The sequence below is a fragment of the Oreochromis aureus genome, linkage group 4, assembly GCF_013358895.1.
Source record: "Oreochromis aureus strain Israel breed Guangdong linkage group 4, ZZ_aureus, whole genome shotgun sequence".
NCBI lineage: Eukaryota > Metazoa > Chordata > Actinopteri > Cichliformes > Cichlidae > Oreochromis > Oreochromis aureus.
The window spans coordinates 10,055,707-10,127,189 of NC_052945.1; the positions used below are offsets into that span (position 1 = coordinate 10,055,707).

At 39.0% G+C, this 71,483-nt stretch overlaps 4 protein-coding genes across 5 annotated transcripts; 2 read left to right on the forward strand and 2 right to left on the reverse strand.

Moving 5' to 3' along the window:
• Positions 1-862: 862 nt before the first annotated feature.
• ttyh3a (tweety family member 3a) lies at positions 863-26,872 on the reverse strand. The gene is made up of 15 exons (XM_031729938.2): positions 26,731-26,872; positions 26,139-26,361; positions 23,364-23,533; positions 20,676-20,787; positions 20,303-20,523; positions 17,421-17,516; positions 16,695-16,767; positions 15,739-15,814; positions 11,558-11,613; positions 10,848-10,940; positions 10,019-10,111; positions 9,152-9,288; positions 7,698-7,871; positions 7,217-7,292; positions 863-3,086 (listed from the first exon to the last, which is right to left on the reverse strand). The coding sequence occupies exons 2-15, from the start codon at positions 26,262-26,264 to the stop codon at positions 3,015-3,017; spliced, it is 1,575 nt and encodes a 524-aa protein (XP_031585798.1). The 5' UTR covers positions 26,265-26,361; positions 26,731-26,872; the 3' UTR covers positions 863-3,014.
• A 154-nt stretch (positions 26,873-27,026) lies between these two features.
• Positions 27,027-36,949, forward strand: snx8a (sorting nexin 8a). 2 transcript variants are annotated; one of them, XM_039610779.1, is made up of 15 exons: positions 27,027-27,156; positions 28,260-28,340; positions 28,482-28,548; positions 29,250-29,377; positions 30,253-30,382; positions 31,163-31,353; positions 31,526-31,646; positions 32,215-32,351; positions 32,514-32,594; positions 32,699-32,859; positions 33,048-33,177; positions 33,273-33,341; positions 33,751-33,900; positions 35,127-35,276; positions 35,592-36,949. In XM_039610779.1, exons 3-15 carry the CDS (start codon positions 28,527-28,529, stop codon positions 35,670-35,672), a joined length of 1,551 nt encoding a protein of 516 aa, XP_039466713.1. In that variant the 5' UTR covers positions 27,027-27,156; positions 28,260-28,340; positions 28,482-28,526; the 3' UTR covers positions 35,673-36,949. The 2 variants fall into 2 exon arrangements, with proteins under 2 accessions (XP_039466713.1, XP_031585799.1); XM_031729939.2 differs by lacking the exon at positions 27,027-27,156 and having other exon boundaries at positions 28,172-28,340.
• Positions 36,456-43,038, reverse strand: nudt1 (nudix (nucleoside diphosphate linked moiety X)-type motif 1). The gene is made up of 4 exons (XM_031729940.2): positions 42,811-43,038; positions 42,544-42,700; positions 39,673-39,818; positions 36,456-37,359 (listed from the first exon to the last, which is right to left on the reverse strand). The coding sequence occupies exons 2-4, from the start codon at positions 42,693-42,695 to the stop codon at positions 37,187-37,189; spliced, it is 471 nt and encodes a 156-aa protein (XP_031585800.1). The 5' UTR covers positions 42,696-42,700; positions 42,811-43,038; the 3' UTR covers positions 36,456-37,186.
• Positions 43,039-44,889: 1,851 nt separating this feature from the next.
• On the forward strand, positions 44,890-47,865 carry mrm2 (mitochondrial rRNA methyltransferase 2). Its single transcript, XM_031729971.2, has 2 exons — positions 44,890-45,248; positions 46,322-47,865. Exons 1-2 carry the CDS (start codon positions 44,960-44,962, stop codon positions 46,750-46,752), a joined length of 720 nt encoding a protein of 239 aa, XP_031585831.1. The 5' UTR covers positions 44,890-44,959; the 3' UTR covers positions 46,753-47,865.
• Positions 47,866-71,483: the final 23,618 nt, after the last annotated feature.

The following is a 71,483-nucleotide window of genomic DNA, read 5'->3' on the forward strand; positions in this document are numbered from 1 at the left end:
TAAAAGTTGACTTTTATAGTGCTTTTCACAGACATAAAAGTCACAAAACACTGTTCAAGAATTAAAACATAAAAAAAAACCCCACATTAAAACATAACAAAAGTAGCAGGAGACTACAGAGTCAGCTAAATGGAGCTGGAGTGGTCAGCTCTTCCATAGGCTTAGGGGCACAGACCGAAAGGTTTACTCCAAATTCTGAACCTGCCATCCAAATGTCACAGAAGAAATAAAGACTCATCAGACCAGCAACATTTTCCAGTCTATTATTGTTCAAGTTTGGTGAGCTTGTGCAAATTGTAGGCTCAGTTTCCTACCTGGTGTGATCCTCTGCTGCTGTAATCTTCTGCTTCAAGGTGACATATGTTGAGTGTTCAGAGAATGCATACCTCAGTTGCACTCTCAACCTTAGTTGTAATAAGTTACTGTTGCCTTCCTATCAGCTTTAAGTAGTCTGACTTTGCTTCTCTGACCTCTGGCATCAACAAGGAATTTGGAGAACTGCTGTTCACTGGATATTTTCTCAGTTTCAAACTATTCTCTGTAAACGTTAGAGATGGTCGTGTGAGAAAATCTTGTACTTTAACCTATAAGATTATTAGACCGGCCCGCCCGGCACCAACAACCATGCAACAGTCTCTTAAGTCACCTTTCTTCCCCATTCTGAAGCTTGGTTTGTACTTCAGCAGATTGTCTTGACCGTATCTGCGTGCATTGAGTCGCTGCCATGTAACTGGCTGATTAAATATTTGAGCATTTGAACAGTTGTCTCTAAGAACTACAGTGAAGTTTTGCTGCTACCTACTGGATGTCAGGAGGGATTTTCAGTCTCAACAGCACAAAGAAGTGCAATGACCTATTGCACTACATTTAAGGTTTCTTTAATTTTGAAACACAGCATTCAAGCTCAAGACGACCACAGTGTTTACATGTACACGTTGCATATATATATCTATCTATATATATATGCATATATAAAAAGGTTACATCTACAGTGATTTTTTTTTCCTCCACAAAAATTTTAATGAAAAATTTAAATCTATTTACCATATTCACATTCATGAAGTAACACACGGTGCTTCTACAAATCTAAACTAAAAACAATAAACTACCAAACCCAATAGAAAAAAAAAAAGTTGTTTAAAAATGTAGAAATTAAAGAAATTAAAATGTCAATTTCACAATTTTTTCTTCATTTTGTAATAGTTTATAACCAGTATAATAGCATTGCATTACAAAACAACAAAGAGTATGACTATCCAAAGGAGAAAAACTGCATCAGTGTAATAACATTTAACAGAATATAGGTGGTTCGAACCAGTCAGGCTCATTTTCTCAACAGACTTTAAGTAAAGAGATAAAAAAAACAAAACAGTAAGGGTTGTGCTTAACTTGTTGGCACAGTCTCAACATCACCTCTTGTACTGGTCACGAAGCACATCTAAGAAGCGAGCTGAGGAAGCAGAAGTACAAACATCTCACTGCACGTTGCAAAGTTTGTCATGCTTCAACAGGAAACGTAGCAAAGAATTTTCAGATTGTACAGAGAGCACAGTTGTTGCAATCCCTTCACAGCATCCACTCACCCGTTACCGTTTTTGATTATAAATGCTAAAACACATTTGAGAAACACTGCACTGCCAATGCACGAAGCTTCTCCTGAAATTTCTGTTGAGATATGCATATTATCTTTTTATATACACATTTGGATTAAGAGGGTTAGTCACTGGGAGGAGGAAGCGGTTTCATTTTGCAGGGAAGGGCATCATCGGATGTGGATGTGTGTGGACAAGTCCCAGTTTTGCTAAGGGAGCACATGATTTTATTTAACAGGAACATGGCTAATGCATACTATGCTGAAATGTGTAAGGGGGAAGAAAATAAAAAGGAATATAAAAAGAAATTTCACACACTCCCCTGCTTCACCATCTCTCTCTCTATATATATAGATTGTTAAAAGTGTCTGCCTTTTTACTGCTTCCAGTAGTATATAAAAGAAAAATTCATCATCTCACTGAGGAAAGTGCTGTTGCTTCCCTACAACGCAGTTCATCTTTGTCCAATCCATTCATGAGCCACAATCACAGCTTCACACAGTCCTGGCTGTGTAACAGGGGCTCAACACACCGTCTAAAAACAACAACAAACCCCCCCCCCCCAAAACAAAACACACACACACACCACAGGAAATAACATGGTCTCAAGAAGAAGAAGAAAATAAAGTTCTCTTTCGAAAGACTATAAGACGTGCAATACTGCAGGAAAGCGGTTTCCAGAAATCAGGTTTAAGACAAAAATGCAACAGCATGCCAATGCCAGAGAAATCCAAGTGTGTGGTGCATGTGTCACATGTACACATTAAAAATAACAATACCTTGTACTTTTAAGCCAGTAAGCAGAAAGCAGTGCTGAGGAACTGAGAAAAAAAAAAAAAGTTGTTTTTTTTCCTTTCCTGTATGTTATGCTTTAGATGAGACAAAAAAATGAATTTAAAAAAAAAGGTTTGTATGAATGTGCAAGGTATACCTCTCTGAGTATGGTACAGTACTTTACAAATCAAAACAACCAGTAGTAATCAATGTTAGTCTATGAGCACTTCCAGAGTCCTTGACACAGCAATGCTTGTTAAATGTGACTGGTACGTGTCATGGTGCATTCATAAAGACAAAAAAAAAAAGAAGAAAAATTCAAAGTCAGCCCTGGCACCATCATGTCGGAGATAATTTCCCAGCACCAATGATGATTCGTGCAGTAGTAAACGTAAGCCGAGGAGATGTAGACGAGTTCCTGCACTCACAGCTCATGAGATGAGATTTGATGGATGTCCCGAAGCTCTGCTTCAACCAGCCAGCGAAAGCACATTTGGTTTCATATTTTAAGTCAAGTCAGGCAGCAAGAAGCAAGAGACTGAGAGAAAAATTATCTATGGAAAAAAAAAAAAAAAAAAAGACTGATGAGTGGCTTTCTGAGTGACTTCAGTGGCATCAGTGCTGCAGACCAGATGAGCCTGTCGGGGTCTATTGCGCTGGAGTGTTGTTGGGATCTGGTCGACTGTTGGCAAGGTACTTTGCCCGCATGCTGGAGGTGTACTGTGAAGGAAAAAAGTAAAGGAAAAAGAAAAAGACAATTCACATCATAGTTTCACTTTTTTCCAGGTAGCACACTCATCAAAAATACTTGAAACCACATTCTGTGTAGGATTGGAAAGGCAGATTTTTACCCTTACAAAAAAAAAAAAACAAATAAAAAAAAATAAAAGGTAAGCAGCAACAGAAGAACGAACAGACATACAAAATACATACATGTACAAAAAGCAAAGCAGAATTCATTCAACAGATCAGAGAAATACATACAAGTTACATTTCATACAAGTTACTCCAGAGGGCTGAAATCTAAAGGGATAGTCAATGACTCAAACACAGAAAGTCACAGAAACAGCTACAGAGTACACAGACATCACACTAGAAAGAGCTGGACGTAATTTAGGATCATTTTGACACTTTTGTCCTGCCAGACTTCGTGCTCGCTTGCAGGGCCAAACATTCATATAGATTTAGGATGCAGCCATGCGTTCTTTGAATACAGGTGATGCAAACACAAAGGCTGCATTTCACACTCCTGTCGAAACACTTGGTTGGCACTTTGTTGTCAGATTTTGAGATCAACCCTCAGAGCCATCCAGACAGCCTGTTGATATGAAAGCCAAGTATTTGCAACAATATGGGCTGAAACATCAACACTTACCATGCACGTTTAAGTAAAATATTCAACATTAGAAGGGCTGTAACCGTAGGCTGTATGCTAAAGAGGGACAAAGCCACTGCGCCGTTACCCATCAGTTATTTAAGTCCTGCTATAAAGCTTAGCTGAGCATTTTCACTGTTTTTTTTTTAAACTAGATGTGATAAAATGGACAGATGTGACTGTGTACCTGACAGACACCACACCTTACACCCCCATGCAGCAGTGATTTATTAATTAATAGGTAGCCACACCCTGAAACATGCAATGCTGTATTCTTTCTTTTTGCTATAATGGTGATCATATTTTACACAACATAAGACTTTAAAAAAGTGTCTGAGATAATGAACTCATCAGGTTATGAGTCACAGATCAAAAGGAGAAGAGGTCAGTTTTACTGAGGTCGTCTATACTACTGGACTCCGACATTTGCTCTAGACTCCAGACTTTTTTTGGGTAGAGCAACTGCCCCCTTCTGGCTATTAGAAAGAATGCAGGGTTTAAACACTTGTGCACTGGGCTCACTTTTAAGACTTTAAAGCCATCTCCAGGTTTTATACGCAATCTATGGCTGTAATTATCTGTCCATCCATTCTCTTCCACTTCTCAAATCCAGGGTGCTGGTGGGGATGGAGCCTATCCCAGATACAACAGGGCCAATTAACCTAACCCCACTAACTGCATGTCTTTAGACTGTAGGAGGAGTCCAGAGGAGAGAACTCACACACTCTCTCTCGCACGCACGCACGCACGCACGCACGTGGAGAACATGCACACTCCACACATAAAGGCCCTAGTCAGATGGCAGGATTCAAACCCATGACCTTCTTGCTGTTAGGGAACAGTGTCAATCACCATGGCGATAATAATTTAGGTTAAATTTACAATTTCATTGTTTTGTTTTTATTTGCAAAAATGATTATAATTCTAAAAATAAGTTATGAAACGTAATTTAATCGTTCCAGTTTTACTGAACAGTTTAATATCTTCTAGGCTGGGGAAAGATATTAAGGCTGAACTGTCTGCAAACATTGTCAGCACCCTGCATTTTTCTTACTAGCTTGTCTCAATATTTCAAGTCCAGAAACAAAATTAAAAAAAAAATAAAAAAAAATCAGTATTTTCAGATTTTTTTCCCACGATGCATTTCTTGTCAGTGCAAGAATTCAGGCAATGCTGGGGTCAGTTCAGAACCTTCAGTACTTTCTCATCCACATTGTCATAAATACTTACAGAGACTAACAAGCACAGGTGTTAACTATTCTTTTATATACTCAGTAACCACTGTAGTGATAATGGTGGTGCTTGAGAATGTAATGAAATGATGGATGGATTTGTTTCTATCATCAAATGTAGTGTCAGTGAGGAAAATGTTAGAAAATAGAAAGACACTAAAGGTCATACCAAAGTCAGTACCTTTAAGTGATATGTCCCTGCTTGACACAGCCAGTAAACAATCCTGAAAGACTTTACAATGTCTACTTGTAACTCCCATGAGATCACCCTCAAAGCCAAGAATCAGGACAAAGTACATCCACATTATCACTGAAATGGTTTAATGGACTTTTAATTTAATGTTGACTGTTATTGACTCATAGGTCATGGTGTGCCTTAAGGCAGAGCTTCCTCCCAATATATCAGAGTTGCAGGGCGTAAATGGACATGCAGCCTGGGGCCACAGGAAACAAACATCAGGTGAGACACCAGGTAGGACATTTAGCAAGAGTCGGGAGAGAGGGGGAGTGAGGGTGAGGGGTCCATTAGATCTGGTGGGTCCTAAATATAGGGTGAGTAGAGCTGGGAGCTGGGAGTTTGGGAAGTGGTACAGGGGAGGAACAGGCCAGCAGGGGGAGGAAGCGGGCATGTTTAGTACCTGTTAGCATAGCAGATGAGGTTACCAAAACGATCTTGAACTCTCCGAAGGCTTTAACTGCCAGCAGTGACCGCTGTTACTGTCCGCAGCAGTCAAATACAACTGTATGGATCCGCAGAAGCAAAAACAAAAACGACAAGAAGAGAGTATATAGAGAAGATACACAAAGCAGTGTCGAGGTCCAGACAGACACACAGACACCGGGGAGAGCAGGAAATCTGGTGATGTTCAGGCCAGGTATAGGCAGAAGGGAAAGGACGAGGTTGCCTCGTGATACAAACCAACACCATTTTAATAACTCTTCACTTAGAATGAAAACAAGAATTCCTGCACATGGTCCATCTAACGGTGGCATCAAAACAGATGCACAGGGATTTATAGCATTGCGTTATGCCATTTGTTTACATGAAGTTTACTCAATGAACTTCTGATCACCAATAAAAGGAACGCGTTATGGACAGTATGCAGGATTTTTCTCCTCTCTGTAACTTTTCAAGTGACACACAGAAAACACTGGTGACAGCATGGCACTTCCATTAGCTATGGTAGCTTTTCTTTTAAGGGTTGTGAAGAAACTATACCCAGGCCATACTCCGGACAGGTTTGACACTTAGAGGCAGAGAAACATTCATGCACACATCCACATCTGTGGGAAATTTAAAGTTCCCTATTAAGTCACCTTTTGTATTTTTAAATTGTGGGAGAAAGCTGGAGCTTCAAGAAGGAGAAGGCAAGAGTTCTGTCGCCCCTTCTTTTAACAAGATCAAGTACAGCACAGCACTGCTAAAGCTGGGAGAGACTGATTAAGACTTAGAAGGGTGGATCCTCAAAAAAAAAAACCCAATCAAAACAAAACAAAAAAGTTCCCACAGACTCATCTCTATAAGGCTAATTTCCATGGCTTATACTAACAAATGAGCTTTTCTTTTTGGCACAGCAACTTTCACAGCATAAAGTTTCCAAAAATCTTTTAAGGAAGTCAGGAACTAAATCTGGCGGGTTCTGGTGAATTTACTGGGGTTTTCCACGACTAACATGGAAACCACAGCTTCTTCAACCATTCACAAAACAAAGAAGTGACAGCACCCATAAGATATGGGTACTTTTTCTTATAACAAGAAATTTGAATAGGTTCTCTGTTCAAATACATTAAAAGAAAAATTTGTGTAAACAACCTAAGGGCATGGTCTGAAGAGAGATGAAGCTGTGGTTAACAGAGGCAGGGGGTGATAACAAGAAAGGAAAGCGAGTTAAGCAGAGTAAGCGAACATACTCTTGATAGTTTCATGGTGCCGATGCTGTTAAGCAAAGATAAACATCCATCAAACAGTCAGTGCATCCTGTGCAGTGGAGACAGATGCTCTGAAGTTCTCTGTCTCTCCTACCACCTCTTTATGTCGGCTTACCATTCATTAATTAAACTCCAAGGAAGCATCAAAGTCAGACGGTAGTATATAGACACCACTGATCTAGTTAGCTTCATTCAACATGTCTCTTACAATAAAGTTAACAGTTTCTAGTTTAGTTCTTCAGTGTTTTCCTCTGGTGTAAAGGTGCAGACTGAATATTTTTATGAGGTGCTTTAACAGGGAAAACAACACTTACCGAAGGTGGAGGAGACTCTCGTCCTATCAGTGGTGTGTTTTCACAGCGAGAATTAGGGAAGTTGGCATTCTGAGCCCTGAAGGGGAAAAACACGATTGGATCAAACTCAGTGACCACACAACTACAGTGTCAGTACTCACAAACAGATTTGTAGATTTGAAACCATATACTATGAGCATAGCGATAAAAATCAGCATTCCCTCCTCAAGTTTCCCAAAATGTGTGCATTATTCAGGAGGCAGATGGCTTTGATTTTCACAGGCATCACAGCTGGAGAACACCAGCTGCATCTGCTGCACATAACACGACTTGCTATAGGAGTAGAGCTCCGTCTGGGGACAGATAAATTTGCTCCTGAATACACAAGGAATCTAATGTCAGCCTCACTGTGCATAATCTGGGCTGTCTTGTAAAAATATATCATCCACCCCTCCTGCCTTTAATGTGGTTTTCCCTTTAAATTTCACCAGTAATGTCTTACATGTACTCTGTGACGGGTGCGTTGCTGACGGTGTGGGCTGCAGCAGGGATGGAGGTCTCGCTACCATAGCTGCTACCACAGCTGTACAGGCTCGGCATGTGAACCCGGTACAAATTATCATGGTTCTGCCTCCCTCCATGGCTCAGAGACTCGTCCTCACTGTCCTCCTCGCTCCTGCAAAACACCACACAACAATATAAAAACCACCACCAGGGGGACCCCGTGTCCCATCTCACTGATAACAAAAGAACATAAAGACGCCACGTGGTCACGTTTTTCATTAGTCTGAGTCACATTCTGATTCAATTTCATCTCTGCTTCGGGAGGAGACAATAAGATAAGGTCTCTGCTTTTTGAAGCAAAGAAGATGACTCAATTAATTGGTCCTGCTCCTTCAAAGAGCCCTACTTTTGCATGTGATTTTTAACAGACCAAGAAAAAAACCCATTACTTCTGCAAGAATAATCGGATTCTATTTGCTTCTTTTCAAACATCGAAGCTCAGTAGTGTATAAGATAACATTATTGGACTAACATGGTCTGTCAAAACAGAGCAACAATAACGCTGGCAACATGGAGCCTGTCTCCCTCTAGTGTTCCCACAGGCTGATTTCATGCATTTTTAATCCATGACATCATGGAATCTCATTCAGAGCACTTCACAATACAATCACTTGAATCTACACGGTCAGGAAAACTGTGCTAATAACTTACTGACAACACTAATGCACTGGAAATGCTAAACTTCGAGACTAAAGGTACATCTTGATAATGACCTGCCATTTCAAGCTGTTAAGTAATTAGCTGCATTATTACAGCAATAAAATAAAACAAGCTTGGCAGGGAAACTGAGAAAAACAGACTGGAAGCATGTAATCCCTTGCTTTATAACAGGAAGCTCTAGCTGAGATCAAACTGATGAACATGCCCCCCCAATGGCAAGTTAATTATATGGAGCAGCTGAGCTGAGGCTGAGAAACCACATTCCTGTTAGCAAACCATATCTGCTTTTATTAAGAAAGAAATCAGAATGATTTCACCCCTCCTGCAAAAAAAACAAAAACAGACATGTAGTGAGATAGCACATTTGATGAGGTTTATCAGGAAGTAATCTATTTAAGGATGCAGCTAGAGCCCCCTGGACCTGTCCCAGCAGTAAACAAAAACCCGTCTTTGAAGCACAGACAAACATAAGTCTTACAGAAAAACAATCATGTTTCTCTAATTTCTTTCTCTCCAGTTGTTTTGCTTCATCCCCACACATGTAAAAACAAGTGGCTACAAAAGCATGCAACAAATTCATGATTAATTAATTAATGGGCTTTTCCTCTTGAATTATTTCTCACTGTATATAAAGTCCTCAATATAAACCTAGCTTAAAAGCTTTTGCAACCACTTTACAAGGTGTTTCTGAGGAGGACTGTCCAAACTGTATGAGGTCAATGAAAGTCGTACCGCTTGCCTCTCCAGGTGTGTGGCACACTGCACACAATGGAGGTGAACATGAGAGCAGTGACAAAGGAGAAGAGCACGAGGTAGATGAGACCCTCAAGTCCATCATAACAAAGTCCCGTCATGGCCTGGACGTAGTCCTGTAACAAGCACAGGTGTTAATTTTATTTTTTGGAAGATTTAAACAGGTTCAAACAGTTTTTTGTTTATTTATTTTTTTGATAAACATAAGGGAAAAAAGGCAAAATAGAAGGGAAGAAGTTAAAAAGGGGTCTTTAACATGCATCTGCTTTGACTTCTTGTTTAAACTAGGTCAAACAAATGAGATCACAGTTGGCAAACTAGAGGGGAGCAGAGTAGGTTTTCCTTGCCTCAAAAGGAACACTTTTCATCATGACTGAAAATTTTTGACTATATGCACTGCAGGAAAAAAAAATATTTGTATTCTGCTAAAGTTTCTCTCTTCACATAAAATAATTGTGTCTTGCAAGCCAAGGAACTCTTTGAGAGAGAAGGCAGAGCAAATAGCACCAAGAAAAGTGCTTCACTTGCACATGTGCACTTGGAATTTGGAAGCCACTGAGGGACAATCATCCAAAGCACAGACATAGCCAAGTACTTGTCATTCAGCCAGCTTCATAAATGGTACACAGCCAGCATCAGTTGGACAAGAACTTGCATACAGGAAAGGAAACATTATTTATGATGGCAGGTGTAGTCAACTGCACAGGCATAAAAGACGGGCTGCTTTATACAACTAAGCTGCACTACAAGGATGTCAGAACACATCAAGTCCGCCGGCCCTTTTTCAATCAGACAATGAGCAAGCCCACAGTTAACAGTGTCTCAGTTTGTAAGTCTTCTACTCACCATGTGCAGGCTGCGACAGTCCACCAATGCAGTGAGCTGATGTAGGTTGATCTCTGTGGTGTTCAGTATCCCCTGGATCTCTTCCAAGCGTCCCTGTAAATTAGCGATGGGAAACTCAAAATGTGCACTGTTGAAAAATGGCTCAATGGCTTGAAACCACAAAAAAAGAAAAAGTGGAACAAAGTAAAAATCAGAGCAATTCTCATTGTTTACCTGAAAACACACTACACAGCAAGTTTCCTCATCATGTCTGTTAATAGTTTAAACACTTTAAACAATGAAGAATGAGATAATGTGATTATTCAATGCACATTTATCAGGGATTTGTCTTGCTTCACTATACAGCAGCACAAAGGAGCCAGAGCTGAAAAAGCAGATTATAATGTATGATACATTTTAATGGACAGTTCCCTTTTTCCCTCTAGTTCTTTTTTTAAGGTCTGGCAGAAAATGTTTGATTGCCAGATAAAAAAAAAAAAAAAGTGTTTCCGCCACCTCAGCAAATTTCACTGTGTGGATACGTGAAGTGAAATATGCCTCCCTCTGTTCCCTATGTCAGCTCTCGTTTATGCCTCTGTCAACACAGAGTAAGGACCATCCTTGGACAATAGCATAGTGTTGTATTGACAAGGGCCAGTGAAAGCCTAATGCACATAATGCAGGTCCCAGGTGGGCTGTCAGCAGGCCTTTATGTGGCCAGGTGCACTTCACTTCTCTGCAGGCCGGTCAGGTCCCATTCACTTGTATGTTGTGTCATCACAAACCGTTAGAGATACCATGCAATGTGGGACTACAAGTAAAGGGTATTTTATTGGGGTGGGAAACATACCTTGGTTTGTTTATACTCTCTGGTGGCAGATCGAAGCAGTTCAAACACATCATCCTGCATTTCCACTAATGCTTTGTGGCTCCCGGAAAGCCTCTGAAACGAAAAAAAAGAATGAATATTGTAGCAGTCCAGCATATTTCAAAAGTATTTCCATTTTTTAAATCAGTGCCAGAGGCTTTGAGAAGCTGTCTCCTTTTGTAGTCAAGCTGATGTCTTGTGAAATCACGCTGAGTTTATAGAGCTTCAAGGCTTATATAATGTATATATAGCGCTTCGTTCTCTATACACAAGGACTAACAATAGATGCCTAGCTTTAGCTGCACTCAAAACTTCTAATTTATTCATGAAATGAAATGTAGGGACTCCATTAAAGAAAACCGCAGTTTCACAGGGACTGTGACATTTTACTTCTGTACAACATCTCTCATCCCCAACACCCTTTGAAGCAGCCCCACAGTATAGTCATGGACGTACAGGAAGTGCTGCTCTGCATCAGCTTTCCTGCTGGCATAATGAAATGTATTGTACTACTGCATGGAAAAAATTGCTTTGAGGCAGCGGGAGTGGCCCATGGTGCCTACTTGCATTCCTCCTAATAACAAGGTCATACATCATGCAGAAAATATGTCTGTTGAGATTTTAGCATTATGAGCCTTAAATGGTTTGTTTTAACATGCACAAAGACGGATCTAATAACACATGTAACAAACCTGCTGGAAGGGATTGCTCTGCTCCAAACTGCAACTAAGGTAGTACTGAAGGGTTTCTGCAAGAAAAAACAGAACACATATGAACATGTTGGCAGAGCCACAAGAAGTTACATGTAGGGCTGCGGCTAGTCTTTATGACGACATAACTTGAAAGCGGTTTTAACTCCCAATGTGTGAACTTTTAAGCTTCCTCAGGATGTTTGTTCTACTCAACCAACAGCACAACTGCAAAGAGGTTAACAACATTTGTTGGCTTATCATATGGCAAATGTGGCAGCTTTTTCAGCTGCTCCCTTAAGGCCAGATGCCCTTCCTGACGCAACTCTCCCAGGGATATGCGTTTGAACCAGGAATCTTTCATGTGCACTTGTTCAGTTTGCTCATGTATGAAAACAGACATGTTTATTTATTTATTTATTTATTCAATTATTAATATTAATCATGTTATTCTTTTTATCCTAATTGCATTACTGTTATATTCATTATTCTTCTTTGTCTTTTATACAATGAATATCTAGCTTGCAAAGTAATTAATTACAGGCAGGTTAGCTTCACCATTTGATAAACACTTTTTTATAAAAACAGATATACATGACAACACATTCCACTTAATCCAAAATGCACTAAAAATTAGAGCAAAATATATTTACAAACAACCTGCACATAACCTACAAAAGGAAATCCTTGCTTTCATAGGTTGAGACAAATTAAGACGCTTAAAAAACCCTACCATCAAATAGATTTGTAGCTGATTAATCTTCTATTTAAATTAAAAGATACCGCTAGCAACTAAAAAACTGCTATATCACTGTCAGATTTTGTAACATGGTCCAAATGTCTTGCACATCACAATAAGCTGACCTTAAAGGGGACCTAGTAAGCTAATGTCAAAGACCATATATTATTCTTGTAGTCTAGTAATATAGCTCTGCATGATTCACAGTTCAAAAACAAATGTGCATTTATGCAGTACTGGGCCTTGGTGCGTTATCTCAGTTCATCCATTGTGTGAAAATAGTTATTAAAGCTCCTGCCCCTTTAAAGGTTTTTTGTGTTTAGCTTTCTTGCAGATCTGTAAAACTTCTGTGCTCACAACTTGTGCCGACTCCTTGCAGTGACCATGTTAAGGATATCCCTCCCCTTTGACGTCAAGCCAAAAATAGACAAGTGCTAGAAACAGCACAATTAGAGCAGCATGAAGCCTGAGCTTTTGACTCATGAGTTTATTTGTGCAAATTTGACCTTTGGTCTATAAAACATAGCCATGTTTGAGAATCTAATTTTTCCATTGGGAAACGTATAACAACAACAACAACAACAACAAAATTACTAACATAAAAAGTCAACTTACTACTAGTACAAGTCAGAGTCCAGGAACATTAAGTACACAGAGGTATTCAGCTGCTAACTTTGTGTGTCGGCCTTTTAGTACTAGCCAGGCAATGCAGCAGGTTTCTGAATGTTTATTGTGAACCTCAGAGTTCAACAATCAAATTTTATTTATGCAATTTCAATTTGCAACAATAGCCTGAAGGCTTTACATAGCCTAAAGATCCTACAATGTTAAATACTAAAAGAAAAAAAAAAAAAAGGGCTCAATCTCACTAAAAAGCTGTGTAAAGGTGGGCATTAAATTCTCTGCATGGTTATCAGTACAAGTAACCACTTTCAAAACATGAGATACTGTCAAAAAGTACTGATTATAACTACTGCAGGACAAGACGGCTACGGCTTTTTTCTATATTTCTCATTCTTGCATCATTGTGCTTCGTCTTCACAGAGTCACTGGTTCAGACCTTAAGATTCTAGGCCAAAATATACTATGTTACTGTCTAGTTTTGAGTCATTGAATGCTGCCCTGTAAGACACTGATGGCTACTATAACTATGAACAAGCTAATCATGAGCTTTGAGGTTAAATGGAAATGTGTTTTTCCCCTAACACAGAAACACTTGAACAATCAGCACTACACAGCCAAAGAGAGGCTTAGGATTAAGCCTTTACTGCAAACAGCTTCAGGAAAACAACAGTGTGGTTACAACACCTCTAGAGTCATTGTTAAATTACAACATGACCATACTTGCAACCTGCTCGCAGTACACGATGAGCCAAAGAAGACTTAATTAATTTTTCAGACTTTCACTTGCTATTACCAGCCACTTCAGTTAGGTTAAAAATCACAGAACTGAGAAGGAGTGGATGAGAAATGCTTTTGCGTGAGAGCATGACTCAGAAGCGGTGGAATACAGAAGCGTCCACGGATAGAGGCAGTAGGAACACCATCACCACCACCAACCTGACACATGGTGTTAGTGACGTCCAAACTCACTGCTGTGTCAGGAGCCTTTTCCCACACAGCTGAGCATGAGAAGCGAATTTCCGGCATTTAAAAGTACATATCAGCAAGCTTCTGTTGGTCCAGCTCTCACAACTACACCCACACATTTATATCAGGAGGAGCAGATTTCCTGAAGTCCTTGGATGAACTACGGATGCCTCATCATGGGGTTGGGATCAGTTTTTGTGTCACTTGGTATCAGAACACATACTTAAATGATGACTCAGTTATGGCTTTCATGATCAAATAAATGTAACGGACATAATTCTCATAGTATTATGCCATTTCCCCGTGAAGCACAAGAAGAAGAATTAGTTCTGCTCATAACTCAGTGAGGAACCCTCAAAATAAAGGACAACAAACAAGTATTGTTCGGTATTATGATTAGACCGATACGCCAGTGAGCCATGCCATCAAGATATCTTTGGCATCCAGTCACTGCACTAGGTTAGATATTTAGCAGTCAGAACAAATGAATGAGCTGCACTGTGAGTATTTCCAAACACGGGGATGTGTTGAAAACCAGATGTCATATAGCCTAAATAAGCAAATGTTCACAAGGAACCAACTTCCTCCAAACACAGAGGGATCAAACGCACAAATGCAGCTGTTTTGAGCATCTATGGAGTTCCTGGGGTTCAAGCCTGCTCAGAGTTGCAGCTCATCTTTGTCACTGTTGCCACCATTTGTATTGAAAACAAACCATCATAATAATAGAGAAAAACCGGCTGCAGCAGAACAAACTGCATCTTAAATTTCTCTCTGATAAAATGCCTAACAACCACACAATGGGGAGAAAGCACACACATGAAAAATAACATTGAGTGTTGTTGAAATGATGCTACCACAACCACTGAGGGGAGAAAAGCAATAAATCCAGTGCTGTAATAACACTTTCTGCTATCCAGAGATTTGTCTAGTCCAATTTCATGAAGGCAAAAGCTGTAAGGGAGAAAAAGACAAACACAAGAACAGAGTCTGGACTTACAGCAGTTTTTTTCCCCACTTCGTGTTAATACTGTAATAGCAATATACTTACTGCCTCATCACAGTAATAATAAGTGAGTTCCTATTTTCTGCTAAATAGTTAGCATGTGTTTAAGGGAAAAAAGCAAAACTGAAAACCCCCACACTGCATAAATTAGCCCTAGGGTAAAATAGAGCGTTAAAGCTGCAGCATTATACAGTTCAGTGCATACAGTGAGCCAGTGCTCATTGTTCAGATTAACCATACAACGGAGCAGTTAAAGCTAATGTCCTGGTTTCTGCCCAAAGCATGGCAATCTCCATGTTTGAGAGATTAGAAGAAGATATATTTTGTTAAGCTGATGTCAAATAAGGGATTTTAAGCAGAAATAGGAGCACCAAAATCCTTGGTGGCGTTTATAACATGTGATTATGGGTCTTATTTCTAAGACACAATATCTTTTTTCCCCCTTCCAAGGACTGAAGGAGGATACAGGAAATATACTCCGTCCCGGATACTGTGCTCCTCGGTTCTTATCTTCCTCATGCAAATCCAAGGCACTATTTTCCCTCTTGCATGTGTCCCATCATGAGACATATAGGTCAATTACTAAAATCAGACAGTTTGAGAGCCGTCTGTAGTGGTTTTTAAAAAGCAGCCCATTGCCCTTCTGCCCCCACTGTAGATGTGGTAGTAGTACTTGGAGGGGTTTTATGGTCTATGGAGAAGAGCAAGGCTGACCCTTTAGAACAATGAGATGTCAGTGCAGCACAACAGAGCATTCAGATCCTGTTCTCTGCCCTTTCAAAATTCAGTTATTTTGAAGAACTTACTGAATCTTTACCACATAATGATCTTTATAAGAGGAGCTCATACCTTTATTGATGACTTGATACTGCTTTGTCACTTCAGTGACATACGTATCAGGAGATGCACAAAAGTCACTGGTGGTCTAGAAAAACAACACAAATTAGACTCAGTTGGTGACATCTGCATTCAAATGCAGTCAAATGCCATCACATGCATGATGCAAATGAATCATCATCTTTGATGAACTGACTGCAGCTTTAAAAAACAAAAAACAAAACAAAAAACAAACAAACAAAAAATAAACACTTCATGTCGCTGGCTCCCTCAGTCTCTGCTGAGAGCAATCAAACAAAATTAATTAAATAAATAAATAAAAATAAGCACATTTAGGTGTGAACAGCTTGATTCATCTGCAGGGGAGGAAATCCTCCACAGGGATATTTAATTTGCATAAATAAAGATTAATGTTCATCAACATTTTTCAACCTCCTGGAAAATCCATTTAAAATGCCTGTTTAAATTATGTAACACAAAACAATATAAACAAAATATATGGATTTATTTTTTAACCTCAGTGAAGCAGCCAGTTTTACCACTTTCTGCTTCTGGGAGCATAAATTGCAATATTACCCCCATAGTGCATAATAACCAGTTATTTTGCCTTTTAATCACAAATCTTAATCAATACCATTAGTCTTAAAGATTTCTGTAATAAGTACCTAGAAAAATAAAATACCTGTACATTGTTGCACAATCCCCATTAACAAATGCATATCAAACATGACACTTATGAAATATACTTATTATAACTTAGTAAAAGCAGTTTCAGTCAAAATAAAAAGGTCCTGTGTAGCATAGTCCTTCTCATAGGTATTGCTATTTTCATGACTATTTAGTGTATTACTCCTTATATCTTGACTCATGTACTACTAGTTAAGTGAAATAAAACTCTGCTCCGCAGCCACAGGCTGCCCACAAAAACAGTTTTCCCAACAGGATCATGCAGTGATGCAGAAACTTACAGCAGAGACAGCAAACTCCAGCCCCAGGGAGACCCAGCTGATTACCAGAGCCACTACACCAAATAGGCACACCCTGGGGAGAGAAAGGAAGTGAGAAGTATATTTAACCAGCAGCAACTTTCATGTGCAAAAACAACTTAATCCTCTGCAGAAAGAAATATATTTAAGATAGAAAATTTGACAATTTATTCAACACAAAGATCTGCAGATCAGTCTTAAAGAATAGTATCAGCTGTAAAGGCAGAAGGATAGAAGAGGAAGGCAAAGGAAATCACCAACATACATACATGGATAGATTACATAAGCAACTAAAATCAGATGCAGCTAAATTCTTGAAATCATGTTGAACAATATTGAGTGATCCAAAAAAACAAATGTTGACCAATTGGCTATTGGCTGAAGGCTGCAAGAACACAGGATATCCAATATCAAGAAGTGATACTGAGAGTCTGTGTTATCATGTGCAAAGATAGTACATAACAAAATAAACGCAAACCTGTCAAGCCAAAAATGTCACTTGTGTCAACAGTACTGATCAGTAAAATACTGATCTGATCATGATGTGATGCTCCTGTGAAATTAGTTTTAAAAGGGCTGAAATTTCAAACAAACTTTTTTGTATGAACTGAACAGTAATGAAGAAGTGGTTTCGTGTATGGTAACTGCCACTCAGCCAAATCATTCCCCAGGTCACAAGAGTTTCCCCTTGCATCTTGTGAGACTCACGCTATGAGTGTTCCTTTGGAGTTGCGAATGAGGCCAAACAGCACCAGAAGGCAGATGAGGACATCGAACAGAAGCAGGGTTATGTAGCCCAGCCACCTGTGAAGACACATGTCATTAACAAGTGGTCAAAGCAGCACAGCTAATCATCTCTCAGTAAAGAAGCAGTTCTCTTAACATCAGTCACAATGATTTCAGCTTATCCTATGTATTATAGGTATGCCTCCTGAAAGGTTTGTTACACTTGAACATTGAAACCTAAACAAATAAAAAAAATAAGAACCTGAAAATAACTGAGGTTAAGTCATACTGGTCTTGGGGCAACTTGTAAGTGACATGTCATAAGTAACCCAGAGGGCAACCCTGGTGTGCGAGAATTAAAGTTACCAGCGAATAATCATATTCATTTACTGAAAAGGATGCCAAAGGAGGGTTAGGGGCCAGATGAAGAGCGAATTAGAAAAGCCCTCTGATGACCCCCCAAAATAAATATCAAGGGACCAGTTCACCATGCATCTGGTGGCTGGGCAGAGCAGCCCAAAGTAGCTATAGGGGTCAACTCGCCTGTGGGTTCGAAGACTTAAGGACTGGATGGTAGTCAGGTGCAGAAGCCCTAGCGGTTCCACCTCTGGCTTTCAAAAACTGGCTTGTGGTACCACTGAATGTCACTTTTCTGGTGGAGAAGGAGTCTGAGGTGATGCGTGGGATAATTGCATTAGATATCCTGAGCTTGACTTAATGGACAGCTAGGGCTCCGAAACCAGTTTCCTGGAGTGGGGGGTGAACTTCCATCAGGTCCACTCAGGAGTTGCTCTAGGTGAGTGGCGGTGGGCAGGAGTGGGTATATTTGTAATCCCCTGGTTCAGTACCTCCCTGCATGTTCAGGTGAAAGAGTGAGTCCTCCATACTGGGGAACTTTAATGCTAACATGGGAAATGACGGTGCGACCTGGTTGGATTTGAAGGGTTTGCCCAATGTGAACTTGTGTGGTGTTCTGTTTTTAGACTTCTGTGCCAACTACAGTTAGTGCACAATGAACACCATCTACAAGCATAAGTGTTTTTATAAATGCACGTAATGCCACGACAACCTAGGTCACAATTTGATCATCAAATGATCAGATACCAATAACTTAGCCTTCCACCTTAGCGTTTTATTTTTGTTTATTGCCAGTGTTGAAGCAATATTTTCGTTGTTGCAGTGTAAACTTTTGTCTTATTTGTGTGTTTTAGCCCTTGCTGTTGTGTTGTCTGTTGTTTTTTCGTTTGTTTTGTTTGTTTGTTTTTTCTTATATCAAAAAATCTCAATAAATATATATATTAAAAAAAATAAATAAATAAATTAACCAGATTTACTCGTTAGTCACCTTAAAAATGCTGTGTGAATGTTAAAGAAGGTAACAAATAATAAAATAATGGGTCATTCTGGTTAAAAAAAAAAAAAAAAAAAAAAAAAAAAAAAAAAAAAAGATCAGATGCAGCCGTATGACTTGGACACTTGGGTGTAGAAAGGAGCTGAGCTGTGGTGCTGGCACAGACAGAGTTGAAGGGAGCTGTTGGACTGAAGGAAGAGTCCTGTTGGCCTTGGTTATCCTGCTTGACTCCAGAGACATCTAAGAGATATTGGTAGCTCAAGCAAAGTGCAGCTCTGGCAGTAGCTGAAGCAATAACTCATGTCCAAGGAGTTCAATGAGACCATGGAACAACTCATAGGAGGAAGTGGTGCTCTACTTATACTAAATGCAATGAGGATTGGGGAGGATCTCCTTAATACCGCTGACATGCCTTCCATAGTAGAAGCAGAGTCCAGAGGTGACTCATCTCTCACAGGAGAGGAGGTCACTGTAGTTAAACATCTTCTGGGTGGCTAGGTGAATGAGGTTTGCCCTGTATTTCTTAAAACTCTGGATATTATGGGGCTGTCCACAGCAGCTTTCCATAATGTTTTCTGCAATACTGATTAGAGGTCTGCAGCAGTGCCTGTGGATTGGCTGACTGAGGAGGTGGCTTCTACTTGCATATACAAAAGGGTGGCTTGGCTCTCCCTTAGAGATAAGGCGAGTAGCTTGGTCATTTGGGTGTGACTCAGAGTACAGCCACTACTCCTCCACAAATGAAGTGGTTAGGGCATTTGACTAAGCCACAGGCCAGACCCAAGATTGGAAACCGTGTCTACCTGTTTAAGCTGAAAGATGTGGCCGGGAAGAACGAGGCTAATAAGCCTTTTTAGGCTGCTGTCCCTGCAACTTGCATAAGATAAGATACTAAAAGAGCACAATTTAAACAAAAATATATGCTTGTAGCTAGGTGGTAGCATTCACACTGACACTCACACTGGTCCTTTAGGGGTGCTGCAGATATCAGCATAACTGATCCACATATAGTAAAGGTAATGAGTCTCTGTAACCTTATTTGACAGAAATCAATACATTCAGCTGGTTTTTCTGACCATGTGATAAACAAAGATATATTTTATGCATGAGAAAATTAAACACTGCTTTAATTTTCTAGCAGAGAAATGTAGTCCAGGCTTGCAATTTTTAAGCAGGTCAGCTACCTCATTATGGGCTGAATAAGTTAAAGAAATTCCTGCTTGCTTGTGCCTACCATTGCATCCTGCTATCTTGAATCACTTAGACATTTTAATACAGAAATACATCCAACACAGCACCACTGCCTAACTAGGAAAAGAATAACTAAATTTCAATGAAATATAAATGTTGTAATAAGCACCAGTAAAACAGTTCATTTTTTTTCTGCATCTCATGCTACATCTATTTTAATAAAATAGATGTATTTTAATAAAATAGATGTAGCATGAGATAATTAGTCTGCTGTTATACCACTGCAAAAAGTGGTGCTTTGGCGCCACTGTCCCAGTCTTACCTGTACCAGTCAAAAAGCTCAATCTTGCCAGCAAACTCATCCAGGGAGATGTTGGAGTTTTCCCAGAAGGGAATCTCCACCATCTGTCTGACCAGCTCATCCAGCTGGCCCTGCAGCTTTTGGATGATGGACAGGTAGTCTGCATGCTGTGCATACTGCCCCTCAAGCTGTTGCAGATTGTCATCAACTGTCTGGTTCAGTGAGGAAGTACTGTCATAGACCTAGAGCCAAAACAGGGCCAAACAAGGTCATGATGGAGTTCAGAGAAGAAAAGTGGGGCTCACTATACAGCTCTAATGAAACTGGGGTTGCTTGTGGCAGCAAAGCGATTAATTATTAAACCTCTTGGTATAATTTGTACACTTTGTCTTACCAACTTCTGCACTCCAGTGATCGTGCGGTTAGCATGGCGGAGAGAATACGTCATTCGATTCACTCCATCACAAGTCTCGCCGTTCCCATAGAAACCGACGGCAATGCCAGCGCTGAAGGGAGACAAAAGGAAGGGAGGGGAGACAGGGTGGTGAGGAGGAGGGATTAGCTAAAAAAGACACAGAGAGGAGACAGAGAAGAGAGCAAGCCAGAGGGACAGCTAGCCAGGGAGAGAGGCGTGTGAACTCTACATTAACCCTGTCGGTTCAGACCCCAGTCAACAGGCTCCTTTGAGCTTCTGCAGAAAGACTCCATACAGAACCATGGAAACACAGAGGAATGGACCAGCTATGCCCCAAGCCCCACACTATGACTGACAAAGGCTGTACTGAGGCAGGAGATCTGCTCCCATTAGCACAGGCAGGCCTCAAGTTGCAGAAAAACAGCTCTCTCTAATGCATGAGCAACAGTTTCCAAAGGCACATCGATGGCAAAAAATGGCTTCACACTTATTAAAATCCTAATATCATTGGGAGAATACAGAATGAACTATATTTACAATAAAACTGTTTGGTATATTCTCATATTTCAGTGATAAAATATCAACTCCAATTCTGCACAATAATAAAGATTTAGCTCTGACATCAGTTCCTGCATTGCAGCTGTTGACATTTTGGAAGCACTTATCCTATGACATTCATCCTATAAACAGATTGTATCAGATGAAATGATTATGAATGAACCACTGTGGGTTAAAAGTGTTCAGCCAACAGCACTCAGTAGATCAGAAGGTTTTCCCTTTTCCTGGAGTGCTGCTAATCTCTTCCTCTCACACTCTGCAGTGTGATAAAGGTAAATAGGAGCAGCTTCACAGTACAAAACAAACTAAACTCCCTGGTGAGATGTGACCCTGTGGAAACTCTATACTATTCATAAAAAGGAAAAAAAAGTGAGAAGATAATCCTTTTATTTTTAAGTGATGCAGTTTCTTGTGCAATGATACTGCGATGCTGAGCGTGGACCCACTGTCAAAGAACAAAAGCAAAGCAAAGCAAAACAGAAATGCCAGATCTCTCCAACTTTTTTTCCCCCCTGCTCAGCATTTATGCGTGGGTACAAGCGTGCACACAGATACGGTGATTGTAATGCAGTTCTTGTACTCATCAGGTCCCCAAGCTCTTTGTGCTACTCTGAATCAAATGTGATGGCTCTCTTGCGGCCCATCAACAGGAGGAGGAAAACAGGAAACAAATTCAGTTTCCAAGGACAAAAACTGTGTCCAGATGGTACAATTCTCACACTATGCACTTACAAAAATAATAATGTAAAACCTTAAACTAAAGCCTAAAAGTACATAATGCTCATATACTGTACATCCTCCTCTTCACAAATTCCTGTCACACTGCTTATTCCCATCAGCACAGTTGTGGTGGCGACAATCCAACATACACAGGAATGCAACAGTTTTCAAATTATTCTGTATACAATGGTATCTGGAGGCTTTCAGTGTGGGTGTGAGTGATGTACTGCCTTAGATGGTTCAGGAAGACATTAGCAACAATACAGAAACTGCTGAATAAAACTAGGTGACTTGTAGCAACAAAAGCGAAACAGCTGTTAGTACTGCAAAGTAGGCAGGCCAGTAATTACACTTTCCTCAACTCCGTGACGAGCGATTGATGGGACTATCAACTGGAGGAAAGGATATTGCTGATTGACATTAGATCAGGTTGTAAATACATCAGAGAGTTACCTATGCAGCCAGACCCTGACATTTCCACTAATTAACAACCATCAGATACAAAGTCTGGGCTTTATTTCGATGTGGTTATTTTCCAACATCGTAAGCACTTTCATCCAATTTTGCAAACTTAATATGATAATACAACCGAGAACCAATAAACTATAAAACTGCACAAATTTAGATATTTATTGAATTCATCCCTATGAACTATGTCACAAAGGATTGCTTGTTTCAGCACGGCTCAAACCACTCTGAATCTGTAGCAGCTGACCACATTATTTGCATATTCGGCTAATAATGGCTTTAGATTGGTGTACTGCCCTTTACCAATGCTTCAAAGGCTTTATCTCTTGCTATGCAAATGCAAAGCAGCCGGTACCAAAAAGACAAATCTTAATGCCGAGTGCAGTACTTCCATTACAGAAGTTTGCTTGGAGCAAATCATAACACTTCATATTGTTAATCATACTCCAAAACAAAATCAAATCATAAACCATGTGTTATCTGAAAAAGCGATCATTGATTGAATTACTTCATTTTATCACTGGGCTCCATATAGCTCCTTATAACAATTTGCTCAACCAAAATTGGTTTACAAAACACTATTAAATAACAAGAAGAACAAGAGTAGCACCATGAGTTACAAGCACTAAATAAACAGTCACACTTGCCATGTTTTCCAAGCTTTAGAAACAAAGAAGGAAATTCATAAACACCAAAATGATCAAACATCCATTTCATTATGTCATCATCAGTAAACCAAAACATTTCTGGATTTTTTTTGGAGTCATTTTAGTAGATGCATCTATTGCCATCTATTCTGTGTTTGGGGATCTGACATCATGGACTGAACCATTGCCAGTGTTTAACTGTCAGTATTGTTCAAGAGTAATATGTTATCACCAACACTGTTTATCACCACTGCAGGCCCATGTTAATACTCACCTACAGACAAGCGTTGCAATAATGACACACCAAGCTGTGCAGCAACAGTCGGCGTTGGGCTGCTCCTCGTTTTTGTTCCGCCGGCAGCACAGCCAAATGGAATAGAAGAGCAGGAAGAGGAGGTCCAGAGCCAGACAGGCAAGCGCCACACCTCCCAGCAACAGGATTGACTGGTAGAAAGAAGAATGGAGTTATGGAAAACTTCATAGCTGTTACTGGTTTTTCCTCAACAACAACAACAGCAGCAACTGGGATAGAATGCTTTTAAAGTCTCCCACAATGGAAATGCACACAACTTCAAGTATGTTGCTATCTTATCTGAGTGCTGTATTACACCCATTCTAAACAGTGGTGTGTGCTTCAATGTTAAACAGAAACATGAAGATAGAGTAGTCTGTTGACTGATGTGCAAACTGAAAGACTTAACTGAGAACTTGATCTCAGAGACAACTGCAAAGAGCAGCAAAAACCACAAGAATGTATAATGATGTACAGTGTGATAGTCAAACCTCTCTCCACTAACTGTAGCTCTTCGTATGTAGGTCAGACAGAGGGCCTATGTGTTCACTGTATGCTCCTGAGGATTCATTGCTAGGGCAGATTTCCATCCACTTTTGTTTTTGTGAAAAACCCAGTGTTGTTCTACTCGTTCAGTTTTCCCAACAAAGCATTGCAGTGAATGACACGCCCTAGTGACCTGTGCAAAGCAGCGAGTGAACACAGCCAGTACTTGACTACTCCCCATGTTCCCAGTGATATACACAAACAATGCCATGCCTCATCCATGCTGCTCTGCATACTTCAACCGGGAGGAAAGACTGTGATCATAATGAGGATTAATTTTGGTGCATCACTTCTTTACCATCTGGGCAAGATGTAAGAATGACATATTCAAAAGTTGCATCACCTAGACGCAGCCTGAGCCCCACTAATGTCTCAGCCATCTGGATGAGTCAAGAATGTCCCTGAAGCTTGAGAGGGAGCATTGCACTGGCAATAATTAGCAGCCTGTAATTAAAGTCAGTCAATAATTATGGTTTGTAAGCTGTCCCAATGATAACACCTTTTATGTGCAGCACTTGTCATGATAAAACTAAGAAAAGGAACATATAGCAGATAACAGCTGGATTACCCTTTTAATAGTCTGTTAATATCCCTGTTGCTTTTGAAGAGATATTTTTCACACTGAACTTCCTGAACAGCTGTTATCCAGTAGGGGTGTAACATTTCTCAAACTGGGACCAGAGGAATTTTTTTTTCTCAAGTTGTGGCATGAAGTGAAATATGGTTTTTGAGAGCTGTTATTCTTTTGTTATATCCATTAACTCCTACCAGGATAGCTGCTGTGAAAAGCTGTGAACTTTATACTCCTTAAAATGCTCACTTGCTCTAAACTAAAATCTATTCTCATCATTAAAATCAACGTTTAACTAAAGGAATCTGATAGCAGGTCACATGTTAGTTCGAACAGGGAAATAATCAGAAATGAAAGTGTAAACATCCTTTTAACTGTATAAGATCTGGCCAATGACCGTGAATTGCAGACGCATGTCTGGAACATGCCTTCCTCGTTTCGGAGGAATCATGATTCACTTCTCGATTTTCTGAATCACCCTTCCATGGTAAAAGGGAAACGGGGTTAGATCTTGATGCATCTCTTAAAGTTAACTCATGTCTGTAGATTTTTCCACTTGTTTTCAAAATGCTCCTCTACATTAGTCTGCCTGCTCTTAGTAATCACTGACCCAGAGCTTTATTAAAAACCACAAAAGTACTGAGGATTTGGTAATGACGCACTTTCTAACACCAACAGCATAAACAACATACATAAAAAGAGGAATTTAAGACTGTCGTCATAATTATAATTATTATCAAACCTTTTTGCAGATCTCTCTTTATTAAAACCTAAATAAAAACAATTACTTATCAGACTAACTGTACAGTTTTCACACAATTAAGGACTGCAAAGTGTTACCTGCATCTAACACCATGGCTTTCACAGATGATAAATATCATCTTTGTTGAACATAAATTCAAAAAGAAAGCAATGCACTGTTCATGGCAATTCAAATGTATTTATTGATTAAAGGATAATAGAACTAATGGGTCTAGAGAAGGGAATAACCACCCAGAGCTGGGTACCTATAATTATCATAACAATTTGCAGAGACTCTCCAAAACTCTCACTTTATGTGACCTAAATTTAGAAGATTCTATTTAATATTAATCATATGAACAAACGCCCTGCTTTCCCTTCCCCCCAGAGTCTAAACTGCTCATTAGTCAGTGCAGAATTCTCCTTAACCCCTGCCCTCAGTTTAACCTCCCCAATGTGAGTCTGTTGGAATAAATATATTTTTTCCTTTGGGTACTCCAGAGTCTTAATGCCCCCCATGTGGTGTAACAAATACTGACCATGATAAGATTACAGGGAAAATAAGACATAAGGAAGTGGTTGCTTAGGTCAGCTTATGTGGCCTGGATTACACTATACATTGCCAGCTGGTTAGTGTCTGGAAAGCTACACACACAGATGGTGTCAGGGATCAAAAGGTGGAGAGAACGATCAGCTGCCACCAATACAACTAATAATATTACATGACAACCTTACAGGAAAGAAGAAAAAAAAAAAAACAGACTGTGGCCCAGCATGCCCAAACATGCTAAAATTGCGAAATGGAGGTTTGGGATTTTATCAAACTGATACCGAAACAAGCACTTGATAATATCACAGCCCCAAGTGCGAGTCTAGGAACTTGCAGGGTTTTATTTTACCTGTTGATACGTCCAGTCTTCTGGTCTGAAGTCACTGCTCGTTTGCTCGAACCTTAAGTTGAAATGTGGAAGTCTGTGCAGCAGGTTCACCCACCATGGTGGAGTGTAGCTAACCACCGCTGCCATGGGGAGCAAATGTCAATGGGATCCACGGACAGCGGACAGGAGAGAGGGGATGCTTCAAAGTGTAAACACGCAGGGGAATCCACCTCATACAGTCAATCTGTAGCCGGGATGGATGACAAAAACACATGCAGTAATGTTTAAGTGTTTTCTTCACTCTGACAATCATAAACATTGCATTCATTTATTTTTCACCTACGTATAAATCCTAAATGCTTTCATTACATATTAATACGGGCTCGGGTAAAACAACAGCTCGCTAACTTCACAAACATTGATGCAGCTAGCACTCAGCTAACCTTAACTACTCGATGTAAACCTCAGTCATGCTAGTTACTTTCTGTCAACTTAACTATCTCTGTCGTTGTGCGACAGTTGGGACTTTGCTCTAATGTTAGCTGTAATCTCTCAAGCACAGAAGTCCATTTAAAATCACATAAAATTTTCGTCTTTTAGAAGCTACTTATACCCGTAAAGTAGGTTAGCCAGCGTTAAGTCTGCTAACGTTAGCCGGTTTAGCTGCTAGTTAGTTGAGTCCGCTGAGAGTCGGGGAGGAATCAGAAGAAGCAGTCTCTTTTGTTTCACTTGGCATTCTGCTCTGCGGTTTGTTGCATCCTGCCTTGCTCATTTGGTAGTTCCTCATTTCATCTCTCGCAGTCTTATTCCACCGCAACGACTCAAACTACCGAGCGAGACCTCCAACCAGTTACCGTTCGTGCGAGAGGCTGGAGCCAACCCAACTCGGCGACTGTTCACGACATTCACCCAGCTGGCAGCAAACCCAGCCCCGGCCCGCAAAAAGTAGCCCAACACCGTCGATATGTTTTAAAAAATAAAACATGACCCAACAGCGCCACCCAGAGGAGCCGCAGCGTCGGGCTACTGAGAGGTTCAGGTAATGTCGGAAAAAGTATGACTACCTGTCTATTGAGTCACAGCTAAGAAAATTGTCTCCTCTAAGGGGTTTAAGATAGTTAATTTTTTTTGCACAGCGGGAAGAAAAATTAAAAGTCTTGTAAAAGTCATGCAATAAACTTATCTAAAAAATATTAAGGAAGGAGAACAGAGGGAAAAGTCCAAATTACACAAAATTACACCAGAACCTTGATGGAATTATGAAATCAGAACAACCTCCAACACCCATCAGGTTGCATGTGGTGCTATCTAAAAAAATCATCTGACTAGTAACAGCTTCATTTGTCAGAATGACGATGAACCCAAACATGCTGCAAAGGGAGTAAAAGCATACTTGGACCGAAAAAAAAAGCCCAAACCCACAGTGGGACACTACTAGTCATGGATTAGCCTCCCCAGAGCTTGGATCCAACATTACTGACAAAGAAAGAAACAACAGGCAGTCAACATCCAAAGAAGTTCTTTGAATATCCTTTAAAAAGCCTGGAGAAGTATTCTTCAAAAATGCTTTTACAATAAAAATTACAATAAAGCCTAACCCTAAGAGACTTCAGGCTGTATTAAAGAATGAAGGTGGTCGTGCCAAAAACACTGACTTTCAAGCTTATTAGTATTCTGCAAACACGGTTACATTCTGTATTTCCATATTTCTAACAAAATATAATGAAATAAGTGTGGCTCAAGCCTTTTGCACATTATTCCTGAAAACAATGTGTATTGATAATCTGAGAGTGTTTTCTGTTTATTTTGTTTCATGTTTCTATTCTCTTTCTGCTTTATTGTTGATATCTACGACAAAACAACAACAACAACACGTAAAGATAATACAGCTAAAAACAGTACGGTTATGTGTACAGCAACAACGATCACGTCAATTAAACTCTCTGCCTGTGCATCTTGTTATCCCTCAAGCTAAAACATACAAGGAGCACGTGAAGGCACCATTGCTTATGCAGACAAGTTTAAAGAATGAGGAACAGAGAATAAACTAAAATTAAACCTCCCAAGTGAAACCATGAAATAAATATCCCCCTTCGAGACATTTTTTCCCCATTGTAAGTCTGATAAACTTCTGTCTCACAGAGTTGGGAGCTTCATAAATCGCTTCTTCACACCCCAAATCTGTTTCTTGGTTCGGATTAATGCAGTTTAAAGGCACAATTGGTGAGTAACTGTGGCTGTAAGTAAATTACTGCACTTAAATCATGTGGATTATTCATCTCGGGGCTCGGACTTGAGCCAGCGATCGCTACAACTTTAAGAAATAAATTGCATGTTTTTTTTTTGTTTTTTTCTTTTCTTCAGGAAATCACATGGAGGTGCTCCTGTGCTCACATGACAGGCTGAACCATGGCAGGAGAGATCAGTGAAGGTAGAGTGCCGAAACTTCTTAAAGTCCTTTTTATGACTGTATCGCCAAATAATTTCCATATTGGATTTATTTATTTTTCTCGACTTTGCGATGTCGGAAAAGTTTAAAGTGTGAATATTCCTGCGAGCTAAAATCGCTATGAGAATTTTTGAGTAGGTAACATTACGATCGGAATCAGTCATCTTTGGAAAAGCCGTCGTGTGCGCGTTTTATCTCACCTGTTGATGTTTTCTTGATACCAGTGAAGCTACAGTCTTGGTGATTTTTCCCGGTAAAGGTTACGTAAGCGGTGAACAGGGCTACTTAGTTTGGGAGCTGTTTTACTTCCATTTGGAAAACTTTCCCTTGTCCACTGAAATACCTAAAAACCCCGTAGTGATATTATCTCTGCTTTATTCATCTTATCTAGTCCGCACTTCTCTAAAAGGTTGTTAATATAATACATTTCGATGTTTTTTTGTTTGTTTGTTTGTTGTTTGTTTTTTGTCTGATTTTTGGATGCCTTAAAAGCTTCAAGTCAACACAGTACCCTGTAATTTCTATGTGGGGTAATATAAAACCACGAGATAGGAAATAAAACGAGTAGTTTCATAAAATTAGTTTCTCGTGACCCCTGCACTGGTTACCACTTCATTATAATGGTGGAATATTTCTCATATTTGGGCAGTTGTGATGCTATGTAGGTGTTGTTCCTCTTTTAGGCTCAGTTCCTGCCTATTACAGGGAAGTGCATGAGGCCATCCGCTGTAGGACAGATGAGAGAGTGCAGGTTGAGGTTTTTCAGCGGCTGCTCCAAAGGACTGATCTCTCCAAGGTGGTCTTAAACCAGGTGCGGGGTCCACACTTAAAGCATTCATGCTGCCACAGGCAGAGACTGCAGTGTTATTTAAAACTGTAACTTTTACTTATTAACTGGCACTGGCCCAAAGCAGCCTACTGTAATGGACTATACAGCCCACACTGAACCAAAATAATAGAGGAATATCCCATTGACCCATCCCTATTTTTTGCATATTACCAATGTGACATATGCACTCACAGTTTTATAGTGACATGAGGCTGGGATATAAAGGATTACAGACTGGTGAATTGAAGCCTTTAGTCAAAGAGACAATTTAATAAATTAAATGGGCTGCTATGCCACATTTTTGCTCAACTGTTCACTTTAATTTTGATAAGGGATGCTTTGTGAATTAGTGTTAGCAAATGCAGACAGAGTAGATAAAGACACAATATTTTATCAGGTCGCCACTGTGAGATAGGCTCCAGTGCCCCTGTCACCCTGAGTTGGATGAGTGGTTGAGACAAAGGATAGTGGGATGAATATCTTATCAGCAGGAAGTAACATTGTTGGCTTGCAGGCATTGAATACATAGCGGTGTATCCCGTGGTTTTTGTTTGCATTAATGCTGAGATATACAACACATGTACAATATGAAATTTCTCTGAAGTTACAATGTCTGCAGGTTTTGGCTCAAAGGTTTTCTAATTTCTGCTACATAACTTTGCACTTTTGCTGTAACAAAACAAATTTAAAGAAATGTTTTTTTCTTTTTTTAATGTCCCGTTCCCTGACCCCATTGCATATCATTGCCTTTGTGTATACTGTGCACTTTTCGCAAGAGGAATGCAAACCACATTTGAATTTGGTTGTCAGACTGTAAAATTGTGACCCTGAGGCCATATTGTCTTTGTCCTCTTCAGATTGCTGAGCATGTTGACTCCACCGATGGATTCCTGAGCAAATTATCACTCTATAAAGCGCTCGCTTTGATTGCTCTCGCTCAGCAGGGCAAGCAACCGAGTCCCAAACTCTTGGAGAACTGCATACTAGGTAGGGGACAGTGACAGCAGTGTAGTAAATGTTTTGCTTAATGAGTAGTTTGGAAAGTCTTCAGTGTGTAAAATGGCAACGCCAGCATTTCCTCTGCTGTCAGGATAAATCATTTGCAAAGATATAAATGTCACTGTTTTTATTGACCATATAGATGTAAGGTTTCACTTTTAAATAGAAGGATTTTTAAAAAATGACAGCTCTAAACTGAAAAGTACCAACTGCATAAAATTTTCATTTCACTTGCCTCATGTGGCTTCATTTAGTTTTATTTTATTTTGGTAGGGAAGACTTTGCTATATTTAAGTGTTGCATTCTTTCACTAGCCCCACAGAGGGAAGATGACAGGGGGAGAGGTTTTTATGGTTTTCATTGAGGTAGCCATTATGCTGGCTTGAGTTAGATCCATCCCCGATCTTCTGTGATTATTTAAGGCCCTCTCTGTTATTTCAGGTGTGGCCAGTGTGGCAGCTTGCTGCATGCCACTTCCTTGTCTGCTCCAGAATGAGTCTTATGCATTTGTGGGAGTACATTACATTCAATTCACGATCTTCCTGGAACGTCCTAGAAGAAATGAAAAGCAGATCACATGAATGCTGCACACAATACTGAGCTAGCAGGAGACAAACAGAGGGAAACACGTAGTCTTCTGTTGAAAAACAGAAAAGTGGTTTTAACATCAGCATTCCTCCCACTTGGGAAATTCACTTCTCTCTAGATCCATTGATTCAATCACGGAAAACAAATATTAGATCTTGGTTGTTGCTGTGTGGTTGTCAGAGTTACCGAAACCTCAGCTCGGGGAGCCGAGGGACCTGAGCACACTGAGGATGCAGCCGGCTCAGGACGACGTGCTGACATTGTCGCAGACGCTGGACGGGCTTCTGGCGAAAGACACGGTCCAGGTGGAGCTCATTCCTGAGAAGAAAGGCCTGTTCCTCAAACATGTGGAGTACCAGATCACCAGCCAGGTAAGGCACCATATAAAACCTGATACAGTAAATATGTGTGTTATAATGGTCTAAAAAGAAACAAGAAACTCTGCTTCTCAATCGGTATGAACTAATCTAGAACACTATGTGAACTACTACACTGTTACTCTTTCTCTTAAATTTTCTTGTCTTTGCTTTTTGTTTTATTCAGCGTTATAAGATATCAGTTTACCGGCGTTATAGCGACTTTGATGTCTTCCACGAGGTTTTGCTTCAGAGATTTGCCTACAGAGTGGTGCCAGCTTTGCCACCTAAAAGGATGTTAAAGGGAGGTAGGTCAGGTTCTTTGTTTCTGCATTGAGTCATTTTACAGTTTATCTTTTTAGCTGAACATGTCTGTTACTTCAGATTTGTTTGGAGATTATTTGCATGTATATTCTCTACAGAATGGTTGACAAACACATAGCCAAGCATTTTGGCGGGTAAAGAATAAAAGTTAAATATTAATACAGGAGGTTTCAAACTGATGAATTTAAACAATATCAAAGAAACTAGTGATGTGTAAAAATCCACCTGTTTCCTCATTATGCAGATTCGTATGCACTGATGAATCCTCACAAAAACGCTTGGTTAGACACTGGCTCACTTAAGTCTTAACCAACTATAGAATATCTAAAAAAAATGCATCATCATATGCAAATCAGCCTTTGCACCATAGGTGCTTTTTGATGCATAACATCAGAAGAGTTCTCCATTTATGGTTTTTAAGTAAATTGACATAGACTTCAAGTTTAAGCTAAAGTTTGCCCCCGTTTATACCCCACACACCCCTCTCTGTCAGCGCTAACACTCCTGGTCAAACTGCTCATGGTGTTTGTTCTCTGCTGCGTCTCTCCACAGTCCTGACCTCTCTCTCTGAGCGGGAGTTCATTGAGGGGAGGAGACGTGGTCTCGGCAGATTTATTAACTTGGTGGCTCGACATCCCTTCTTCTCAGAGGATGAGCTGGTCAAGACCTTCCTCACTTTCAGTGGCTCTGTATGTCGTTTCTTTAACTCACTCCCTGTTTCTTTTGTGTTGGCTGTTGCCCAGTAAGCATTATGGTCATGATGACTGACAGTGCAATGCATCCTGTTTTAGCTAATCTGTGTCTTTTTTTCCCCCAAACTCTGACCTCCTCACCCTCCTCTTCCCAAACAGGATGTTCAGTCTAGGCTGCGTGACACTTGTAAGAAAATGGGTGACGAGTTCATGATTAACAGAATCGCAACTCAGGCAAAGGTTTGCACATGGTTGATGACTCCAGTTGTACTTTTCTCATAAAGAATCGCCTGCTTTTAAGGATTCAGACAGCACAAAAGAGCTTTGCCTCACTTGTTTTACAGGAATATCTCCCAGCTGACATTCAGGCTCAGTTTTCGACAAGCAGAGAGATGATTAGAAATATCCACAACAGCTTCCAGAGGCTGCGGGACAGAGCTGAGAAAATGGTGGAGCGCTCTAAGGACAATGCATCTGATCTCCTCATGTTTGGCAAAGAGCTCAGGTATTTTATTATTACGGGTATAAACTTAATCTTTCTGTAGTATCCGCAGGTATTGGAGTTTTTGGTAATAAGGTTCAAATCCTCAGTGTTATCTGTGATTCTGTTCCTGGTTGTTAACTTGAAATGAGTTTGGCAGCTAGCACACCACAATATTACTTTCTCCCTCTGTAATATTGTATTTTCTGCAGTACACTGGGCTCAGATGCCTCGCCTCTTCCCTCCTTGGCCTCTTCACAAAGCACCTGGGGGACCCTGCGCCAGTCGCTGAAGAGCCTTTCTGTGGAGTTCGCTGTGCTGTCTGACAAAGCTGCTCAGCAGGTATAGCCCTCAGTCTTTCATCTTAACCACCTGCTCTGCTGTGTTTGTCCAAAACTGGCACTGGGTAATAAATGTTGTTTTGTTAATGTCCTCAGGGCCGGCGAGAAGAAGATGATGTTGTGGAAAAATTGAATCTTTTCCTGGATTTGCTGCAGTCGTACAGGGTGAGTGAGTTTCACTTTTGGTTCTCGCCTTTCACTCCACCTCCAGGGGATCCTCAACCTTTTGTGTGGCAGCTACTTTTGTTCTGCCTGCTGTTTTCTGATAGAAGCGCAATAAATATTTGTAAATTTAAATTGAAGTGCATTTAGTTACCAAAGTCAGAATATTATGTAATGGACTGTTTTAACCTCACTCCACTGAAATTGCAGTTTTATTCGTGGGTGGAATTTTTTTGATTTTGCAAAGCAGCTGGTGGGTTAATAAGAAATCATTTTCCACAGCGTCTATCAAATCTATTAACCAAAAAAAACAACATGCATAAAGTTCTTCCATTACCCCTGGTTGTTATGTGCAGCACAGCGTGTTTCCCTACAATTTGGATTCAAATAAAGAACTACTTTGTTTCTCAAGGATCTCTGTGAGCGGCATGAGAAGGGCGTCCTCCACGAGCACCAGAAAGCATTGCACAAGTACAGTGTGATGAAGAGGCAGATGATGAGTGCCACTGTGCAGCCCAAAGAGCAGGCATCTGTGGAGCAGCTGGAATCGCGAATTGTTCAGGTGATCATTTCATTTTCTCTTTTGTGAGCCTTTAGAGTGTGAACTTATTTACTGCTTCAAAAGTAAAATTCCAAAACGACTGGAGTTCATATAATAGTAACACGTGCCCTTAAAACACACACACTGACCATATATTTGTGTGGGTTCGCATATGAATGGAGCTATAGCCTTGTGAGCCATTAAAAAAATATTAAAATGTTGGGGATGAGAGAAATTTGTCAGCTGCACATTATCCTGTTCCACTACATCCCAATGGTGCTCTATTAGATTGAGATGTATTGACTATGAAGGCCATTCGAGTACAGTGAACACATTGTCATGTTAACCTGCTGAAAATGGCCATCAGAAGATGGGTACAATGTGGTCATAAAGGGACAGGCATACTCCTCAATAGACTATTTAAACGCTTAATTGGTACTAAAGCACCTGAAGTATGCAAAGAAAATATCCCCGTGTTTCTACATCACTATCACCAGCCTGAACAAAACAGGGTGGATCCATGCCTTCATGATGTTTACACCAAATTCCGAACAATCTGAATCTCACAGCAGACATCAAGACTGATCAATTTCCAGTTGTCCAGTTTTGGTGAATCTGTGTGAATTTGTAGACTTGGCTTCTTGTTCTTAGCTGACAGGAGTGGTACCTGGTGTGGTATTTAACTGTTGTAGCCCTTCTGCTTCAAGGTTAGATGTGTTGTGCATTCAGTGATGCTCTTTTGCTACTTTTATTTATTTTTCTGTTGCTTTCCTATCAGATCGAAGCAGTCTGGCCATTCCACTCTGACCTCTGTCATTAACAAAGCATTTTCAAGCCATCCTCTGTAAACCCTAGAGATGGTTATGCAGACAAAATATACATAGGGTGCCCCGTCAATGCATGTAATGCTCTCCAAAACCAGAGAGATTATTAGTTGACTAATATGTGAGATTAATGCTCTGTAATATTATGTACAACAGTCATGAATGAATGATGAAAGGTAATTACAGTGATGACATGACAACACAAAATGAATCAATTTTAAATCCTATAGACTCTTTTAAATGTAATTGAATAATTTGTGGGCTTCTTGTTTTGGTAATGAGAGTAGAGCTTCATCATGTTGTTGTTGTTTTTTTCATATTTAGCCCCAACGCTTGTACATGTGAAATTAGACAACGCTCACTCCATATAAACTGTTTAATAAGCGGTAAAGACATCTTCCTGTATGTTTATTCTAATAACAGCAAGAAAATGCCATCCAGACCATGGAGCTGCGTAACTACTTCTCCCTATTCTGCCTTCATCAAGAAACACAGCTTATCTTCACATACCTTCCGATTACCTCGCACATTCTCGGATCTTTCGTTAACTCCCAGGTCCAAGGACACCGAGAGGTGAGACAGCTTTTTGAAAATAATTTTTCTACAGATCCGTCTTTATGGCGACACCTCTTCAGTAAGGTCAAATAAGTTTTAAATTGGCTACTGAAACTGATGGATGGTATAGCTGAACAGACCGGCCTTTTTCATCTGGGATTTGAAACCAAGCAAAGCAGTAACGGTTATGTACTTCCTTCTGATCGCTGGTTTTCAGTTTCTGTGGTTCAAGTACTTGAATGCTTCTTTTTTTCAGTGGGTCTTAAAGCTGGAAACTATTGAGCAATATATTCTGTGCAGTAAAATACACCATTGTTTTCCCTTTCTTTTTAGATGGGGGAGGTGTGGAGTGAATTGCAGCCAAAGCTTGGGTGTCTCTTCAGCGGTAACAATGGATTGAAACACTCCATCTGAAACCCTAATGTACATGAGATGAAAAAGGAAAAACACAGCCACTGAGGATTGCAAACTAGAAAATAAAGCTCTCTCTGAGCTAAAAGAGAGGGGAAAAAAGCACCGCTTTTCATTCAGTTAGAGAATTTACACATTATGTCTGATCATTGGCCATATCACCTGCATGGGACAGCTGGCTCGTAAAACACTTTACGCTCTGCTTCGGAGTAAAGTCCAGTTCACTATTAACTTTTTATAACTATTTGAACATGTCAGGAAAATCCTCTGAGGTGTTATTTTGTAACAGATACAAGGCTGGTGCATTCATTTCTGCATTCTGACTAGTTAAAGCACCTGTATGTGATATTTAAATTTTCCACACTAAGATGAAACAAGTGGTGAAGGACAGAAAGGCTGACTTTATTAAAGGACAGGACTATTTAAAATCTTACTGTTCTTGCTGAATAACATTGGACCAGTATATTATTTTGTTTTAGAAATGTTAGTTCGTAGGGATGTGTATCACCATACTCTTCTTGCTTTTTGTTATTTACATCAAGAGTTTTCACTGCCTGAAGTATTTGCAAGCATCCCAGTTTTTATTTTATAAGCTATTTCAAACATCTGACCTTAAACTGTAGGATAATATGAAGGGCCGAGGTGAGATCTATGAAAGGATGATGTCTGGCACTAGTGGCATAATATGTCGATAATAACACTATAAGCTATTGATTTACTACCAAAGACAAAGCTGCCTAAATACACTCCTTTGCTGTACATAAAAGCAGGACTCCTGCATCGCTCCAATTTAACAATCATCGCTTTTATTTCTTTAAGAAGATTTTTGCGCACATCAGCCAACAGATGAATTATTATCAGGACAAAAATGTCTGGATTTTGCTGGATTTTCTTCTCATTCACTGTCTGACTTTGTACTTTTCTAAAACTATGTACATTTTTGTTTTTTTGTACGCACATACTGTCATATAACAGAGAATATACTTTACTCAAATATATGTAACAGGTGCAATTTGGGGTTCATGTTAAAGATGCTATGTTTCAAATTGCAAATACACCCAAGTGACCTGGTTTAAACATGTATTTTATGAAGAAACTCCCAATACCGTACAGTATGAAACAATTATTTTAGTAATCGTCTTGATTTAGAAAACGTGCTGCACAGAATATGAAACCTAATGAATTCAGAACTGTATATACTGTAAATATTCCACTAAATAGGTGCTTCAAAAATTGTGTTGAATCAGATACTTTAAAAATAAAATGAGAATATGGATGTTTTCTTTCAGTGTAGTGCTGCTTTGATTTTCATGGGGAAAAAACCTGTAAAGAAATAAAAAGGTTTCTAATTGTGTTACAACTGCATAACATGTAAACCCTCCACAGGATATCCTCGTTTCCTCCGCATAATGACACAAAACAACCGTGATGTTGGATTATTCCTGGTATTTCTCAATTTCCAGAAGACTGAGGTTTTATATTGGTCCCTGATGTAAAAGCCACTCGATTATTTCCCTTCAGAGCTCCTCCACTTCTTCCAGTGTGTGGCTGAGAATCACATCGTGACCCTGAAACTTGAAGTATCCAACAAATTTCTTCTTCTGCAGCATCAGAGGGAACCACAGTATATCATCGGCCCACATCTGACTGAAAGGAATTTTGTCACTTTCGAACCACTGAGGCCTCATTTCTAGAAAACAAAAGAAAAAATAATTAGACCTCCGGAGAATGAAATCGCATTTTATCATCTGCCTTCAGATATCATCTGCCTTTCACTGTCATTTTTTTGTGCCATTTCTTAGTTACTGTCCAGAGAATAGAGAGAATTATTATTAAATCAATTCAAGTTGCTTTAGGACTTCAATCCTAGGTAGACAACAGACATCTGTATTACGGCAGTGCAGATAACACTTTCTGCTAACTTTCTGATAACATTTCCTGCTTTATCTTATCTGTTTTATACAAAACAAAACTTTTATATGACAAGCTGTTAAAATCAAACACTTTAATGTTATTTGATGTGCCTTAAAACGCTCATAAGTGTATGCTGAAATAGTTATTGTCACTAAAATTACTCTTTTTAGAATTTTTTCTAGTCAAAGATTAGAGATTAAAAAACTCCACCATATTCATTCATTCTTTCTTAACCTTAAAAAGATGCTAGAAATGGTTGGATCTTTATTTTTTTTTTTATTTAATAGCTTGACTAGACTGTTCTTGACTAAACAAACTTCATACTTAATTAATCCCCTGATTGGTTATTAGTATTTTTCAACTTTTTAATTTCTGTCTTGTTAAATCACTGTTAAAACCACATTACACAATTTCCCTTAACTTTACCACATTTCAGTTAAGCTTTTTTCCCTCTACTTATCTCTTCACCTCCTGGCTGTATGACTTCTTTTACCCTCCAGACTCTTTGGTTCACTGCTAATGCTTGAACGCTCGAGGAGCTGAGGTTTGCCAAGCGCCTCCAGACTTCACCCTGCTGACCTTGGCTAAATTGCCTGGAAAGACATCCTTGCAAGTTCTTCCTGCTAAGGGCATCAACTCTTCTTTGTTTATTTACAATCTTTACCACTGAGAGCACAATTATAGATTTTTCTTTCCACTTCACAAATATACTATACACGCTCCTACTTCTATCTCATACAAAACAGTCAAATAGTCAAACAAAATCTAACACAGGATACGACTGGTTTAGACAATTGCAGACCCATTTCCAGAATTCTACTAATTTCTAAAATAACTCACAAAACTGCTGCTTACCAGCTTTATCAGCTGGTTGAGGGACATTGTACTTAAAAAAAAAAGTATACCAGTCATCAGACCAAACCAATTAACATATTATTGATCTGGTATTTCTGGCACTGCTATCAAATGGTTTTAATAATAGTTATTTGACAGAGACTTCAAAATTCATAATAACTTTGTCTTTATCTTCTCTTTTCCCATGTGACATCTCTCAAAGCTCCACCCTTGTACCATTTCTGCTTTCATTACACATTTCATGTTTTAGAGTTCTCATATTTCTTATTTCTTACTGCTGCTAATCTAATAATATGTAGCTATACTTTCCTATTACACCTATCAACCAATTTTCACTATCATTACCGACTGAGTGTCTTTAAGTATCTCAAAACTGAGGTCCATGTGTCCATGTATTCTTGCTATCATAAACCTTGCATGGAACTCAAAAGCCATGAAACCCCCCAGTGTAGCTGCACTATGACAGATTGGCATAGAAGAGTGGGCCAACATTTCATTAAAACCTAATGTCAGAGCCTGACTCTAGTTATTAGAAGAATTTGGCTTCAATTGCTTTGCTCAGACTGCTTGTTTCACTTTAAATTTTGCTGGAAAAATATAAAACTAGTAGAGCCTGCAAAACAAACCCCCCTGATGATGTCAGGAGGAGGTCAAATGCTTTTCACAGACTACACAGAACTCTTAACTATGAACATCTGCTCCAGTACTGCACAATTATTAGATATATTTTTTCTTGCTACCTAACATTTCTACTCAACTCCATTTATAAAGCTTTTTCGGCTGTTCACTTATTTGCTTATTATTAAGGGGTCACCAAAGTGGATGGATTTGCATATTCAACAAATTTGATTTTATAAAACCTTTAAAATATTATTTTCATTAAGAAATGTGACAGATATGAAAACTGAACTGTTGATTTTAAGTTTGGGTCAAACATCACTTTAACAGTAAGTTACAAAAAATGTTTTGCATCAAGTTATTAGGACTCAATTATATTTATTATAAATGTATTGAAATATAAAATATTTTCCTGCCAAACTGTTAGGCACTGTGCAACAAACAGTCTTTGCATCTCCTCTCATAGGGCACCATTATCTGAAACTTATAGGCAACAGTGAACTAAAATTCACCACCCCAAGCTCTCTCTGTTTCCTCTCATTTCAACAATATGACTTTCAAACTATAATACCACTGGATTTCCTCATTTTTCAGTGTGGTGCAGCGGACGGCATACCATCGGATTCTGTCGGTTCTCCATTATATGTGTCAGCTCTGAAAACATGGACATCAAGTAGCTGCGTTTCTCCCACAAATTCAAATTTGATATTTCCGATCTTGTCGAGAGCATCCACCGTGAGACCACTTTCTTCTTCCAGCTCTCTGAAAGGAAAAAACATCAAATAAATGTTTAATTATGTGGGTCTTAAAAATAAGCTCACTGTAGACGTCACACGGACACTAAAAGCAACTAAAAATGGCAAAGTAATGATATCAGTGGTTCTAGGACACAATCTATTTGTGGCATTTGCTTTACCCTCTACACAAAACATTTTAAGATTATTAAAAAAAAATTAGTATGAGAGTAAAAGGTCTGGTTAAGAGCTTGTGGGCTGAACTTTGAGATCGGGGTCAACGTGTTGTTGCAAACTGCAGAGGGTAGTAAAATATGCCAGAATAGCATGTTCAGGTTGACTGAATGTCAAATTTCTGGTACTTTTATTCTCTCTGATCTTTTTTTAAAAAGTAACTAACCATTAACTAACCATTAATACACTAATATGTGACATAGCCTAAAACCGCCGGGGCTGCTTTCTAATAAAAATGTGTCCTCACAGAAGAAATTAATATAAGAGCTTTGTTGCTTTCTATGAAGGTGTGGCAGGGCGTGGTCTGCGGTGCCGCTGCAGTGGAGGCGGACGCACCTGAGCGGCATCTGCAATCACGCCTCGCCGGCATAAAGAGTCTGTACTGGGTCCTGTCAGTTCCTGTTGTTGGCGATGTGTTCGGCTGGTGGCTGGAAAGTTGCACCCGTGTGTGTCATCATTCATTTACAGAAGGTTAAATCTTGGTAAAGGTACACTTTATACATATCTTACTCATCACAAGAGCTTCAGAGATCAGAACTGTTAGGGGCAGGGATGACGACTTTTAAAAGACTGAAAAAAAATTCAAATTTTCTGGAACCATGCAGCAGCTCTTTTTGTTTTATTTTCTGGGGATTCATCCCAATCATAAAAAAAAAATAAACAACTGCAAAAATGATGCATTAGCAGCATCCAAGAAAACACTCCACCTTAAAAGCTGCTGGTAGTTGCCAGCAGCAAGTGAATTTTAATGTTCCTTCCACAGAATATTATACATTACACTCAACATATTAACAGACACTAATTTCTATGATTAGGACCATTAATTACAAACTGCAGTTTTCCTCTTTCTTTTTATTTAATCAATCACACTTTTTAAAAGAAGCTCTTTTGTCTAGCAATATTTTCAGTCACAACACGTTATCTAAGGGCCCTCATTTTGACTTTTTAGCCCCCAGTATTCAAGCCAAACACAACCTTAAGTTCCCTTCACTAAAAGAAATGTTTTGACTGGTGTTACTTATCTTTGTTGTCTCACCTTCAATGCACAGAATGATATGCAGAGTTGGACACTAGAGTCTGTTAAAAGTTTTGAGAGCCAATACAGGTTCAAAAAGCAACTTAAACAAGTTAATTTGGGAAATGTGAAAGCTGAAATTGCTGTGGAAGAAATGCAAAATAAATGTTTGCCTATTCACTGACCAGGATTTATTAAATGGAAGGAGTGAAGCTAGGATTGGGAAGTGGGTTAAGATGATTTTTAGTATTACCCTTACCTGACCATTACATGAAGAACTAAGTGTTTCTAACTCAGTCTTGTTACCCATCACATTTATTAGCATTCCAAATATCCTAAACACAAAGCTGGTCTCACTACGTGTTTAAGGGGAAACGGCTTGAGAACTCGCCTAATAGCTTTTTGGGGGTTTCCTTCCTTTGCTTTGAAGCAAATTTCCTGCAGATGATTGATCACAGATTGTCCAGACTCCACATTAATGTGTTTCCCCCCACACACTTACACAGTACTCACACTTACAGAGTACAACATATCAAACTCCCTCTTTTTCAGTCGTCTCCTTAACCCTTGCACAACACTGTTACTTTGCTGTTGGATATAAATACAGACAGAGTTTGGTCTTAAAATCCAAAACCTAGTGTTATGTTTTGTCATATGTTTTTAATGGTTCATGTTAAAGCTGTAACTGTATCTACCATGACAGGTATCACAGTGCATATTGATGTGATAATATGCACCGTGAAACTGGTTAAACTACATTTAGAACTACTTTAGATAAAAACACAAGAAAATACACCTGTAATAACCTAAAAGATGCTTTGTGTTTGCAGAAATTTGTGCAAAAACAAAACAAAACAAAACAACAAAAATAAAACAAAACAAAAAAAACATAGTTGCACATCCAAACGTGCTGTGCTGTGAAATCTAGTGACCGTGGGGATTCAAGAAACCAGTTTCAGATGATTTAAGCTTTGGGATGAAGTATATTATCCTGCTGGAAGGAGCAATTAGAACATGGGCACACCGTGGTGCAGAAATGGATGGACATGGTCAGCAACAATATCCAGGTAGGCTGGTAGCATTTAGATGATGTTCAGCTGGTACTAAGGTGCCCTAAGTGTGCCAAGAAAATATCCCCGACACATTAAACCAATACTGCCCGCCGCTGATACAAGGCAGAATGGATCCATGCTTTCATGTAATTTACAACAAATTCTGACCCCATGATCTGAGTGTCACAGTCAAAATTGAGACTCAGACCAGTTGACATTTTTCCAGTCTTCTACTGTCCAATTTTGGTCCCCATGAGAATCGTACCCTGAGTTTCCCGTTCTTAGCTGATCGTTGTTGCAGCTTTTGGAGTCTTCTGCTGTTTCCTTCCTACCAGCTTCCCAATTAGTTTCGTCACACTTAAGACCACTTCATTTCAAAATCGTTTAAATCACGAGTCTATTATTATTATCATTATTTTAATATAAAAAGTGTTGAAAGCAACTAAACTTGCCTCCTAGCAGCGTCCTCAATAGTTTCTCCAGGCTGAACTTTGCCCCCAAACCCGTTCCACTTTCCAGCTCCAAAGCCCCTCTTCTTCATGCCCAGTAGCACTCTGCCCGGCTGGACTATGAGCACAAGGGTCAGTAGCTTGGAGCTCAACATCTCGCCTGAGTGTGGAGGTAAAGAAATCTGATGTTAAAGTAACGCAATGCATCTCTACTGTGCTGCACAGTAAGCGTAATCAGCTGCACACTGCGCTGTGTGCTAACATAGTTACCTGCTAAGTAAAACTGTGCTAGCGTATTGAAAACAGGAAATCTTGCTCAGCGGTTGCCGAAGAAAAAACGTAACTGTTTATAAAAACAGTGTACTTTGAGTTCAACAACTCCCGCGTGCAGCGGCAGATCGGTGGTCACGTGATGTGCTGATGCGTAAGAGCGTGGATGAGTACGATTGACGTAAACTCAGCTCACCGGGTCCATCGCTTTCTTGCTAGATCGGTTAACCGTGGTTACCATGAAATGTGTTCGACTAGAAACTGCAGCTGGTTAATGCTGCAGTTACAACACGTGTTATCTCAAGATAACTCAACAACAAATGGAGGTTATCAGTAACATCAGAGCTAATGTTATTATCATGGTATTTATGTTGAAAAATTCTACTGAAAATACAATTTTATTGATTGATTATTTTTATTTTGTTAATATAACAAAAACTGCTTCTAAAAGCTTCGTTATGTCTCTGATGGTTCTCAGTCATCTAGGTCATCCAGGCCCTAAAAGCTTCTTTACTTACTTTCATTACTATGTAGACTACTAGTAATAATAAGAAAAGCAATAATACTTAAATGCACTTTAATCATGCCTTACAAAAAAGATTCCACCTGAAATCTGTAAAATTTAAGGTTGAGTTTACCATTCAAAAACTGAAGAACATTTTCCAATCTAAATTTGCAACAAATCATCTTTGTGGCCCATATTATTATTAAAAGTTTATAGAGAAACCCAACTGGATAAACAACTGAATAAACAAAGGAAAATGGATGAATGGCTGGACTATAGAGAATCTGGAGAACTATCTGCATGTAAAGATCATTACTAACAGATGTGATCTCCCGGATCACATCTGACGGATTGGTGCTGCGGCTGCAGTGATGCGGACGCTGCACCGGTCCGTCGTGGTGAAGAGGGAGCTGAGTGTAAAAGCGAAGCTCTCAATTTACCGGTCGATCACGTCCCTACCTCACCTATGGCCACGAGCTGTGGGTAGTGACCGAAAAGAACGAGATCGCGGATACAAGCGGCAGAAATGAGCTTCCTCCGAAGGGTGGCTGGCCTCTCCCTTAGAGATAGGGTGAGAAGTTCGGCCATCCGGGAGGGGCTCAGAGTAGAGCCGCTGCTCCTCCACATCGAAAGGAGCCAGTTGAGGTGGTTCGGGCATCTGACAAGGATGCCTCCTGGGTGCCTCCTGGGTGAGGTGTTCGGGCATGTCCCACCGGGAGGAGGCCCAGGGCAGACCCAGGACACGCTGGAGAGATTATATCTCTCGGCTGGCCTGGGAACGCCTTGGTGTTCCCCCGGATAAGCTGGAGGAGGTGGCTGGGGAGAGGGAGGTCTGGGCTTCTCTGCTTAGGCTGCTACCCCCGCGACCCGGCCTCGGATAAAGCTGAAGATGAAGATGGATGGATGGGGTGATCTCCCGGCCCTCAAATTAATCTACAGCACACAACATTCCATAATGTGAAATCACTGCAGGGGGTCTGAAGAAATGCCACTTCGTCTCCTGTACTTGGATGGCATGGTCTGACACATAAAAGCTACTTCAGTCTGCTCCCTTGCCGCAGCTGGTAGCTCCATATGTTTTGATTTGGTAAAGTTTTACATCAGATGCTCTTCCTGACAGAACCCCCAAAGAGAGTGGAATCGAATTGGTGACTTTGGTGAGCCAATGTGTTATTCACCAATCAAACTCTCCAATGCTTTTTGGAAAGCATTTGTGCTTTACATATGCTGCAATCTATTCCTTTAGGGAAGGTCTCGTCTGTCTTTGACAGTGTCACACCTTCTGCACATATTAGAGCACTGTAATAAGAGTCTGGATGCTAAACTGGCTTAATATAGCTTGCCTGTCTTCTCCCACATTAAAAGATTTTGTAAACAGTAAAAAATAAAGAAAGAAATGTGACCTAGGATTTCTCAGTATTGTATAAACTTAAAACAAATGGAAAAATAAATTACTGTAGGCACATTAGTCTCAATCTGTCCCAGATAGGAACACTTGTTGTGTACGTGTTTTGCAGTAAGGGGACGTATATAGGCACGCACCTAACGATTTTGCCCTTAACCAATGAGGAGGGGGGGGGCTCGTGTATTTCGACGCAAGCGCAGTTCAGCATGCGGTACACGTGACTGCGCACTGTAATAACAATGTGGATGTTTTCCTTGCAGAGGAGATACCTGCACTCCTCGTTGTGTTTGATGAAGAAACTGAAGGGTAAGACGCCAGCGGAGCAGCGCTGGCTCCGACGGCAGCTTAAAGACCCGTATGTTAAAGCTTCTCAGGCCCAAAACTTTCGATGCAGGAGCGCTTTCAAGCTTCTAGAGATAGATGACAAGTTCAGGCTCTTACAGCCTGGATACGCTGTGGTGGACTGCGGAGCTGCTCCTGGAGCCTGGAGCCAGGTGGCAGTCCAGAGGGTCAATTCAGCTGTGACAGGTGAGAGGACAGGTGTCTAATCACACACGTTTGTGGGAGGGGCGCCATGATATGATTGTTACAACGTTTAACCTAGAGTTTGTGCTTTTGCTAAGACTGTATGTCAGGGACGACTTTAAACCCAACCTTATAATATTTTGTCCGATTTCTCCCTATTGCGTAGTGCTTCTGTAGTTTTCCAAGCGTAAAGTATTGTGGCTCATCCCTAATTTTCCTAATAAGATTATATAGGCATCGTAAAATGTCATATTGATTGATTTTGTTTTTAAATATCTGCAGTGTGGTTTGAATATTAGCATTCAGAAACCGAAGCTGGTCTTAATATCCATCATGTCGGCGTTTATTCTTAGTGATGCAGATTGATGGGAATAGTCTGCACTACATTTACCACACAAACAAAAAGCAGTGCTCTGCAAAAAACAGAAGCAGATGTGATAGACTGTGATGTATTACCAAGCTGAAAGTTATTGAAGCCTATGGCAGATGCATTAATAAAAGCAGAAAATTCACAAAAGAAACGTGTATTGATGATAATAACTCCTCACCCCCCACCCATCCCCGTGGCTTGTCATGTCCTTCATAATGTTGTGCTGTGGACATTCATGTGCTTTTTGTGCAGAGGAGTTTTTTTGTTTCCTGTTCTCATGCTGTCCTACCATGGAAGCACAGCATGAGTAGGGGTCTCTTTTTTTCCTCTTGTACTTTCCCATTGTAATGTACATTTCAATGTTTTTCTCTAATGCTACCAATCTCCGACCTGTATCCCCATGTAATGTCTGTGTTTTATGTGTAAGGTCGGGGGGGTCCCATTTCACTGCAGGGCAACCTGCATGTGGCGAATAAAGCTTTGATTGATTGATTGATTGATTGATTGATATAGAACACGTGCTATTATAATTTGATATAATTATGTATTATTATAATTATCAAATGAGTTGTCTTGCTTCTCTAGTTGATCGTGCAAGGAAATAGACTGACTTTTATATCCAGACTTGTCTTTCTTGTAGCTCAGCCTTAAATAACAGAAAAAATAAGCTTGTAAATTAAAGTCACTATCTTTCCTATTACCTTAGATCCAGAGTTGCCTCGTGGTATGGTTGTTGGCATTGATTTGCTGAACATACCGCCTCTGGATGGTGCTCACTTCCTGTCCAGTTGCGATGTCACAGACCCTGCCACACATGCCAAGCTGTTGGAGCTTCTTCCCCACGGCAAGGCTCATGTCATCCTGAGCGACATGGCACCCAATGCCAGCGGTTTCAGAGAGATGGACCACGAGAGACTCATCACAATGTGTTTGTCTTTGATGGACTTGGCTGAGAAAATTTTACAGCCCCAGGGTTCTCTTCTTTGTAAATACTGGGACGGGATCCTTGCTCATAAACTCCAGGAAACGCTCTCAAGTGTGTTCAGTAGTGTTCGGACTTTAAAGCCAGATTCCAGCAGAAAAGACTCAGCTGAACGATATTTCCTTGCTAGAATGTACAGAAGGCCAATAAAGTGATGTTTAATTATGGAGTGTGTGTTCTGTTCAGTCTGAGCATGACGAAGGGGCTCTCTTAGTGGCTGTCATCAAAAGATGGCACTGTTGAGGCATCAGTAAGGCTGACTGCTCCAGGCACAGAAGCAAACACATTAAACACTGTGATGCTGGCTTTTAAGCCCTGCAAACTTAACACAGCAGCAGTGAATCAGTAATATGTAAACCTATGCAAGAATCAGTTTGATATTCCTCAAGAGCCCAGTGCAGTGCTTCTCTGAAGTTATTGTTTGCCCCAAGTGTTTGTTCTACACACTCAGACTGGTATTTGCTTTGTTACAGAAAGTCATCTACCAGTGGTGCTTATGCTAATAATTTGCACTGCCAGCCATGTAGAAATATGTAATAATTCTCTCACTGAGAGCTCACAGAGAGGGAAAACTAATACATAAGAGTCAAACACAGTATGACTAACTGGAAGTGGGATGCTACTCAAGTGTTATTGGGTTCTGACAGTGAAAACATGTCCATTTCCTGTGAAAATGTGATAAGCACAGTCATTTCAGGTTTTTTGTTTTTTTTTTTAACTTCATATTTTCACAGATCTCCTTTAAATCACTGAGGTGAACACTTTCATTTGTTTCTATTTTTTTTTTAGTACAACTGGTCATGAAATAAAAGCACATTTTGTAGTCGTACTGTGTCACAGTCTTGTCCTGACTTGTAGCGCCATTCACCAGAGCCAGGTGCATATACGATGTCAGTATCTTCTCTTCCCGTCTTAGTGCATTCGTTTTCATGTATGTACAAGCAGCTATCATTTTTGGAGGGCATTTTATGCTTTTAGTCCAGTGACAGAAATAGATTGGGAATGACTTGCCACAAAGGTCTCCAGCTGGACACGTACTTGGGATGTTGCTTTACCCTTTGGCCAAAAGGGCTCTGTCATGTACAAATGAGTGAATAACAATGAAATGCAACCATGCGCAGAGGTTCAAAGGAGAAGGAGTTATTTCAGGCACCCCTGGTTCTAAAAGGAAAAATCCCCATTCATTTTACAAACAGAGATGCAATTCGCTGAATACTTCTACAGCTTGTATGTCTTTCATGGTTAAATAAATCAGTACAAAAGATTAACATCTGTGTTGGCAAACATTTGGTTCTTTAGTAAAAAGTTATAGGTCAAGCCAGACGATAGCTTGATCTCAAGTAAAAGAAGTATTTTTCTTTTGAATTCTGATTAATTTGTGGGTGGATTTGTAACAAATCTACCATAAAAATAAAGTTCTTTAAATTTGCTTTTAAAGGTATAGTAATCCTTACTACTGCAGTAAAAGCAAATGCAGTCTCTAGAGGGATAAAGAGCCTAAAGAGGCTCTCTTATGGTTTTGGGTAGAAATGTTTGGAAGTTAGTAATTTACAATAGTTGAGTAATGAGGTCAAAGATGCATAACATTTAGAGGATGTGCATGTTGCTTTTTAGATTCTAAATTTGTGCAAAAATGTTGAGCCACCTCATATTTCCTAATGTTTTGCTAGAAAAATCTGAAATGGGGGCAATGATTTATTTTTTTCTGATTTTTTTCTGATTTTTTTTTTTTTTTTTTTTCCTGGTGTGTCTGGTCATGTTCTTTTCTACTTTGGCATACCCCAGCCTTTTCTCCCTATTTTCCTTTCTTAAGAGGAATTCACATCAGTCACCCTTCCACCGAGACCATTTGTGATGAAGATTCAGTGAACAGTAGATGGATCAACTGAAGGACCGTATGCAATCTGCTGGAGTTTGCTTTTTAGGCCTGACACTTCTTTTGTCCTCTACTTGTCCAGTTTACAATTTTTTTAAGAACATAACACACACCCTGCCAATATGTGACATTTTTAGCTAATAGTTTTTTGGGAATCATCTTGTTGGTCAGAAAATAGTATTTTTTTCAAACTGTTTTATCTTTGGCAAGAAATGGGAAAAAATTATGTTTTGTTGACAGGTTGTTGGTAACAAATTACCCAAAGATACATTTTCAAATGCATTATTTGCTTACTGTTATGTGTATGAACAACACTGGTTCATCCACTGATTTTGGTTTCTTTGGTGCTTAAATGATTTCTAGGTCAGTGCTTTGGCTTAACAAACAAACAAAACAAGACAAAACAAATCTGGTGAGGTGCAAGGACGGGACTGAGAATGAGTGAAGAAACCAGCCAATGTCAAAGAAAGAAAACTAAAAGGCCTTAAAGACCTTCAGAAAGCCAGAAGAACTGTTGCAGAAACAAAACTACTTCAATGAAAACACACAAAAAAGAATGGTTTCCCTGGAGAAAAAACAAGAAAGAGGCGTGGCTCGAGTCTGAATGTAATTTAATTGAATATGAATATTCTGTTAAATTTCATGTTTGCCTTTTTTCCCCCAAATGTGTTTAATGCTAAATGTATATCTGAATATATCTATGTCGCAAACGGTAACTGAAAATATTTTAATTCCTTATGAAAATACAATATAATAAATGACTCACAAGCTGTTCTTGTTTTGAAATCAGTTTAGTCCTAAATTGTTTTTTTTTCCAAGTCTGATCCTGCCATAAAAAGAAAATTAAAATCCTAATCAAGCTCAAATTTGCATTTATGCAGCAAAGAAAGAGATTGCTCACATGAATAAATTAATATGGCTGCTATCTGGCCTTTCTGTCTCAGGAGTGATGAGTAATACAGTGTGAACTGAAACATTCATGCCTCTTGGTAAAATTAACTGCATAGAAGGGAGACTGACCCCTAAAGATGATTGCTTAGAATGAACGGGAGCAGCCATGCCTGTTGATGAAGCTGATAGTGCAAGATGTGAACAGATGACCAATTTTACTTCTCATTACTTGTTGATTATTCAACCCTTTGCTATTTAGATTTAAATTATTTCAGAATTACTGTGGGATTTATGTAAATTCCATTGGACCCGAGTGTTTCGGCTCAGGATAAATGATGATTCATTCACAGGCTAATTCATTCTTCCCTGGACAGCTGCAGGTATCGTTGTAAATAATAGTAAATGAAGAGAGGAAAACAGAAAGCCACGAATTTTGATATTCAGATCTGTCTGCTGAGATGTGGTAATTACCTTTACAATCTGCCACGTAACACCAGTTTTCACTGCTTTGGTTTGTTATTGCTGCATAGGATTATATGACCTTTACTTTTCATAAAAAGTATTCTATCCTTAGCAGGTCTCACAATTTGGAGCATTTAATCTCAGATGAACTACAAAAAAAGGCACATTATTTAACAAAAACAAAGCCAAAATGCAGAATGTGTGAAAAACTACAACTCTAAGTACATTCCAACGTCCTTTAGCAGCATCTATTGTAGATTTCTGGTGTGATTGGGATTATTATCCTGTTTAGTTTAGTATACAGAGGAGTTCATGGTCAGCTCAGTGAGTACAATGTGCCTAGCTGATACGGCTGCAAAACAAGCCTAAATCATCATCCCTCGACCACTGTGCTTGACAGGTGGCACAAAGTATTTTTTTTTTTGCCTATGTGGTGCATTTAGTTTTTAACTAAATGTGATGCTGTGCATTAGGTCCATATATCTTCATGTTGGTCTCATCTGTCCAAAGGACATTGTTCAAGTAGTCTTGTGGTTTGTTTAGATGCAACTTTGCAAACCTTTGTCATGTTGCCATGTTCTGTTTAGACAGAATTGGGTTTCTCCTGGCAAGCAAGAAATACTTGCCAAGTCTTTCTAATTGCACTGTCATGGACTCTAACATTTAGCATGCTAACTGAGGCCTGTAGAGTCTTAGATGTAGCTCAACAGTTTTTTGCAATTTCTTTAAGGATTGCACGCTCTGACCTTGGGGTTAATTTCCCGGGGTGTCCACTCCCGGAAAGATTAGCATCTGTCTGGAATGTTTTGCACCTGTGAATAATCTTTCTCACTGTAGAAGCAATAGGCTTCAAATTGTTTGGAAATGGCCTTATAACCCTTCCCAGATTGACAGGATGCAACAAGCGCTTCTTTCAGATCACTGCTGATGTATTTCCTCCTTGGTATTGTAATAGTACACACCTGAATAGTCCAGACCAGCAAACTGGCAAAACGTCTGATTTACAGACACTTGCTCATGATCAATTAATCAACTTCATTTAATAATTACCACCTGGCTGCTACTAACCCTATTAATTCCCATGAAAGCAATAAGGGTGTACTCAGGTTTTTACATACTTCTTCTGTGTTTTGGTTTAGTTTTTGTTAAATAATGAATCTGTATAATACATGTTTTATTTTTAATCTCAGGTTGTATTTACATAAATTTAAGACCTACTAAAGACCAGATATTTTTTTTATTATGTCTTGATATGTAAACCTGATAATTTATGCTTTTTACTTTGACTGTAAGACAAGAAGTAAAAGTACTACTGACAAGTTGCTGAGGTTTTGTTGAAAAGGCAGAAGAAGAATATAATTAACAGCTATTCAGTGTCATCCTAATCAAGAATTAACTTGAAATTTCTGTTCATAAACTCTTACCTTTCTTACATTATGAATAAAAATGTGTTCATATGAATGATAAATACATTTAAGCCTCTTCCTGTGTAATCTGATGTTAATTACTCTGGTGACGAAAGAGTATAGAGGACCCCCAATTAGAAAAGCCCTCAAATGATTTGAAAACAGAATTGATCTCTTACCAAACAGATTTTTTTTTGTAAAAACTCTGAATCTTTCTGAAAAAAGACCTCCTTTTTGAATTTTGCTCTGTCCCACTAATAAAAACAAACATTGCCTCTAATATTAACACAGTGGAACTCTCAAATTGGCAGGAAATTAAAGAAATGGAAATATCTTTTCTACCCATCGTGCCTTTCATTCCCTTGGCTGACCTGAGTTGCCAAAATGAATTGCTCGTCTGACAACATTCATCATTCCCAGTGCCTGTCCCTGAATGTTAGCAGACTGAGCCAAGCAGGCATTCACTGACGTAAAGTAATGAATACTATTATGATGATAATTTCATACCATCTTCACAGGGGAAAAAAAAAGAATCTGAAATCTTAGGGCTGTATGAAGACCGCAACTCTTTTTTTTACTGGAAACACTTTCAGTTCATGATGGCAAGCCATTTAATATAATGGAAATTTTCTGGTAAACAAGCGTGTTTCTAAGAATACGTGGGAGGGAAAATATTCTCTTCAGACATCATTTTTATAGTGCCTCATTGCCTCTCAGACAACAGTAAAAAAAACAAAACACAAAAACTTACAGGTGTTTTGTGTCTGCTTCCCTGGCATTGTTATACAAAAGGACACATATCAGTGAATAATCTTGATCTTTGCTCATCGGGGGCTGCAGCAGTCCTGCAGAAAAATGTCAGGAACATTATAGCAAACAGGGTGAAGGTTGGATGTGGTACGAGGGTTAAAGAGACACAGGATAAACAAAGCATGGTCTACATTTGTAACCCCATATCTACTGACATTTATGGGGCAGAGCGGAAAAGGGAAACTGAGAGATAAAAACTTTGAACTAACTTTGTGTTAAGATTTTTGCAAGTGTGGATGTTTTCCGGTGATTTGTCACACTTGGTTAGTAAACTAATGTGTGATAAAAGAATGCAGAGAAGGAGATGATGGTGATCAAATATTGTTGTCACGGTCCTATTTGTGTTTTCAATTCTTAGCTTTTTTTTCTTTCCTTATGTATTTGAGGGTGTTTGCCATTTTAATGTTCCCACTGTCTTTGTCTTGCTGGTTTTGTAGGTGAATTTGATGATGGAGTACAGACATATAGTCCAGAAAACTGACCTCCTAAATCCTTCTCCTAATCATTTTTCCTTGACCTCAGTGGAAAATGTCATGAAAAGGTGAGAAACAGAATTTATAAGAACGTAGGAAATGTGAAGTATGTGGACAATCTGACTGCACTTGCACCAGACTTCTTAACAATGTGATGATGAATGTCTGTCCTTTTGAAACTAGAATGTCCAGAAGATGGACTACCGAATGCAGATCTTAGGTTTCATGTTGGTTAGATCAATGAGAACATCACTTCATTACAAAAAATGAAATTGCAAATTGCAGAAAAAGTAAAATACTGCCTAAAAAAATGAAATATATTCATTTTTGAAATGAAGTATTTTCTGCTGGAGACTGATCCAGGGTAACCCCTTTCCACCTTTTTGTTGAAGATTTCTGTGCACAAAATAAAATTCCCAGCTCCCCCCCATAACCTTTATGATAATCCTAAAGACTGAAAATACAGGAATGGACATGACTAATGCCAACGGAACTACAGCAAAACGTAAAACCACTTTGACCAGTTAATGTAGCTCATAATATTGATTTAGAGAGCTTCTCTAATGCAAGATCATTTCTTGATAAGAAGCAGATTTGATCACAGCAGTGTATTGTTTGTAGTTAACCTTTAATCTGTTCCAATGATGGATCCTTCCTTATTATTTAGAAAAATCAAACAATTATGGCTGTCAGAGAGATTTTTACAGGTCACTTCACTTGGTTAGTAGTGTCCCTCTGCAAATTTAATCATCTGACTGCACCTTTGGTCTCCCTTTCAGTTTACTTCTTGTTTTACTTTGAAAATTAGTCCCTCATTTGGCTTTCTTTGTTTTTACTTCCCAACTTTTTTCCACCCTTGTTGTGTCTGATTACCTTTTCTTCATTATATGTATTTAGTCTGTGTCTGTTCTGTTGTCAGCTTCCTTGTTAGGATTCCCACTTTCAGCTTTGTCTTCATTTGGCTCCTTATATGATTTGTACCTTTTATGCATTTATTTTTTCCCCCCTAATAGTTATCAAAGTGCCTTTTCATTCCTGCTATTCTGACTTGGTTGTTTGTCTGTGCTTGATCAACATTATGACTACAATATGCCAATTGTGTTTATCCTTTGAATATTACATAATGTCCACATCTCCCAGTAACATAATGTCTGCACTACTGTTGGACTTACCGCTTTTTATAGGCACACTCTGTAAACTGATAACTGCAACATTTACTCTAAGAGGTCTGAGCTGATGAAACATTATGTTAAAAAATGGCTGCTCTTGAAAAAATACGCCCTTTGACGTTTAGATTTAAACCCACTGGAGCTCTGGAATAATAATGCTTCATTATTACCATCAGCTATCTTTTGAAGACTGAACGCCACTTATCAGTCTTTGCAAACACTTCAAGCATTTGAAATGGTTATATCTTAACACCAAGTTCCCCATGAATCAGCTAAAGAGTACATATATTTTGATTTCCTTTGGTTTTTCTTTGTGAAGCCCTCCTCCATGTCTAATCACTTTGTATCATTTAAAACCTTTCACAGTTTTGCTCAAATAGGAGGTTAATAACGGTTCTAAAAATAACACTAATATATATTTAACACATATTAAATTATAAAAAAAATATAGGACTTTTAACTCTGGCATGAAAAGTCAAAATAACAAACATCAAAGACCAGACTAGTTCGATCAGGTACATCACTGGAATATCTGTTGACTAAAGGTCACGCAGTTGAAATATGACTCAGAATGTTGCATTAGACTGTAAATCCTCTCTTTCTTCCCTGATCTCCAAATCCCACTGTAGAAGATCTCTGGTATACTCAAACCCAAGAAATATCTCACATCTTTTGGCAGTGTTAATATTAATTTAACTAAAAAACAATATCAGTCATTGCTCTTTTATATAGTAATTGTATTCTATTTAATATTGAGCAAATCTCTGTTCCTGAATGATCCTAGTCGTAATCAGTCTTAAATCAGCATTCTGCCCGGATCCTTGAAATGTAGTCAAGTGAATATGATTTTTTCAGCAGTAAATTTATTATGATATTGGGAATGTTGGTGGATTTCCAGACCAATGTTGGAGAAAATCCAAAATGACTTCATTCTTCTTTGGCAAGTATTTGGTACAATGTGTGCTTTTTGTCATGCTGCATAATCCATTTTCACTTAAAATTAAGCTTAGTTCTGTTATAAGATGCAATACCACTGAAACCATGATACTCACACCACCATGTTTCATTGCTGGGATACAGTAATAATACTGGAATGCAGTGTTTTCCTTTATCCAAACACAGTGCTTTTCATTTTAAAAATAAAACTTTAATTTTGGCTTCATCCACCCACAAACATTGTTTCAGCAGCCTTCTGGCTTGTCCTCATGATTAGCAAACTGTAGATAGGCAGCAGTGTTCTTTTTGAGGAGCGCTCGATTTCTCCTTGCAGCCATGCCAAGGACACCATTGTTGTTCAGTGTTCTCCTGATGGCGGACTCGTGAACATGGACAGTGGCCAGTGTTAGATAGGATTTATTAGAAGTTACCTTTTTGACTTTCAGGGCTATTACACGTCTTGCTCTTGGAGCAATCTTTGTTGGTTCTGTAGAGGTTAATGCTGTTTTTGAGTTTCACTCATTTGTACACAGTGTGTTTGACTGTGGATTTGAGTCATGATCAGCACATTGTGTTTTTTTTCCCCTGAAGAACTCATAAATCTTCTTTTGTTCATGATAATAATTCACTTCAAATATGTATTGTGAGGATCAGACTTTCATAGATCCTGGTTCTTTGAATAAAACCAGTGCACACACTCATGCCTGATTGTTATTCTACTGACTGAGACCACCGGATTCTTATTTCTCTTGCAGTTTTACTGCATATCCTCAGGATCCACATATTTTTTTACCTTCTCCCCTCTGTAAAAACAACGAATGTCTTAAACAAATATATAGCTAAGTGGAATATTTTCTTTGGTTCAGTTGAGTTCTTTTATTTTAATTTCATTGCATGTGTTAAACTCAGGTAGTTTTAGGTCATTATTTATACAGAAATATCAATTTTATTTTTTTCAATTGGAAGAAATGTCACAGGAAATATCTGTGGCCAGATTTGATGTGGGGACATAGTCATAAAATCCTCAGTCTACTATCACTACTATGAGTGTTGCTGGACCACTGATTATTTATTATTTCAGGCTACACAAATATACTTTATTTTAATTGACATGTTGTTTTTATGCCATAATTTTCCATTTTTCCCAATTAGATATTTTAGAAACAAATTATTTTTGCTACAGAATCCTTATGCTGAATCAACATTGTTTTAGAATATGCAACAAAAGAAAGAAAAGCTGCTGGGAAAATGTAAACAAAATCTGATTGAACATATGAAATTCAAATGCTTACACTGAAAAAATGAACCATTTAAAGAACAAAAAGTTAATTTTGAATTTGTTGGCAAGAACATGTCTTTAAAAAGTTGGGTCAGTGCCATCTTTACCACAGAGCACCATCACCTGTATCAAATGCTTCCAGCTGGTGAAAGGTCTGGACTACAGGCAGGCCAGTTTAGAACCTGGACTCTTCTACTATGAAGCCACACTGTTGTAATATATGCAGTATGCATTTTAGCATTGTCTTGGTGAAATACCCAAGGCCTTCGATGAAAAAGATCTCATCTGGGTGAAAGCATCCGTTACCCTAAGACCAATACATACTGACAGTGCCTTTCAAGATGTGTGGGCTGCCAATTCATAGGCACTAATGCACCCCCATACTATCAGAGATGCAGCACCGAGAACAGTCTAGATGGTCCCTCTTCTCTTTTGTCTGAAGAATGTGGCACTTATATTTTCTCCCTAAAATGTTCCTCAGCCCATGCCTGTTTTTAATGTAGTGCCACCTGAGGGCATCTAATATTTATTTTTGGCCTTGTCCCTTGCACTCACAGATTTCTCCAGATTCTCAGAATATTTTGATGATATTGTTTACTATATTTGAGATATTCAAAGTCTTTCCAGTTCTGTGTTCTGTAATTGTTTTCCAAGTTATAGATGCAGTTTTTTTTGCTGATCGGTGAACCTCTGCCTCTCTACGATGCTATTTTTATACCCAGTCATGTTACCAACCAATTGCCAGTTAACCTAATTAGTTGCAAAATGTGCCACTTATTTTTCTACCCGTGTGTTGCTAGTTAACTTATTCATATTTTATTCACATTAAATCAATGTTTCAGACAGCATAACAGCTTTTTGGAATTAAGATTGTAAGTAGCTACTCTCCACAAACAGCAGAATTATGAAATCCAAGTTTAAATGTTGTTTTCTTTTCCATTTAATTAACTTACCATGGGACAGGTGGGGCGCTATCTTCTGGGGATCGTGTAGCCAGTCTGCTTGCTGGTGAGTAGACAAATGAGAAAATACAATTGGGATTGAAGACTGGGTTAAAGACAGATGGTGCAATGGCAAATTGTATGACATCTTACTTCATGTAACTGTGACCGGACAGAGGCACTTAATTTATTTTAATTCCAGCTTATGAAATATAAGAGGAGCTGCTTTGTACGAGAATTTATTACACCACGCTTTATTGCTTGCAGATACACATTTTCTCACAGCTGGTGAATATTGTTTCATTTAATGCTGAAAAATGTTTCAGTAGATCGGGCAATATTCCCATTGTGTTAAAGCTTATGTAAGTCTGCTTAGCGGTAGTTATATAAATTAAAAATGTTTATCAAATCTGAGCCTTTGAAGTAAAGTTCATCCATTTAGCAACTCAGGTAATGACTATAAGCCCACTGGATTACTTAGCAAGTGAGAGATGAAGCAAGGGGATCTTCTGGAGTGGGCATGCTCATTAATTTTTCTAGAGATGCTGAAGGCAGGACTTCACGTGGTTGTACAGTGAGCGCCCCTTGGGTTCATGTCAGTGCTGTACCGAGAGCTGGTTGTACAACCAGAGGCGCTGTGTTGGGTTTTGTTTTTCTCAAGCAGAATGAAAAACAGGTCCGATGAGGTGTCTGCAGGCTCCAGCAGTGCTCTACTGGTTGTTATGGTCGACTTGTCTCATTTCTGGAAGGTGCAAAACTTCACCTATTGGGGGAGTTGTCATTCTATCAGCAGGAGAGGAAGATAACACTTTTGGCAAGGCATCTAACATTCTCTCAGAGTGGAGAGCAGCAGGAGGTTGATGAATGTAGAGGAAAAACATGTCCTCATTGTTATGCAAGAGGACTGAATTATAGTTGTTATAGATACTGCATTTGGTTGATTCAAGCTGTGAATTTAAATATTCATATAATTTGCAATGATCTTGTGTTAACTTGAAGCACTATCCAATTTCAGGACAGTGCATCAGTATCAGTGTTGACATACAATAAGCTATGAAAATAAACATTGCATCACTCATACACGGATACAAAAGCTAAAATCCAGGCCATTACTTATGTTTTACTCACTTTTTAACCACGTTTTTCTGCAGTATCGCACAGAAATGAATCCAGTATTTGTCTCCAGAGAAAATAATCATCTGGGATTTAAGAGGGCATTTTGTGTGTTTACAGTGGATGTTGTGGGATGTTTCTTGTTTTGCCTTAATGCCACAGGAACTTGCAAAAAAGGCTTTGAAGTGAACTATATAGGAGGCTGCTAATGAAACCCTCATCACAGCTAATCTCCATATGAGTGCTTTGAGAAACAACAAGGGAAAGATGTCTCACGTTAGCTTATTTCTCTATTTGACATGTTTGAAAAAACTAATATTCACTAATACTACATCGATGCAATCGGTATGAAAATTAGCAAAGAAATAAGTTCCCTAAAAGATGGATGAGTGTGGCAACCAAGGTCGCGTCAGGTTGTTGGTCAGGAGGCGGAGAGAGGTGAGGGGTGGCCTGATGAGGCAATGAGCAGCAGCTGAGTCCCATTAACTCTCCATATCTGTCCCCGTCCTTCAGCACAGTTACAACCTATTCCCACTGCTTCGCCATATGGTGGCTTCATCTTTTGCTGTATGGGCTTTATTTCATGAAAATAATCTTTTGCTGCCGTCCTCCTCTTTTCATTTCTTTTCGCGTGCAGGAGAGGCTCAGCAGGAGACGTTTCGAAAACTTCTCCAATTGTGACAAGCCTCGCCTACCCCTGCGGGATGAGCAGTCCTTTTGTTTCCCATTTTATTGTTCTGATTTTGTTTCAGAATTGCTCTATCATCCATTTTCCTCAGCTCGCTGGTAAATGAATGAACCTCTCTTGCTATGTCCTTTGGTTGGGGGAAATGAAAGAGGAAAGAAAGAGCAAAAGTTCAGGAAAAAGAAAGAAAAACATCCCTCTGGTGTTTTGGGCTGTGCACCTCTTTTCCTGTGGGGATCATAGTAGTTTTACTAGGTTTGGCTTAGGTTGCTGAGTTGAGTGGGAAGGGAATAAGATTAAACTGGAAAAGAAGAGTATGGCGAAAGAGCAGCTGAGTGACTTTTTTTTTTTAATCTTCTGTGCACATGAGTTTACAAAGACTGATGCTTAGTTTAAGTTTCATACTAATTCTATTCCCTGTACTTTATGCTCCCTCACAGTGTAGACACTGTTATTGTAGAGACTGATTTTGCACACTTTAACAAAATATCAGCGCTCCAAAGCATTTTTACTGTCAAACAATGTTGAATGTGACTCAAACGCCAACTTTGCAAAGCAACTGAGAATTAAACATCAAAATACTGTCTACAAAACTTCAGTTACTTTTTTTTGTTTTTGCACGACTTCTTTTTGAGGTGTTTCACCACCACCCACAGTGTTTTATGTCTTCTTCAGTTGGAGCTCTTCCATTCGCGTTGTGTGGGAGAATATTCTGTATCGACTGCACTCAAATCTACTGTATTTAGTAGGCATGATGTCTCTTTTGAATATTCTTTATTTTGTTATTTCTGTGGTAGGGATTCGGTGTCATTATGCAGTATGGATTTTTGGGGCACAACCTTATGCATCATTGCCTGTGTTATACTTTATTGCACACCTGGAGTCTGAGTCATTTATTCAATCTTCCTACACAGTTAAAGCAATATGTCTCAGATGTTATCATTATGAACTTCACAGTTTTAAAGATATTTACTGTGTAAAAGTCTCAGATCACTCCTAATGTCTTTATATTTTGCTTCCAAGGAGTCAGGTGTTCCTTTTTTTTTCTTAATGGTCTTGAGCGGTGGATCTCTAGTCTTTCTTAGGATCTTCAAAGCTCATCAGAATTGTACATACTGCATTCTTACCTTATATTACTTTTTTTCCATTCACGTTTGCACATGTTTCAATAAACTCCTATTTCACATTTTCAAAGCAAAATTTGATTGGGTGACTCAAGACTTTTTGTACAGTACTGTATGTGCTTGTATTTTTTTTCTATATTTCTGTTTGCCAAGAACTAGTACAGCACAAGATAGACGATTTGAATTTGTCTGAATTGGAGGCTTGTAAGGTATAATTCCGAACTCTGGAGAAAGCAAGGCAAGATACATCGCCCTGCTCTCCATCACCACAACAGAGTTATTATAACTACATATTTATGACTCTTAAAAGGTAATCATGTTAACATTGAGAGACATATTGAGTTATAATATGTCTGCATCTTAATCACTTAGCATAACATGAACAATCAAATGACTTTCTGCTAGTTTTATTCACCCAGCTACACATGTGAAGACATTTCACCTTCACAGATCCTTTGTGGGTAAAACCCCACTAAGGGTTAAATATCTGGGACTCTTCACCAATGTCTTCATGAACAAAAAACCCCACAAAACATTCTGTCGCCTTCTCTTCTGGCAAATCGGCTGTTTAGTTTATAAGGCTTTTTAGCTTATGGTTATTCCAGTGATGAGCTTTGGTTTTGCGTTCTGTACTTTTTTCATGACTTTGTTACTTTTTCCCCATCTGTTCCTCCTCATCTACTCTCACTTTTGTCTTATTATCTAAAATGCGTCTTTTGGGACGCTTCCTATTTTACTTTGAAGGTTAGTTTTCTTTCATGCCCTCTGTTGGTTTTGCTTCCTGTCTCTGTCTTCCTTGACTCCCTGATTGTTCTCACCTGTGTTAATTGTGTTCAGCTGTTCTTATTCCCCACATGTCTCCTGTTGTTTAAGCAGCCCTTTGTGTATAAGTAGTAGAAGTCTTTGTGTTGTGCATTGTCAAAGTTTCTGTTGTGCTCCTCAGTTTTCTGCTTTCTATGATTCCTCCTGTTTTTTCTTTTTTTGGTGATACCTAGTTTTTGGACTTGTTATTCAACCTTCTTAGCCTAAATAAAATGATTTCATCTTACTTTTTCAGCCTGTTGCCAGCATCCTGCTTTTGGGTCCTCTCTTTCCTCACAATATTGCTATATATTTGAGAAAATAGCATTAAGTAGCCCTTCCTGCATGTTGAAAGAAATATTTCTATTTGAAACAAATGTGAGTTTTGTTCTTAAATGAATATAGGTGTCTTTTTGTCATATTTATTACCAAGCTTATTGTTAAATTTGACCTCAAGCCTCTATCTCAGAAATATAAAAGGTGTTTCACCCTTAATGTGACTTTCTTTGCTCTTCCACAGCATAAATCTGTAACAACCCTTTTGCTGGGGAGGCTGTGTAACTGCCAAACCACAATATCTCATGTGTTGTGATGGAAAATTATGCTGGGTAATTTCCTTGATAAAGTCTTAAACTAAAACTAATGGAACCTAATAGTGAAAAATCACCATTGTCAAAGCAGCCAAAATGATATGATCTCTCATCAACATAATAACTACACAGGTCACTCTGTCCTTGTCTCTCTTTTGCCATCCTTTTGCCTTCCAAATAAACAGAGGCTCTCAGAAGCACAGCAGCAAAACATGCAAGAACCTTTCGTGTTATCAATTGTGATTCATTTATAGAATCCAATCTCTCTCTCTCTCTCTCTCTCTCTCTCTCTCTCTCTCTCTCTCTCTCTCTCTCTCTCTCTCTCTCTCTCTCTCTCTCTCTCTCCCTCTCTCTCCATATTTGCACATTTAGGTGTGTACACACACACACACTCACACACACTCACACACATATATACATATGTATGTATGCATATATATATTAGCAATTTGTAAATGGCAGAAACTTAATATATAGTTTTTGTTATTTTGTTGCTTTTGTTGTGATTATTTTCTATGATTGTGCTGATTCCTCAGCTTTATATAATGTAATTGTGCTGCAGTTTGGCCAGGACTTCCTTCAAAGCAGATTTCCATCTCATAAATAACCTTGGTTGGATGAAGGTATCCTATCTCTTGCAGAAAATGGTCTCAGTTGGACTGAAGACATGTTGAACAACAAACTCTCTCTGATGCAATTTCCTGTTCTTTTATTTGGCTGGTCTGTGCAGTCGGTGTAGAGCTCTGCTCTCACAGCCGTTTCTCGAGTTTTAGTTTATGTACTGCTTTTTAAGAGGGGATCTGATTAATTATTCATATCAGTGGTCTGCTGTGATATTGTGGCCATTACATGTGCTGCATCAGAATATCTGCATTATATTCATAATCAGTTTATATTTTTTCGGATGAGGTGCTCAGCCATATCTTTGAATATTAAACACAGCCTGTATAAGTTGAAGATAACACTGTTGCTGCTGGATGAAAATATTTTCCCATCCAATTGTCAAAGCTCTAGAGATAGCAAAATGAGTTTGTCAGTTGATCAACCTCGTTGCATTGCTGACTGGAAAGTTTCCACAGCCAGCTGCAATAAAAAAGAACGGACCACATTCTCTTTTAAGTGTATTTTTTTAGACTTATTATTAATCATAAAATACCTAAAAATAAATAAATAAATGAAGAAACCTTCGTATTATTACCCACAGTTTATTTTCTTGGCACTGCTTTACCCCTTTAGCATCGATACAGGCTGTTGCTCTTTTGCCAGATAAAATATGAAAACCAACTATTTGCCACTGTCACTGTCTGGTTGGAGATAATAATGGAGGGCTGGCAATGCCGTAAATCACAGTGGCCAGAGTTGCACTCTTTTACAACTTTAATCATACAATAGAAGGCAAATTTTTCCTGTGTGCAACATGGGGGTCCCAAAACAGTTTGATAACAACAGATATAATTTGACCAAAGTCTCATGGTGTTTGTTTCAAATCAAGACAAACTAAATGACAAACCTAATCACCACTGCATCACCTGTTAATTAGTCAGCTTATTAGTCATTAGTCATTATAAAGCCTCAAGTTGTTTGCCATCTCCATCTTGACATTTTGAAATTGGATATGAAGGTTTGCCAGCAGGACATTGTCCAAAGCATCACACTGTTTCCACCGGCTTACCTTCTTCCCATTGTGCATTCTTATGCGAGGTGTCCCTAAGGTAAGTGACACAATGTGACTCATCAGACAGGCCACTTTCTTCCATGGCTTCATGGTCAAGTTCAGACGCGTCTATTGTTGGCGCTTTCGGCACTGGACAGGGGTCAGCGTGGGCACCCTGACTGGTCTGAGGATATGCAGTCCCATTTTTCGCTTCTAGCACATAAACTTTGAGGACAAAATTTTCTATACTATCCTCTAACAGGTGCCATGATGAAAAGATAATCAATGTTATTTACTCCTCTTCAGTGGTCAAAATGTTATACCTGATCGGTGTATTCTGTGTTGCTTCCTGTTGCTTCCAGTGCACACGCCCACCTCTCCAGACTATCTTCCACATGTTCCCTACTTTCACTAAAGATGTAGTCTGCAAACATGATCGATGGCGACCCCTTCCTGACCTTACCTGAGGGAACCATGGTAGAAGACTCAATACAATTCTAGCATGCTAGTCTTTCTTCTGGAGGCATCCCAGATAAAGCATCAATTTTCATCCATTACAGCACATATTCATATATTCAGATAACAACACCACCAGTATCGTTGGACACTGTTGTTTGAGTAAAATCCACATAAAACACAGCAGCTTAGTTGAAAACCAGGGCAGTATTTTTGGTTGCTTTTCTTTTAAAACATGTTCGTGTTAAATAGACTATGTCATACAAAAAGAAAAAAAAAAGGATTCGGTGCATTTTGTTGATGTTGAACAATTGGATGTTTTTCTCAACAGGAGATGCAATTTGAATGTGAATTAATGAAAAAAAGAATGACTAATGAAGCAAAATTTTAACCTCTGCTGAGAAAGCCCCTGTGTCTGTCTGGCTGGATAAATGATCAGTGCAGGTTTATTGTCAGTTTGCTCCAAAAGACTTGATGGCACACTGCTGGAGACCTCAGCACTGATATTTAAGCTTGTAATATTGCTGAAAAGTCTAATGCATTTGCTCTGCTGGTAAATAAGAATTATAATAAGTGTGTGTACTAATTAATCTTTACATCTTTGCATGCTTTTAGATGCAGCAATACAAGGCATGGACATTATAGTTCTATGAATATTGTAGTTGTATGAAAATGACAAAATGTTTTTGACCACTAGACTTCATATCAGCCTCTCAGGATACAGTCATTAACTGACAATCACTACCAATGCAGCAGCTTAACAGTCCTCATGAGATTCGCGGCTCTGCTGCTTGAGCTGTAAGACAGAAGAGTAATCCAAACTCACTCAGAAGAACTGGATCATTATGAAGTTAGGTCACTCTGAAAGTCAAGGGAATAGCATGTTTCAATACTGAATTGTAGTGGACTTTCTTTTTAATGGAGAGAGATTACTAAAATAGCCCTGCATTAATTCTTCCTTTTGCACATAAATTGTTCATTGACTGACTAAAAAGAAATGCTTGACAATGGTGTTTTTCCATTTTTAAAGCAGGCATGAGAAATTTATCACATGATCCAGATTCAGCATGTCACCAAAGCAGTAAATGTTTCTGCTGCTAAAAATACGATTCAGGATCATGTGACTATTAACAAAGAGAAAAGGCACTGATTGCGGTTGGAAGTGAAACAAGCCCATGAGTCCTAATATAGTGAGTTAATCATAGCAGCAAGTTGTAGAAAAACATCCATAGTATTGATGTTTCGTATAATGGAAGGGTATAATAACTATTAATATTGTCTTTTGACAGGCTTTCTGGTTACTGACCCAGCAGATCCAAACAACATTACAGTAAAATGCTAGTCGTCTTTAAAAATATGACTTTTAATGCCAGTGGTTTTTCTTTTGGGTTTGATTTTCTGCGTGTTCAGAGGAGCTTGTTTGGTTTTAATTTCACATCTAGTGGCATGGGAGGATGACGTGCCAAAGAACATGGGCCACAGGCAGTTGAAATGCCTGCCATACTTCCTGCGTCAGAGCAATGTGTAACAGGAAGTCTTGGCCTGAATATCAGCTGGCTAAATTAAAAGCCCCAAGAACGAAGAGGATAAATCAGTATGAAAGTTGATGGCTTTGCAGATTGCCCCCCAAACCCCTGACTCCTTGGGCTCCTAGGCCTGTGTTTGTTAGGCCTGTTGATAATCCAGTTATGGCTAGAGATGATTTCAGATTTAAAAAAAAAATTATTATAAGATTTATAACATTTAAAATTAAGTATCATAAGGATGTATTTAAAACATTAATTCATAATAGATAATCTTTTGCATAATTTATGTTTCCACAGAGCAAGGACAGTTAGACCTTTTAGTTTCACATATTTGTGTATTTTCAGGTTTTTTTGTAGACTGATTGTCTGTTTTAGGAACATTTTAGCTCTGATTTTCATCACTTGTAACCAATTGCTGCTGGAATGAGGAAGCTAGAATCCTCTGGAGCCCACGGCCTCAATTTATGGTACATTGTTGAGAACTCCACTAAAGCCCAATTCAATTCCTCATTCACGACGTGAAAAGAAGAAAAAACTGTTTCCAAATTGTGGCTGTTCATTCCTGGAAAGGACCAAGTATTGGCTTGCTGTGTGTTGATGAAACACACACAACAACACGATTTGCCTGATTAATCTAAGGCATTATTACTCAAGAGTGAAACTTTATGTAGCTTGCAGTCATGGTGATAACACAATTCTTCCACTGCTGAGTGTTGAAATGGGACTTCTCAGTCAATAATGCCACAGTTGCTTCACATTTAATTCAGGAAAACGCAGCTAATAGCAGCAGACAAAATTGGCAGCTAAATCAGCTTGAGCTCCAGACTTGCTTTAACTATGTTCTTTATAGTTTTAACACCTGAACATTTTCATTTCTGGACTTTTGAAAATCACAACTTGCTATGGAGAAGTAGCCAAAAGTTATGCATTTTTGCAACTTCTAATAAATGGTGCATCCACCTCCCCTCAGTTTGCTCCCTCTGTTGTGTCAGGATCACCATAAGCAAATGACAATCACATGAACTGACAAGACCCCGGGGGACCACTTTGGTGTTGAAAACGCACCCTGTGAAACTGCAACAGCAGGCAAACATCTTCTGCAGCGGTAATTATATCGTCTCAGCAGAGACTATAAGAGACATGATGAAACAACATAGGGTATTCTATATGGAAATGCTCATTAGATGAGAGGTGGACTTCCTGTTCTTTATAAACCAAGATGATACCTGAAACTGCCAGAATCATAGTAAGGTCCAGCAGGTCAAAACCAGCCTTCAGTTCTATAAAGCATACATTTATGGCTTGAGTGTCCTCCGATTGTATGAACTCTGAAATCTAAAATATCATGTCATAAACTGATTTTTTAGAACAATAGAAGCATTGTGATTATTGATGGTTTGTTATAGGAAAGACAAATCTCAGAACTATTGCTCCAAAGTATTTTGAAACAAACTTATTGCAATAGTAAGTTAAACCAGGACAAAATGTCATGAAATCAAGAGCACAGAAGAGCACCAAAGCAATGTAAGTAGAATTTACCTCAAGAAAACTGCAATTTGTCTAACTGAAGACTTCTCTGAATTGCTAAGGAAGAACCAATCAGACCTCTTTCCTGCAACGAACCAGGCCAGCGAATGAGGAAATCGTCATTAACTATGACAGAATGGCAATTAAACCACAAAAGCTTCAGGAGATGACAGAAACCACACAGCATGAGTGAACCTGTGCCAGCAGGACTCCAAAACATAGGGTGACTACTTTGAACAGCTTTTCACTCCAAATGAAACTTTATGACATCATGCTCATCCAAGCATTCTCTGGCAAATTTACTTTAAACTATTAAGGACTTCACCGATTCAGTAAATTCATTATTTTTGTCCCTTCTTCACATGAACCAGAAAAGTCCTCTTCACACCTGTTTAAAGGGCAAGTCACTTCTTCCATCCAACCAAAACTATACCTGCTTGTGTTTTAACTGAAAGTTTTGATGTGCCCACATTTTTGCTTGTGTGTGTGTGTGTTGTTGTGTCTTATGACTGATGAATTCATTACACCTTGCAATAGTCTATGGGATGCACCGTTTTCAAGTAAAATGCTAAGCTATTTGCCATTTCTAACGTTTTTGATAGACACATATGACTGCACATATTACACTGCTGTATTCATTTTGTACAACACGCTGCCTGGAGAGTGGCACTATTTAATGCCCTGGAGCGTTTTTAGGCAATTCTTCTTCACATTCCCTGCATAAATAAAGACATAAAATAGAAAACGTGAAAACACAATGTTCATCTTCAATTCAACTTTTTCTCCCCATTTTTTGAGTACATTTATACACATGAACTGTATCACTGTGCTCACCGAACAAGGCCCACACGCACATATACATACACACCTGCGCCGGTCCTTTTCTTAAAGGGCAGCTGCCAGCATGAGTCACGGCTCACTGGAACGGAACGACAAACAACAACAGATTGTTTTAACATTGTTGTTTCGAAAAGCCATTACAGTACAGTGCCCTCCATATGAAAGAGTTTTGTTTCATATGGAGGGCATTTCAGCTGCTGTAAGAGGGGTGGCAATCAGTTGTACGCTGATTAGGGAAAAAGTGCTCATTACAACTCCAAGTTTGTGATTAAGAACAAGACAGAACCATTTGGTTATGACTGAAGAAAGATAAATACAGAGGGAGATCAAGAGAAGGAGTGAATGCCATCGTAAAATAAAGTATGTGAAAAAATATGTACAGAGACAAAGCAGATGGAAGAAACCCATGTAAATGGGGGACACATGTTGTTTAAGGTCACTAGTAAAGCCTTGTGGCTGATTTAGACTTGTGTAGTAAATATTTGTAGAGCCTAAGATCTAAGCTATGTAAGTGGCTGATGTCATTACCAGCACTCATGCTTTTGCTTGGTGTTTTATGTTTTTTGCTCTGCGTTTTTAATGTGGTGCCAGTCACAATAGCCACAAGTAAAATGATGGAGCTTTTTTAGAGTTCCCACTCTTTGTTGTGGTGATTTCTTTCTTTTTTTTTTGTACGCAAACATATTTGCCCAGTTTTTCCACTTCTTTGTACATTCCCTTACGTCCATTCAGTTTCAGCAATCTCCTTACAGGTATTAGCTGACAGCTGTGAGTCCTTCTATTGAGGCTATTATTATTTTTCCTTATGTTCAGGCTCTCCCACTGATAAAAATTTAAAAATTGGCGCAAAAAAGTAACCAGAAATGCATAGGAGGTGTTAAAAGCACTGAACAGGCAAATTGCAGTAGTGGTGAGCAGTGCTGATGTGATGTGTAGTAGCACCTCCTGGAAGCTGCACATCAGGGTAGGGTCTTAAGGTTTAGGGTAGAGTTTGAGGTTGTGACATACCTACGTATAGATTAACTCACAAGTATAAAACCCCTGTTAGTCATACAGGTCTAGAGACCAGTTACTGGGAATCACTGGTTGCTAGTTAAAAATGTGTATTCTGACAAGGAGCGTATTGCACAAATTGGTATCTTCCATGCAAATTATGGGCGACCACAACAACCTGCTAGTGTCCAAATCAAGCACAAGGAGGTTTTTGGTGCAAAATATTAAACCTCTGTATGATCAGTTTCACCTAGTGATTACCACAATCTTCAGAATCCACCTGCCACCCAGTCAGGGAATACGCATATTACATACATAGATTTTTCCCAAATAACCTGTGTTTGTTGGGGGTCATTGACCTATTATTGACTAGCCTCGTGTGACCTATAAGGCAATGAAAAACATGACCAAAGTTTGTTTTAAGTAATATATTAATGCATCTAAATAATTTAAAGAAAAAGCACAGTACTCAGACAGGAAATTTATCTCTTGAGGCTCAGCATGAGAAATCGCACTGCAGCAAAGGTTTAGCTTGGTCCAGCATTTTTGCTAGAAGACACTCTTTTCTTGATGGAGCCTTATTTTCACAAAATTTCACAGTAATCCCTCCAACAGCTGATGGGACATTTCAGTCTGAAACACAGCGGTGAACTGAACGACTGATACGCTGCCATCAGGGCTGAAAATGACATAATATCACTGCTGAATCTTATGACTATAGAGTCATTTCTCGGGGAGACTGAGTTGGATTGTTGCATTTTGCTCTCAATGACAAAAAAGTTCTATTGTCTTATCGGTTCATTTCCAGTGTTACAGACAAACAACTGCAGCACTAAACATGGAAATAGCTGCTCCTTCTCAACAGGACTATAGGTAGATATTATTGTTATTCGTCGGAGTGAAGAACACCAGCATGCTTCCAGGTCATTCAGTGTGAATTGTGAAAGAAATGGCAGAGCAGACTCGCTGATTATTCCTGGCCAATGTTTTGCGTGTTTCCAAGAAGCAGGAAATTTGTCTGTGTGCCAGTGGTGCATCCGAGTTCGATGATATCCTGATTCTGTGTGTTCATCCAAATAGGTGAGTCATGTAGCTGAAAGGTCTAACTGATCCAAACTGACTGCCAGGGAAGTTACGCACGCACCATACTGCTGTCCATCTTGTTTTGTATTCTGCTGCTTATTGTTTACATTGTTGCACAGAAAGCGATTACAGTTATGAAATAAATAAATAAATAAATAAATAAATAAATAAATAAATAAAATGTCACTTTTAATCAATATACTGATAGAAGTAGAAGACGGAGATGCAACTGATGATCTGGTGCCAGATGTGGGTGTGCTGTTGCCAAGCTTACGTCTACGCACAGCCAAGGCACGGTGTGACTTTGCTTCTGAGATTTTAATGTATATTTGTTTTTAAATGCCCTGTCAGTGATGATTTATGTGGATACTTTGATGGCTGTTTTGTTGTGATTCAGCAGCATAGAATCAGGTGACATTATCCATGACAAAACTAAAATGAGCTTATTCTCTATCATGGAACTGGATGTGCAATCACAGTGACAATGGATGAGTAACCTATCATCGGGAGGTTGGTCTTAAACTGGAGGAGACAAAAACAAATCTACTTTGGCTGAGTAATTTTGTTCATAACTTTAATTGCATTTCTAAACCTTGCGAGAAGGTGGTAATCTGCCCTGAAGGCATTTCCGCTAATGTTTTAGTGAGGACAGTTATAAGTATTTACTGAGAAAATCATTTTTGTATGAAAGTAATAGAAAAACAAAAACAAAAAAACAAAATGAAACCGCAATATTCACTGATATTTAATGGTAGTACATTTTTGTATGAATTATATGCATTATTCCAGGTTCTTTGGGCATATTAATATCTACTGAATATTTACATTTATGTTAATATTTAATAGATAAAATAATAACGGACAGATTTTTGTATCAGATGTAGCATGAAACATTTACATTTCATGGACTTTACTCCATTTTTCCTTCATTCACGGTATTCATACGTTTCCCAACCCGACTGACTGATTGCAGAAATTCTTTGGGCACAGCCCCCGGCATACAACTAATTCAGGCCAACAGTCAGGCACTTTTATGTATCTTTAGCGCTGACGCTCAGCAAGTGAAACTTGTTAAAACATCTACATGTGGGTTACATTAGCAGGTGACTGCAGGTCCAGCCTGTTGAACTGAAAGCAGTGCGTGTGTCTTTATTGCTTTCATTAACATTTCAATTTCATGCTTAAAAGTGCTCTAATCACAAATGTTTATTAAGCTTCTAGTGGTTTACTCACAAATTATTTATGCCCTGACTGACCTTAGTGAATTCATTTTCCAAGCTTTTTACTATTTATTTTTATTTTCTGCCTAATTCCCTGACCTTTTGGAACCAGTAAACAGTTGTTTTGAACAAAAACACTTCAGAAATCACATTTCGCTACCTGTCCAGCAAGAAATGTCAGAAAGACAAAGTTTGCAACTAGTTAGAAAACAAAACAGACCAACTACCTCCTAAAGAGCTGCATATTTCTCTGATGAGTTAATAGAGACCAAAACATGGCCATTGAACTTATATTATTTAGGATTATCACATGTGTAAATGAGCCACCGTTTGAACACACTGCTTGCCAGATCTGCTCCATACGGATCCTCCTATTTCCGTTGTCATTTTTCCTAATTCCGTTGTGTTTTGTGTGCTTTTGCAGCGTTTTTCTTATTGCTGGTGTTTTCTTAAGTTGCAGTCTGTTTGGCCTCTCGGGGCCACCGTAGCTCCATCAGATGATGCTGTAAATCTTGAGTATCTTAGACTTTGTGATGCTGCTCCTGATTGGATGATAACAGTTAATGGAGGCTTAAATTTGGATATAAAACATTATTGATGTGCAAACTACATAAGAAAATCCATGTTCCAAATGAAATTAATAACATTTAATATTGTTAAACGTAATTATCAGTATAACCTAAGCATTTAGAAATGAATTAATCTTGTTCAACTGCATTATTATTTTGGTTCTCTTCAAATTTTGAGGTGTTTGAGAACTATACTTTCATGTTGCAAGACAAAAACACATAACGTCATTATTAGCCACTGGGGATTGCAGATTTCCAGCTTGTTCAATAAAGTTATGAAACCTGTAACTCATCTGCAGCGCAATCGTCTTATTATATGACTGTTAACCAAATAGTAATTCTCCTCCTCCTTTATATGATATTTGCGAGGGTTTATGACCTGAGGAGGTGGCGATTCTCATATTACAGAGATAAATTTGAGTGAGCTGCCATGTACAGTCATTACAGTAAAGGTAATGGCCA

Excerpts from the sequence above, each read along its gene's own strand:
- ttyh3a (XM_031729938.2), bottom strand. The coding sequence starts at position 26,264 with ATGGCAGCGGTGGTTAGCTACACTCCACCATGGTGGGTGAACCTGCTG. Across the intron at positions 20,524-20,675 it reads TCACTGGAGTGCAGAAGTTG|GTCTATGACAGTACTTCCTC; the intron begins GTAAGACAAAGT and ends TTTTGGCTCTAG. Across the intron at positions 16,768-17,420 it reads TCCAAAGGAACACTCATAGC|GGTGTGCCTATTTGGTGTAG; the intron begins GTGAGTCTCACA and ends TTCTCTCCCCAG.
- snx8a (XM_039610779.1), top strand. The coding sequence starts at position 28,527 with ATGGCAGGAGAGATCAGTGAAG. Across the intron at positions 32,595-32,698 it reads GAATCGCAACTCAGGCAAAG|GAATATCTCCCAGCTGACAT; the intron begins GTTTGCACATGG and ends CTTGTTTTACAG. Across the intron at positions 33,342-33,750 it reads ATTTGCTGCAGTCGTACAGG|GATCTCTGTGAGCGGCATGA; the intron begins GTGAGTGAGTTT and ends TTGTTTCTCAAG.
- nudt1 (XM_031729940.2), bottom strand. The coding sequence starts at position 42,695 with ATGTTGAGCTCCAAGCTACTGACCCTTGTGCTCATAGTCCAGCCGGGC. Across the intron at positions 39,819-42,543 it reads ATTGAGGACGCTGCTAGGAG|AGAGCTGGAAGAAGAAAGTG; the intron begins GCAAGTTTAGTT and ends TTTTCCTTTCAG. Across the intron at positions 37,360-39,672 it reads AGAACCGACAGAATCCGATG|AAATGAGGCCTCAGTGGTTC; the intron begins GTATGCCGTCCG and ends TTTGTTTTCTAG.
- mrm2 (XM_031729971.2), top strand. The coding sequence starts at position 44,960 with ATGTGGATGTTTTCCTTGCAGAGGAGATACCTGCACTCCTCGTTGTGT. Across the intron at positions 45,249-46,321 it reads GGTCAATTCAGCTGTGACAG|ATCCAGAGTTGCCTCGTGGT; the intron begins GTGAGAGGACAG and ends CTATTACCTTAG.